This window comes from Miscanthus floridulus, chromosome 4 (assembly GCF_019320115.1).
Source record: "Miscanthus floridulus cultivar M001 chromosome 4, ASM1932011v1, whole genome shotgun sequence".
Lineage (NCBI taxonomy): Eukaryota > Viridiplantae > Streptophyta > Magnoliopsida > Poales > Poaceae > Miscanthus > Miscanthus floridulus.
The window spans coordinates 12,008,834-12,080,922 of NC_089583.1; the positions used below are offsets into that span (position 1 = coordinate 12,008,834).

The 72,089-nt window shown below is 44.8% G+C and overlaps 1 protein-coding gene, 2 long non-coding RNA genes, 2 other non-coding genes and 2 pseudogenes across 5 annotated transcripts; 6 read left to right on the top strand and 1 right to left on the bottom strand.

Annotated features, from left to right (window-relative positions):
• The first annotated feature begins 10,620 nt into the window (after positions 1-10,620).
• On the top strand, positions 10,621-13,175 carry LOC136549430 (uncharacterized). Its single transcript, XR_010781898.1, has 3 exons — positions 10,621-10,745; positions 11,994-12,027; positions 12,293-13,175. It is a non-coding gene; the product is annotated as an uncharacterized lncRNA (long non-coding RNA).
• A 904-nt stretch (positions 13,176-14,079) lies between these two features.
• On the top strand, positions 14,080-15,363 carry LOC136549431 (uncharacterized). Its single transcript, XR_010781899.1, has 2 exons — positions 14,080-14,140; positions 14,777-15,363. It is a non-coding gene; the product is annotated as an uncharacterized lncRNA (long non-coding RNA).
• Positions 15,364-17,588: 2,225 nt separating this feature from the next.
• LOC136549429 (glucan endo-1,3-beta-glucosidase 8-like) lies at positions 17,589-22,706 on the top strand. The gene is made up of 2 exons (XM_066540709.1): positions 17,589-18,401; positions 21,396-22,706. The coding sequence occupies exons 1-2, from the start codon at positions 18,058-18,060 to the stop codon at positions 22,525-22,527; spliced, it is 1,476 nt and encodes a 491-aa protein (XP_066396806.1). The 5' UTR covers positions 17,589-18,057; the 3' UTR covers positions 22,528-22,706.
• Positions 22,707-37,129: 14,423 nt separating this feature from the next.
• On the top strand, positions 37,130-37,211 carry LOC136553085 (small nucleolar RNA R12). Its single transcript, XR_010782991.1, has one exon. It is a non-coding gene; the product is annotated as a small nucleolar RNA R12 (small nucleolar RNA).
• Positions 37,212-37,281: 70 nt separating this feature from the next.
• Positions 37,282-37,364, top strand: LOC136553084 (small nucleolar RNA R12). The gene has a single exon (XR_010782990.1). It is a non-coding gene; the product is annotated as a small nucleolar RNA R12 (small nucleolar RNA).
• Positions 37,365-37,460: 96 nt separating this feature from the next.
• Positions 37,461-37,547, top strand: LOC136553064 (small nucleolar RNA SNORD24; annotated as a pseudogene).
• A 16,431-nt stretch (positions 37,548-53,978) lies between these two features.
• Positions 53,979-55,249, bottom strand: LOC136550940 (zinc finger A20 and AN1 domain-containing stress-associated protein 9-like; annotated as a pseudogene).
• Between the last annotated feature and the right edge of the window lie 16,840 nt (positions 55,250-72,089).

Sequence of the window (72,089 nt, forward strand, 5' to 3'; positions counted from 1 at the left end):
GAGTATGTTTGCCACATATTTTTTTTACCTATATATAAGCTGCCTATTCGGCTAGGCTTATACGAGCGTGAATTATAAGTTGGAAGAGTATTTTTCTTTCACACTAAACCAATCAACAGTAAATAATCCACGATCGTTTACGACGAAACGAATAGGCTAAAGGCTACCAGGTTTCGTTTTGCCACATTTTTGTGATATAAGAAGATCCACTATTTAACGCTAGGCAAACTTAGGGACAAAAGTTGAATCTATGGCAGGTGGGACAAGTGGCTAAGAAGTTAATTAGACCGACTAAGTTCTGATAGTAACCGAACACTGTCAAAGAAAACCATGGTTGTCTAGAGTTTAGTTGTACGGCCTTAGACCTTCCACAGTGTGTTAAGGGCAGTCCCAATGGTGCATTGATGATGGTTTTTATCCTCATTAAATGACTTGCTACGTAGGCAAAACGCTGACATGGCAACGTAATTAATGAAGAAAGAGCAAAAATCATAGAAATGGTTTCTTCATGAAGAAATCAGGTCTACTCTTGACCCAATGCACCAAGAAACCATGAAATCGCCATTGGGGAGAAACCACCAGTTTCTAGGGAGCTCGTGTCGCACTTCTATTGGAGAAAGAAGATAGAGTTGGAAGAGAGAAAGAGAAAATAATTATTACTCATAGAAACCATGGGTTGAAAAGCAGTACTTTTTTTTGGTGCGGTATCCTATGTTATAGAAACTATTAGTTTCTTTCATTGGGACTGCCCTAAGGTGCCAGAAATAAATACTCATCCATTACAGAAAATGGTGTCACTCTCCTGGGATGCAGTGGTTGACGTCACCTACTGGGTCCCACGATACAAGTGAAACAAATAAACAACTAAAGAATTGATGGCTTAAGAAATGGTAGGAGACCAAGAACGTTCATGTTTTTTTTTGATTGATTTGTTTAGAAAGTGGGCATAGGCCCTTGTACGTTCATCGCTCTTAGTTTTTCTGCATGGCGTATCCATAGTTATAGTGTGCAAAATACTCTCGGTCTATTTATAGCACCACTTCAAGCTAACACTATAGAAGGCCTTAAGTTGCAATCTAAATATGTCCATATAAACTGCAGCACTCTCTCCCTCTTAAGGGGGCAAACCCCTTTTCGTCCATAAAATCAATCTCATGGTTCTCATCTCATCTTCTTTGATTTTTTCCACCAATTCATTGTAAAAAGCACATAAGCAATACAAGTGCCAACTTTTCGGGTGGCACCATTGGTGTTGTCTCGGTTGGCATTGTAATGTAATTTGTAGCATCTGGTTTTAAGAAAAAAATCAGATACATACCATATATGAGTCCAGGAAATCAAATCTCACATATAGCTACAAATAAGAGTAATATCAATAAATAATGCTCAATATATAATGTACTCAGTATACAGAATATAACCTTAGATATCAAACAAGACAACTCCGATCTTCAGGCGAAGACTCCAAATCCACAGGCACAACTGACTGGGTTGATCACAAGCCTAATTCTTCCAAACTCTAGCAATCTGGTACTCATTCGGAATTTTTATCCAAATAATTGAAAAGTAAAGCAAGCGTAAGTACATGTCGTACTCAACAAATATAGCATGTGGTTTATGAGGCTCAAAAGGCTGACACGGGTTTAACTGCGATTAGCTTTTAATGGTCTCAATTTTAGCATAGGAGTAGCAACAAATTTATCTCAAACCCATATAAACACATGATCAGGTAAATATGAATAATGAATAGCATAAACAATTAATCATTATGGAGCATCTTTATCATCAGTGTTCATCATCATTAACCATTAATGATCATCTATTCCATAAGGGTTCTAAGGCCGCTCGTGACCGTGAGTATGGCTGATATACCAGTTTTACACTCTGCAGAGATTGTACACTTTCACTGTGAGTCGTGATTTACCCTTTCGCCCGAGACGGTCAACCTCTTGACCCACTAATAAGGAAGGTCGGCAGTGTTCACTATGAAGCCTTTCAAAGGTTTGTCTAACAAGTTAGGCCATTAGATTCACTTGGCAAACAGATATAGAGCCCCCTTCCCGATGGCACAATGACGTGCAGCATATACTCAAGGGGACAGAGGCCCCACTATACCTGATTCATCAAGTCATTCTTACGCCAATAAAGGTAACCACTAACAAGCTAGAAAAAGTTCTCATACTGAGCTAAAGCCAGAGCCAAGTAGCCCTCACAGCTATACTGTAAGTCCCGGATGACTTACAGATAAATCCTTAGGGAGAGGAATCTAGAGTACTATAAAACAGCCCAATGCTCTAGCCCCCTTGTTCCATGTTGCTAAAAAGCATCTTTTAATGTTTATTGCATATTCTATTAGTCAAGTTACATGATCATGGTTGTAGTTGAATACTAGCATCAAACTACCCAATGCAATAACCCAAAGGTATCAAGGCACAAGGTAACAAAGCACTAGAAAATCCTTAGTGTTAGTCAAGGTGGACACATGCAGTATGAATTAAATGATTAAAGGTGAATAGGTAACAAGGAAGATCCCATGCTATACTTGCCTTAAAATACTGATCCTTCGATAAGCTTTAATCTTCAACGTTCTTCTTCTTCTTCTTCTTCTTGATCACCACATATATCTTACCGACTGGACGTAATCATAAAGCACCACACAAACATCCGTACAATCATACACAAAGCAAACAATAGATCTAAATTAGAACAGTATACCAATCATAGAAAAATAAGTAAAGGAGTTTGAAACACGATTCTACGCATCGCTACGAACACACAGACGCGAGGCACGCTAATCGGAGCTACGGTTGAAAAGATACAACCACCGAAAAACCTAGTTATAAATAAAAATATAAAACTATTAACTTCATGTGTTTTAATTATATAAAAACATATATAATATATTTTATAGATAATATAAATTAAGTTAAGTTTAAGTTTGAATTGTAATACTAAAGTAAAACAAATCATATTTTATTTATAAAATCTAGTTGCATAATCATTAATCAAGATATGATTTAAACCATGAAATTTTAGATATAGTAATATGATAAACATTGTTACTAATGCGTAGATCTCGTCGCTACGAATCTAACGCAACTTGAATCGGTCAAAACGGATCTAAAACACAGAAGATATGATTTAAACAAGATTTCCTTTATTAAGATAATAGATTAAATCTAACCTTAAATTTTAAAAGTTGAAACATATCTAACAGTAGTATGAATATGTAGATTATAAAATTACGAACCTAACGCAAGTTGAACGGATCAAGTCGGAGTTAAAACAGAGAAGTTATGGCTAAAACAAAATCAGTGGCAAATCTGTAAATAACTGAAAACATATTTTAGACTTAACCGAAACAAAATACGCTTTCAAAAGAAGAAAACGGAATCGAGAAAAATATTTTGGACTGCGGGTTCTATTATTGAAAAAACACAGGGACTCTTTAGCAAGATGGCCACGCGAAGGGGTACGTTCTAATCTGGACTCTTGATTTCAAATCGGACGGTCGAGAGCGAAGAGAGGGGGATGGAGGTCGCCGGCGTGCTGCTCCAGGCGGTGGCGCCATTGCCGGCGTTGAGGAACTCGGCGGCGAGCAGGGGAAAACGCCTACGGGCAACGAGAGAACCAACTGGGAGCACGGGAAGAAGGAAAAGGAGATGGCGAACGCACCTAGAGGGTTCTCGACGGCGGAGGAGGCACTGAGACTGCACGTGGCTTGGCGGGGCGACGGCAGACGACGACGCTAGATGGCGGCGCGGCTGCGGTTGCTCGGCTGCAGCGTCGGTGCGGAATAGGGAGGCGACGGGTACGGGCTCGCTATTTATAGCGCTGGCGCGGCTTGGGAAGCACGCAACCAAGCGAGGCGGGGCGAGCACGGACTCCCGGGCGATGGCGAGTTCGGCTCGACGACGGCACGGGGAAGAAGGAGCGTCTGACATGGGGGCTAGGCATGGCAACGGGATGGAGGCAAGACGCGCGGGCGCGGCGCGGCGCAGACCTGGGCCGGCGTGAGCGGACACGGACACACAGCGCGGTGCTTCGGGCTAGGCTGCACGCTAGCGTGGGCCGAAGCCAAGGCGGGGAAAGGAGGGGTGGGCCGCGCGATGGAGAAAGTGGGAGAGGAGAACAGGCCGGCGGGAAAAAAATAAACTGGGCCAACAGGCCAAAAGGGAGAGAGAAGAGGAGAGGGGGGTTTTCTCTTTTTTCCAAATCTTTTTCTAATTTCTTTTAAAAAAGACCAAATTCAAATGTAAACCAAATCCGATTTGAGTAGGATTTCAAATACCCTTTTCAATTCAAACATAGATGAGAAATTTTGATAAGTTTTCAAAAATAAATTTTACAACTTTTTAAATTCTTTTATTTTCTAATTCTATTTTCTTTTACTTCGAAGCAATTTTTAATTTCTTTCCAAACGCAATTCAAATCATTTTAAATTTTCAACCACTCAACCAAATAAACCAAATGCAAGGGCATGTATGCTCAAACATGTTGCTAAACCTTATGATGAATTTTAATTTAATGAAAAATTTTGTTTTCCTATATTTTCATGAGCACAAAATTCCAAATTAAATCATTTTAGCTCTATTTCCAAAAAATCAAAATTTAGGGTGTTACATAATTGCAAGATGAATATCTCGGTTTGAAACATTTTTAAGTTGAGTTGTCTGGCTTTTTGTTACCGCAATACAATACTACTATGGAAGTTAAATTTGCTCTTGAAGGCACAATGGAACAAAGATAGGATTCCCAATTGCCATAGCACTTCATGCATGTGAGCATGTCCGGGCACCTATATATTGAGTTGGAAAAAAATTGCAGTACCACCCTATGTCCTAAATTATAGGGTGTTTTAGTTTTTTTTTTTGTATATAGCTTTTACTATGCACTTAAATATATAATATGTCTAGATACATGATAAAAAGTAGAGTATCTAGAAAAGTCAAAACGGCTTATAAATTGGAACGGAGGAAGTAGCTAGTAAGATCATCCATGATAAGTTTGTTTATGTCGGCTTGCACTGGTTCAAACGTAGGAGATTGGACTATAGAAAGGGATAAGACAACATCTATTCTTAAGCATGGATGGAGGTACTTGGTGACTGTACGAATGTCGATGGCCGAGACACTACCTTACACCACTTAAACACCTAAAGGAATACATACACAGAAGTAACACATGGGTGATGATCGATGGTTAGTGCTATTGTCAAAACATAAAGGCATTTGTGAGTTGTGACCAGGAATAAACACAAAAATGGATCCTATCAGGAAGGAGGAGCTCGTCTCCCTTCTTCCTCTAGCGCCCCCCCCCCCCCCCCCCCCCCCCCCCCCCCCTCATTTTCGTACCTTTCTTTTTCTTCCCTCTTTTTCTCTCTCCTCCCTCTATGTTTTTTATAAGAAGCGTGGTATATTAACAATTGAGGGAGAAAGGCTCCCAACAAGACAAAGCAATAGATCGATCTAAAGGGGCATCTAAGTACATGTTCGGAATTAGAACAAGAAAAACTCGAAGAACAGCTGGGGTGGTCTTGCTCTAGAGGCAAGATTGTGTATGGAGCTCTAGCGTGTAGGGGGCTTGAGCCCCCATATAGCATCACGCTGGATCTGCCCATATTGATGACTTCATTCGCGCACACACACATATATATCATTTCTATGTATTTGTTCCTTGTCACACATGCCAAGTGTTCGCCTAAATGGCTAAACAGAGTTTCAAACGTAAACAAAGGAGGGCAATATGCCCTAAACGGTGAATTAAACTAACCGTTTAAACCCATTTAAACTATTAAAAACTGTCTAAACGGTCTAGACATACTCGAGTTAAACATGATTAAATGAGTTGAATGGCCATTTAACCAACCATTTAGTCAATAAGAGAATTATAACTACCACGTTTGGCACCCAACTAATTGACATCATAAGTATATGAGATGGAGTAGAATTTAATTTTCTTCCAAAAAAATATTTTGGCAGAGTACTTATTTTTTACATGCATAAATATGTACACTTTCTGGCATATTTGACTTTTACACAGTGTTATTCTAAACGCTAAATAGTCAATCACCTGTCGTTTAGTCCATTATTCGAGCAAAGTGACTTTTTACCGTTTAGCATTTAGGATAACACTAATGCCTTTAATTTTCTTTCCAAGCTCTGTATCATCTCATCTCTATGTATATGTTTCCATTTAGCCACACAATTGTGTCGTAGGGAGATGTGTGTGCTGGTGGGGTAAGAGGCAATCATACCCATTATGAATTGGATTTATAAGTGGGATAAAACATGATAATTGTCTATTAGTAACTAATGGGATTTTGATAAGGGGAAAATTTTAATGTTTAATGTCTATGAGTGGAGGTGGAACCTGCAAGATCTCAATTAGTACACCACACTGCTAGTTGGTGTAGAGATAAACGGCATGTTCGCTGTTTGGTTTTTAGGCTGATAAGCCCAGCTAGTGTAGGTTTATTATGAGGAAAAAATACTGTTAACTGACTGATAAGCCTTGACTGAAACCAACGAGCGAAGAGACTGAAAGAGTTCTCCTCGCTATATAAATATATATCAACACCTCATGAGTTGGTCCTTCCAAGGCTAAGCCTGAGCCCCTCTCTATATAGGACATGCGCCAGGTGCTAGCATGCCGGCACCCCACGGTCTATCTCCGCACGCGTGGATAGGCTGCTTCTGTTGCTGCGGTGTTGATCAGCGATGAACGTGAGGCGAATGGACAAGACGGGCGAACGTGTTGCTATTGCTGGTGCATGAGGAAGTACACCTACTTCGACTATATCGACGCACACGACGTCGGATCAGACTTCTCGAACTATTCTCCCGTTGCGTCGTCAAGTGTTAATGATCCATGCCCCCCAGCCCTTGCTCCAATTATTCCTGGATGAACGCAGTAGAAATAAATTGTTATAGCTATCGCAGCCTACCCGTTCCTCTACACGAAGGAGGGCAATATGCCTTCCAATATATTTCACCCATCCAAAGATTGATGTGTTTTAGTGTCATTCAAAGCCAAACGGTTCTATATTCTAGAAATTCGTAAGTTAAACATCTAAGCATTATGTTCTCAGATTTACCACGAGATTATTTTTTCATAATATAAGTCACTTGTTGTTAGAATATATATATGAATCAATACAAACTGATGGTTAATAAAGATATATACAAATATTTGGCTTTAGCATAAAACTAGAACTACAAACTTAGTGGAACAAATGGAAGTACTTGTCTATGGTTATGAAAATGCTTGGTCATGGTCACACCTTTACTTTTCACTAGCCTATCCCACTGCCGGTTCAAAGTTCAAACGTAGAAAAATCAAAATGATAAATTAACGTGACTTTCAAACGTTGAATAATGATGATAATAATAATAATAGTAGTGGTAGTGGTGCTAGTGGTGGTAGTGGTAGTAGTGGTAGTAGTAGTGGTGGTAGTCGTGGTAGTCGTGGTAGTCGTGGTCGTGGTGGTGGTCGTGGTGGTAGTCGTGGTAGTAGTGGTAGTGGTAGTGGTGGTGGTGGTGGTGGTGGTGGTGGTAGTAGTAGTGGTGGTAGTGGTAGTAGTGGTGGTGAGTGGTGGTGGTGGTGGTGGTGGTAGTAGTGGTGGTGGTGGTGGTGGTAGCAGTAGTGGTAGTCGTGGTAGTAGCAGTAGTGGTAGTCGTGGTAGTCGTGGTAGTAGTGGTGGTGGTGGTGGTGGTAGTAGTGGTGGTAGTGGTAGTAGTAGTAGTGGTGGTAGTAGTAGTGGTAGTAGTAGTAGTGGTGGTAGTAGTAGTGGTGGCGGTGGCGGCGGCGGCGGCGGGAGAAGGAGGAGGAGGAGGAGGAGGAGGAGCAGTAGTGTCGGTGTTTTGGTCCGGCGGATCCTCAACCGACTAGTGAAAGTGTACTGCGTGCCCCTAATTCTGAATGGTGATGCAAAGAGACACAAGGTTTATACTGGTTCAGGCAATAGGTGCCCTACGTCCAGTCTGAGAGAATGATATTGTATTCCTTGCACCGAGGTGCTTGTAGTACGGGCTTACAAGCTGAGCGAGAGAGGGAGCTAGTCCTAGGTCTCTGCGTAGAGTGACGTGGGTTGCTTGAGATGTTGATCTCTTGCAGTGAGGGTGCGTGTGTGTTACAGAGCGTTGTGCATTGCTTGCCCATGTGTGTCCCTTTTTTAGAAGCGGCCCTGGTCACTCCCTTTTATAATTGAAGGGAGGCACAGGGGCGGTACATGTATTTGCTACGTGGCATTTTGTGAGCAGAGGTGGTATGTCCGAGCCCTGTAGCTCGTCACTGTGGCGGCATGGTCGGTGGAGCGGCCTTGTCCTCGATGCACTGGAGCGACGCGCCAGTCACGCCTGATCCTGTGCGACGTGGGAGCTCCTGTAGTGGCATGCGCGCCTTCTTTTGTTGGAGGCGTGCCGGTCACTGTATGTTTGACCGGTGAGGAGAGCCGAGGCTAGGTAGATGCGATGGCGCGGGTGTGCTGACTCCGAGGATATAGGAGCTTGGCCCTATGCACGACGTGGGAGCTCCTGTGGCTTGACGCAGGACATGGCGCGTACTGCGGACGACGTGCTAGTCCCAGGGTGCTGACAACATGGAGAGCCGAGGCCCAGTCGATGTAGAGGTTGAACCATTGTGGGGGGGCTTGGCGGGCGCGAGTCCCGAGGCTACAGGAGCCCAGAAGCGGATAGGCGAGGCTCGGTGGGAGCAGTTGGTCTTGTACGCTGATTCCGAGGCTACAGAGACCCGGACTTGACTTTCCACGCCACGCTATCCTTGCAGCAGGGGTTAGGCAGCACAGTGCAGCACGGGGTGTCAGCCGTGGGCATAGTTCCGAGCACAGCGGTCGGTAACCCCCGCCCCGTCCTGTCCTGGATGGCATGGCATCGATGTGACTCTCGTCTCGTCGGCCACTTCGTTGTATCGTGCCGCCGTTCGGCTGACGTCACGGGAGTGGTTGGACGCGTTGGTTGGACGTGATGTCCTGTCAGAGAAGTCGATCAAGGCGGCGGTGATGGGGTTGATGCCGAGCCAGCCTCGAGCAAGTCAGTAACTGAGCGCTCATCCGAGGCCTCGTGACGTGGGGCCTCGGGAGAATCGGAGAATCGGTACCTCGTCCGAGGCCTTGTGGCGCGGGGCCTCGGGCGAGGCGGAGAACCGGTACCTCGTCCGAGGCCTTGTGGCGTGGTGCCTCGGGCGAGGCGGAGAACCGGTACCTCATCCGAGGCCGTGTGGCGCGGGGCCTTGGGCGAGGCGGAGAACCGGTGCCTCGTCCGAGGCCTCGTGGTTTCATTCTGGGCCGAGCTCGCTTTGGGTGAGTCCGAATATTGTTCAAGGTGGATCGGGTGGTCCAGCCGGGCCTCGGATAAGGTGGGGGTTCGCCGGTGGTTGTCTCTTGGCTTCGATATTTACAAGGTCTAAGCGATTTTTCCGGTTCTTGCTTAGGGGACCCCTTTTTATGGTACCCGACAAGTAGCAGTAGCAGTAGCGGTAGTCGTAGTAGTATTAGTAGCAGCAGTAGGAGTAGCAGTAGTAGGAGTAGTCATAGCAGTAGCAGCAGCAGCAGTAGTTCGTGTGACTTTATCGCCACTCTTGTAGAACATGTCCTCTCAGTCTAGCTCGCTTGACTGTCAAGCGCCCGTCGCATGGACATAGTCGTTTTCTCCCTCCACTGATTGAGCTCCATGCATGTAATCAATTTCCACGGTCTATTGTATTGTCATCATCGATCTTAAGAGCATCTGTAGCGGCGACTTGGTGCATACTACATATGAAACTCCATAAAGTTCCTAGAATCCGCACACTGAGAGCGCTCGGGTTACTGTTTACCAATCGTATACAGCCACGTTGCTCGTGCGTGTCCATCCATCGCTTTGGCCTCTCCCCATTAGAGCAAGTATAATAGCAGGCTGTAAGCCGACTAAATGCTGAGGTGGAGGAGAGAGAGGAGGAGAGAGAGGAGAAGCGGGTTATAAGCTTACAGCCGGCTTGGACACCAGAACCAAGAAAGTCTATGAGAGAGATAAGTGGGCCATGTATTAACTGTAAAGAGCCAACCACTATATGAGTGGGCTGAGAGAAGGCTGTAAAGAACCTTACAGCCAGCAAGCCGGCTGTATTATTAGCCTTGCTCTTAAGCGGCCTAAAAAAACAAAAAACGAAAACCGTCCAGCGACGCACCTCGCCTTCTCCGCCTCGCTTCCTCGCCCCTTTCGCCCTCCTCTCCCTCGACCGCGGCGCGCGCAGATGTGGCGCCCGGCCTTGCCGCCGGCTACGCGCGGGGATTCTTTACCTCTTCCTCTCCTCCAGCTGCGCCGCACACGGATACCGCGAACATCCCCGGCGGCGGCTGCGCCAGCCGATCTACGACGGAGAGCCAGCGATAACGACGACGCTTGGGGCGCGGGAAGACCCGGGGCAGAGGCGCCATCTACCGTCCGCCCATATCTTCATCTCCACCGCTATCAGGTTCCAACTGTGGACGACGCCCAGGTGCCACGAGGGGAGCAAGAATGGCGGACAACGGTCTCGCCCAGGTGCTCCAGTTTCCTCTGTTTATTTTCTAATTTTGCTCTGCCTCTTTGATTCCCTCAAATTGACTTGGTTTCCTATCGTAGGGTTTGGACTTTGATGGCTGATATTCAGTTGTTCGTCTACTCAGTATACATCCCCACGCCAATTGGCGATTTCTTCCTCACAGATAGGATGCGCTCATCTCAGGCCCCCAACACCCGTGCTTGGTTTGTTATCCTACTCTTGCTTTTTTCCTATTATATGCTTCAATTTACGGTTGTTCTGGCCTGCCATGATGCAAATAGGAGTGTGCTTCTTTTTATGTGTAGTCTCCATGTTTTGTTTTTCTAAAATGAAAAGATCATGGATTACTCAGATGGTAATATGTACTTCTGTTGTAGAATTGCTTGCTTATGTTTACTATAAGATGAGGTCACAAAAGCCAAAAAAAAAGGTGTTGCTCCCTAAGGGCAAAATTAGCTCACACTTGCTTCCAAGTTCCAGTTTCCTCATGAAACATAGATTGCTACGACGCCCAGGTGCCACGAGGGGAGCAAGAATGGCGGACAGCGGTCTCGCCCAGGTGCTCCAGTTTCCTCTGTTTATTTTCTAATTTTGCTCTGCCTCTTTGATTCCCTCAAATTGACTTGGTTTCCTATCGTAGGGTTTGGACTTTGATGGCTGATATTCAGCTGTTCATCTACTCAGTATACATCCCCACGCCAATTGGCGATTCCTTTCTCACAGATAGGATGCGCTCATCTCAGGCCCCCAACATCCGTGTTTGGTTTGCTATCCTACTCTTGCTTTTTTCCCATTATATGCTTCAATTTACAGTTGTTCACTGCAACTGGCCTGCCATGATGGGAATAGGAGTGTGCTTCTTTTTATGTGTAGTCTCCATGTTTTGTTTTTCTAAAATGAAAAGATCATGGATTACTCATATGGTAATATGTACTTCTATTGTAGAATTGCTTGCTTATGTTTACTATAAGATGAGGTCACAAAAGCCAAAAAAAAAGGTGTTGCTCCCTAAGGGCAAAATTAGCTCACACTTGCTTCCAAGTTCCAGTTTCCTCATGAAACATAGATTGCTACAGTGTTTGCGTTTGATTGTGTATACTGTAGGCTTAAAAATTCCCTCTACGCCCCATTCCATATTTTTTTAGGTTCAGGTCAAAACGTTTGATACAATAAGGCCATTAAAACATGGACATAGATATTTAGTTTCTCATTGAGCTAGATCTTAGAGAAGCTAATGTTAACAAGTGCCTACAAAGTTACCTCTTGAGTCCGATCAATTGCAATTTATGATCGTTAATCTGCATAGGCGTATTGGCAATGTCAAAGTTAAGGTTCAGTTGTACCTGCACAAAATATAGCTCTGCTAAATTTCTTTGTTCTCCCTCTTTCATAAAATTTCAGAGCTTAGTATTTTTTATTGGCTAACAAACATGACCTTTGTGAATTTCCAGGTACAGCTTCACTTCCTCATTTGGTTTTTAAAGGGTAAATTTAGTTTGCCGTGGTTATTTTCCTATTGCCTGAACTGTTCATGTCTGGTGTGTGCTGATCTTTGTTATATGCACTGCCTCTATTTTTAGATTTTTAACGTTATTTAGTTCAGTGTTGGGCTATCCAATGTGAAATATTAAAGGGTACGTACTACACCTAATATTCTTGATGATCAATTGTTCAAAATGCAGTCCACATTATTTTCATATAAGTCACATGTGTTCCCAGATCTTAGAGTCTCTGATCGTGATGTGTGCAGGTCATACGCAATGTGCCATATCACTGGTGCAGGGACCTTTCTTGCTCAGATGAATTTACTGGCTGATGATCTGATGCTTCGAAGGCATTATTTCTGATACACATGAGGGGTATGCAGTATGCACTATCACCGCCTTTCCTTCTAATGGCACACAAAGTTCAATTGTTTCGCTCCATGTGAATTTAGGAAAAGGCAATGCATATGTCATTTAGGAAAAGGCAATTACAAGGTTTGATGGTTCCCTCATAGGTAAGTGCTACGCTTTATTTTGTTCTATTAGTTCAGTTTATGGTGGTTTACTAAAATTGGGGTTACATGATTCGAATTCAAGTTTCAAACAGCTTCATTCATGTGTACGTATTTTGTAGACAGACTATCATCGATGTATGTTTATCGCACTGCCATTCAATTAATTTTTCTCTTGCCCTAAATAGGTTAGTGCTAATACAAATTTGTCACTGCTCATGTAAGTATGTTCTCTTCGATGTCTCGCTGTTGATACCAATACGTACCCATGATTTGTATTGCTTGGTGATGATGGCATAATAAAATTTTATCTCTGTAGAGGAAAACCCACTTAAATATGTTCTTATCTGTCAAGTGCATCCTGCTCTTCCCTGATTCATGTACGTTGACAGTTATAGGAATTCAAGTAGTAAAGGGGAAGACTCCCGCATGTGTATTCTGCTCACTCCATTCTTCTATTCTTTACCTATTCAGCTTCGTATCCAATTTAGTTGTTGGCTTCAGTGAAATTAGTATTCTTGACCCTAGAAAGATCAACTGATTAATATCATAAACTATAATTTGGAGAAGTCTGACCACTTTGTATTACCATAGGGATAGTGGTTTCTAATCAGATGCGATTCATATATGCAAATAATTGTCTGAAACATTTGTAATTGTAGGACTTCGAATATATATTCTGCCCACAAATTGTGTGTCTTCTATATTAATCGCAGCTATTATTGTCCCTTTTTGTAAAATTAGTCCCCTTACATTTTCCTCGCTGTTTCCTTATTACTTTGTTCGGTACATCTTTGATTTTTCAGGCTATCACATTAGTTTGGGAGCTGCTGCTGCTGCTAATTTATTCTTTAATATATAGATGAAAAATATGTTCTGCTGTATCAATACAGAAGCCTAATAAGGCATTATGGAATGTTAAGGATTGTTGATGTTCTAATGAATGTAGTATTGCTTATTTGCACCTGCTTTCGGCTTGAGCTGTTCTATTTACTTATCACGCTACAATGCTACATAATGTTCATGCCTCCTTTTTTGTCCGTACAATTTGAAGCTACAAGCTGTTAATTTTGCCTTCATTCGCTTAATAGATTCCATGTTAATGTTTACAAGGAAACTTTGTTCAAGAAAATCTTAAAAGAAAACGATGCAGCCTTACTGAAAATTTCCTGCAGCAAAATTCTGTAGTTAATTTATTTAGCCTCTAGCGATATTATATTACTTAGACCTTAATTGCTTTTGTTGCGAATGATCCTTTTTTATTATAGAATGTTCTGGGTCAGCTTATCTGCATACATGCACAGTTGCTTACAAAATACTGAAAACAGAATTAACATGATCCATGCACCTTTATAGGTCCAAATGCCAAAGTATATATGCCAAGGCATGCATACAGTGTGTTAAAAAGTTTTTTTTACTTTTGCAATATATGGTACTAAATGATAACCCGGTCTGAATTTTTTTTTTGTACTCTGTACAGCCCAAATCTTTGAGAACAGCTTTAAATATGAACACAATGTCAGATTCCTGAATGTTGCCCGAGTCAAGCTTCAGTTTCTTTTCAATGCAATGATCACCAGCTCAGGGCTACCTAAGCCTCTGGTATGCCACTGAACCCATGCCCCCTGTTGCTACCGTGTTATTCCCAAATTTGTCATCTGTAGAGCTAACATAACAGGCATACACTAAGCATATTGCACAACGAAGAAGATGATTATACTTTACTATATATGTCTCATTTCCACCGGACTGTTCAAGTAGCTATAAAGAGAATTGCCCTCCACTATCACCTTCTACTTTGCATGACAACTTTACATTTGAAACTTAAAAAAAGTTGTGCTATAATTACCCACTTTGCTTTATACTCAGACATTGTCATCTGTTTTTATTTTTTGTGACTTTACGTACGTGTTCTTCATGCAACCTATCTCTAAACAAACCAGACCATCCTACTTTCCAATATATTGATTCTCACTTTTCTTGCTATAATTGTTTCTTTGGGGATCCATACTGATCACTACTACTTGCACCGTATGTGCTCATTTTATAGCCTCTATCGTCTCTCATAGCTTTCTATAGGCATTACATACTCTTGAATTAAACTGATTGTGGCTATCAAATATTCTCATAGCCCCCTTCTATTGGCATTACATATTCTTGAATTAAACTGATAGTGGCTACATTCAAAATGTCATCCTTTTTAATCACGGATTCACATTTGCATGCCAATCCTTGCAGGGATTACATGGCCATGGTGAATCTCACCTGGAAAAAGCCCATTTATACAGTTTCTCCCAAACATAACTAGGCATGACAAAACTCTACTTAATTTTTTTCTTGAATATTTCTGCTCATTTGCCATCAAACAAATTACCATGGCCACTCCTGATCAGCTTTAGCTAGGTCGGCTTTAATGATGCTACTGTCCACTCCTGATCAGCTTTACCATTGACTTGGACCACCCGTTTCTCGCATCCAGCTGATGCAGAACACTTACTGTATATGTACATTAATGGAGTATTCATACAGATATAACATGCAGATAGCACCTAGCGATTCTATGGAGTATTCAGAACACTTACTGTATATGTACATTAATGGAGTATTCATAAAGATATAGCTTTCAGGAGTCCTATCAAGGCCAATGATGCTGACGTCCACTTCCAATCAGCTTTACCAAAGACTTAGACCATCTGCTTCTTACCATCCAGTTGGTTTAGACTACTTACTGTATATTCATTGATGGAGCATTCTGTCCCTCAGTGTGCTACCTGGCTAAACTTGCCACTAATTGTATATGTTATGTCATGCATCCGAATTTCTCAGTTAGTATGCCTGCTGCTCCTTATACGCGAAATGGATTAACATAACTATGTTTTGTTCCTTGCACCATGTGCCTGGCAATTTCTGTTTGTTAGGAGTACCTCCATCTTAATGTTTTAGAAGACAATAAAAAAACTACGGCATGCCCACACGTCAATGTAGCCCTACACAAGATGCTCAAGCAAATAGAAGCATACAGGCGCAGCGAAGCGCGCCTACCTACCTAGTAGGATACAAAAGGGACATACTTGGGTGCCAGCCTTCATTTACCGCAACATAGGTGCGACGGACATAAATTGTGATGCCGAAATTCAAGCGGGAGACAAATTTGTTGTGGCGATCATACATGTGGAGGCGAGGAACACAGCAGCATGTTCGCTTATTGGTTTCAGTCAGGGCTTATCAGTCAGCCAACAGTGTTTTCGTCTCACAATAAACCAGTACTAGTCGAGCTTATCAGCCTAGAAACCAACCAGCGAACATGCTCAATAGCCTCAAAATCACCCATCAAATTCTAGAACTAATTCATCTTTCTCCAGAGGTGTAAGACACACAATCGTACCATGCTCTTCACTTTCTTCTCTGTGGCTCCCACCTCACCAACGTGGCTAACACCAGCTCTCAAGAGGTGGAGGCCAGTGGCGAATCTAGGATTTTAGCTTAGGGTATACCGTTCAAAAAATTTCATATACAATTCGCTAAATCCATTTTACCAATTTGGTAATAATTATAAAGTTGACAACGTAATTCGGTATATATGCATTAAGTAACACAATAAGGCTTAAATTCATGGATTAAGTTCAAACCATCAACTAAATATAGTATAAATAGTTCAAAAGTCATACCGATAATTGAAATATAGGCATAAAAGAGAACCGGGGACTTACAATGCTACTTTTCTGACTATTTTATTCGACGCTTTCGAAGGGACATAAATATCCTGATTATATCATCTTCATCAACTTGAAAAATATCTAAGTTGTAGCAGTGGCGGAGGCGGTGGCATAGGATTTGCAATTTCCTCAATTCTCTCATGAGTTTGCTCTTCCACCACACGTTTTACCGGATCGGGGGAATGATTAGAAGCAGAAGCGGCTGCCGCTGCCTTTTTTGCTTGATGCTTCGAAAAAAGTTATGCAATATCCGAGTTTTTCTTCATAACTATATAAACATTAAACAATTTGTTATATTGTGATGTTAACAAATAGTTATAAAATTAGACAATAATTTTCTAAAAAGACGAAGAGCAGAAGATTAAGGCCCCGTTCGGATGATATGGTTCTGGAGGAATTTGGATGGTTTGGAGGAATTCTGGAGGAATTTGTGAGAGGAAAACACTATTCTGAATGAAAAAAAGAAATGAATCAAGCCGGGTTTAAGGGCACGCGAACGGAGTGTAAATTTTATATACCTAACACAAATAGCGAATCGGCGAGCCTCCATAACTGCGCAACCGTGCAAACTACAAACTGTAGATGCGTGATCGGAGAACGGAAGGCGTCAAGGCAGAGGCCCGAGGGCACCGGCCACCAGGACCAGAAGGGTGTCGCCGTCCGTCACGCCTCACCGCAGCGGCATCGGCGTCAATCGTCAGGGCGGTGGCGTCGTGAGTTCGTGAATCAGCCTCGATGAACGAATCCAGATTATATAATACCAAAAGCCAAAAATAAACTATCGTGTAGACGTGTACGTACTTGCTGCGTGGGCCGCTTTCTGGGCCGTCTAACTTGCTGATCCATGATGACGTGACCAGGTGAGTATTTTTTCTTTATATATATATATATATAAATACATATATATAATACTTATATTATACTGTACACCTACCGGTAACACAGGGTATGTCGTCGCGTTGGTGGAGTCTGACTCTGTTTATCTGAACTATTTTAACCGTACTTTTCGATGAATAAATAATAGTTTTTCCCAGTTTCGGTGAAACGAGCGAATGTCCGTAGACAGGAGAATAAAGAAACCCCGAAACATCGAATCAAATTCAAGGTGCTTTAGGAAACCTACTGTGCCATTGCTACGGTTGCTGAAAATTCCTCAAAAAAAAAAAGGCACCCGAAAATTCAACTTTATCCGGAACAAAAAAAAGACACCGCGTCAGCAGCACGAGTGGCACGTCATCTTTCCCCCACCAAAAAGAAAAATTCACGCGCACGCTCCACACAAATGACCGGAACGCCCTTCCTTCCTTCCCAGCCTTCCTCCGCTCCAACGCCACGCCCCAGTCGGCCACTCCCGTGCCTCTGCTCGATAAAGCTTGCCAGAGTGCAGAGGGAGAGAGAGACGAAGAGCTCTGACCGCCAGTTCGTGTCTCGCTGCCTGCCGGTCTGCCTCTCCGTCCTTCCTCCCTCCTCGATTCTCGTGCACCGGCGTTCCCTGCTCGCTGTCGCTGGATTCAAAAGTTTGAACCTTTTCTTCGCGCTCTATCGATCCCAACTCCATCGCCGTCGTCTCTGCTGCTCTTGGCCGCCACCGACCGCCACGCCTGTGGCCAGCCCGATCCGCGGCGTCTCACCGGCCCGATTCCAACAGCTTCCCTTCCTCCCCCCTACTTCTTCTAGGAGCCGTTGGAGCTCCGAGCCTCCGACCCAAAATTCCACTAGCGTTCTCTCTTGCCAAGTTTACTACTGTGCGCTTTGGCTCTTCACCACCTCGAAGGGCGGCAGCGCCTCTCGCATTGCGGTCCGATGGCGGCGAGGCTCATCGCCGCGGCGGCGCTGGCGGTGCTCGCGGTGCTGTGCTGCGCGGCGGGGCCTGCAACAGCGCTGGGGATGAACTGGGGCACGCAGGCGACGCACCCGCTGCCGCCCAAGGCCGTGGTGCAGGTGCTGCAGGACAACGGCATCAAGAAGGTGAAGCTCTTCGACACCGACCCGGCCGCCATGAGCGCGCTCGCCGGCACCGGCATCGAGGTCATGGTCGCCATCCCCAACAACATGCTGGCCGGCCTCGCCGACGACGCGGGAAAGGCCAAGGACTGGGTCAAGCGCAACGTCAGGCGCTACGACTTCGACGGCGGCGTCACCATCAAGTCAGTCTCAACTCTCTTCTCCCTCCCTACCTCACCCGCCGCCGCCGCCACACGCCATGGCTATCGTTCTTTATCCTCCGCATTGTTCTAGCAAACCGCAAGCACGGTCAGCTTGGCATCAGCATCACGGTGACCTCTTCCAACAGTGACTTATTCCGACTCGTGGGCGCAAAATTATGATATATCCCCTCCCGCCAAATCATCTGCGACAGAAAGTCGGATAGCGATATGCTTCGAAATTCATGTGTCTTTTTGGCATCAAGCTATCGTCTTGCAAATGAGCAAATCTGAAGAACATCGCCCAACCATCAAGGATGATTTTTTGGATGGGGTTGGTCGGATGGTGGGGACTGGGGACAGCGGTCAGTGGAGGAGGGTTGTTGGCAAATCTAGGGGCCACACAGAATTTTCAGTAAATGTCCTGTTCACTTTCTTATAATCCATACTATTCGACTTATTTTTTCAGCAACAACTTTTTTTTTTTGAGATTTGGGGCATGTTTAGTTCTTTCTCAAAACGCCAAATTTTTCAAGATTCCTCGTCACATCAAATCTTTGACGTATGCATGAAGCATTAAATATAAATAAAAAATAAAACTAATTATACAGTATAGACGAAATTCACGAGACGAATCTTTTAAGTCTAATTAGACTATAATTGAACACTAATTGTCAAATAACAACGAAAATGCTACAGTGTCGTTTTGCCAAAATTTTCAGCAACTAAACCGGGCCTTGAATGGGCCAATGAGTATGAATTTTATATGAATTACTAGTTTATTTTACATGAAAAATGCATGATATAGATTTTTTTCCCCACATTTCAAAAATGGCCTCGGTTGGCCGTGCAAGGCATGACATTTCTCTCCATGGGTCGTTTCCGGACATGATAATGCTATAGGAGTACATGCTTGTTATTATTCTTTGAATATCAGTTGATTCACATTATTATATTGAATAAAATAATCCGGTGACTCACTGACGGCCCCGTTTAGTTTTTAAAAATTTTCACCTAAAGTGTCACATCGAATCTTGCGGTACATGCAGTACTAAATGTAGACGAAAAAAAACTAATTGCATAGTTCTCGGCAAAATCACGAGACGAATCTTTTAAGCCTAATTAGTCCATGTAAAGCCTTAAGTACTACAGTAACCCACATGTGCTAATGACCGATTGATTAGTATCATTAGATTCGTCTCGCAGTTTTCTAATGGGTTCTGTAATTTGTTTTTTTATTAGTATCAAAAATCTCTTCTGACATTCTTTCGACATATTGATGTGACACCCAAAAATTTTTATTTTGGGAACTAAACACACCCCAAAGTTTACCTCTTATCTCTTCTTTTGATCGACTCGTCGTCTAGGATACGCATTTGGAACGTGGGAAATTGCTTGTTTTCTGTGGGCCGTTTTTGATCAAGCATTGGATAATGTCAGAGGATGGTTTGCTTCAATAACAGTTTATCGGTACGGTAGGTGGTGGGGCAATTGTGCAAAGCATGGTCAATCATGACTCAATCAATTTGTTTATGGCATTTGTTGTGTGGGAACATGGGCAATGCCAAGGATGATTGTCACTCTAATTTGTTTGAATATTTGTGGGGAGGTTATTGAATCCATTCGACTGTTCGAACAGGGTCCAGATGAGTGCTACTGGCACCTAGCAGTAAGGCCCCGTTTAGATCAAAAAATTTTGGATTTTGGCTCACTGTAGCATTTCGTTTGTATTTAATAATTAGTGTCTAATTATGGACTAATTAGGTTTAAAAGTTTCGTCTCGCGATTTCTCGACCAACTGTGTAATTAATTTTTTTTCGTCTACATTTAGTACTCCATGTATGTGTCGCAAGATTCGATGTGACAGGTACTGCGCAAATTTTTTTTGGAATCTAAACAGGCCCTAAGTACCAACTACCAAGCATGGTCAAACTTGGTTTGGTGGTTCCATTGGTTTTTAGGATATTGCTTAGAAACAGTGCAACAAAATCATAAGCTGCCAGCCCTCAGCAGGAACCCCAAATTGCTGTGTACTGATCGAACTTTAATCCTCCACAATCCAACCGGTCGCCCTTTACACCCTGCAACTCGTTGTCCAGTCTTCCATCAGGCAGGCGCACCAACTACCTAACCTGATCACTCAACCAGTGGCAATGCCAGTGAGGCCTTGATTAGTCTCAAAAAATTTTTCCAAAAAATGCTACAGTAGTCATCACATCAAATTTTGCGATACGTGCATGGAGCATTAAATATAGACGAAAAAAAACTAATTGCACAGTTTGATTGGAAATCGCGAGACGAACGTTTTGAGCATAATTAGTCCATGATTAAATACTAATTGTTAAATAAAAACGAAAGTGATACCGTGGTCAAATTTTCAAATTTCACCCCACTAAACACGGCGTGAGTGCTGCCTGCTGATCCGGAGAAGCCATTCATGTGTCATGTCCCAAATGTCCACTTCTCATTTCCTCTGTAAATTTTTCTTGTGATGATAGAACTATTTTTTTTTTGGTCAAGGTAGTAAGGTGAAATTTACTGTTTCCCCAGCTGCCAAACGAAATTTACCAAAATTGTCCTCACGAAGGCTGCTGGAATCTCAAGTTCTGAACTAATGCTGGTAGTGTTTGGAACCAAGAATTAAGCGCAGTTTGGCATTTTTTAGTCCTTTATTATTAGGAACTTGCTATATTTTAAGTGCCTAAAATATAGAGCTTGATGGAGGACAAATCAAGGCAGGAGTGGATACGCCTGAAGAGAAGCTAGAGACTCAGGCATCTGACCATTAGGAAAAGTGTTATTATTATTGCAAATCACGAAAGATGTCTTTTTAAGCTGCGCATTTTCGACAAATTAAAACCAGAGAGCACATTTCTTCCTTCACGCTACAAGCTTTGGCAATTGCCATGGGCGCCCAGAGATGAGAGATGTCAGAGCTAACTAAGAAGCTTGTTAACTACTAAGAAGCTTGTTGTGATTCATCCACTGATGTTGCAGGTACGTGGCCGTCGGCAACGAGCCGTTCCTGGAGTCGTACAACGGCTCCTTCATCAACGTCACATTCCCCGCGCTAGAGAACATCCAGAACGCTCTCAACAACGCCGGCATCGGCGACCGGATCAAAGCCACCGTCCCGCTGAACGCCGACGTGTACAACTCCCCGAAGAACAACCAGGTGCCGTCGGCGGGGCGGTTCCGGTCCGACATCTCGGGCCTGATGACGGACATCGTCAGGTTCCTTGCCAAGAACAACGCGCCCTTCACCGTGAACATCTACCCGTTCCTGAGCCTGTACCTGAACGACAACTTCCCGTTGGACTACGCCTTCTTCGACGGCACGGCGACGCCGGTGAACGACAACGGCGTGCTCTACACCAACGTGTTCGACGCCAACTTCGACACGCTGGTGGCGGCGCTCGCGGCCGTGGGCCACGGGGACCTGCCCATCGTCGTGGGTGAGGTCGGGTGGCCCACGGACGGCGACAAGCACGCCAAGGCCTCGTACGCGCAGCGGTTCTACGCGGGGCTTCTGAAGCGGCTGGCGGCGAACACCGGCACGCCGGCGCGGCCGAACCAGTACACGGAGGTGTACCTGTTCGGGCTCGTCGACGAGGACGCCAAGAGCGTGGCGCCGGGCAACTTCGAGCGCCACTGGGGCGTGCTCCGGTACGACGGGCAGCCCAAGTTCGCCATGGACCTGACGGGCCAGGGCCGGAACACGATGCTGGTGCCGGCGAGGGGGGTGAGGTACCTCCCCAGGACGTGGTGCGCGCTGAACCCCAACGCGAAAGACCACGGCAAGCTCGGTGCTAACATCGACTACGCCTGCACGTTCGCCGACTGCACGCCGCTGGGGTTCGGGTCCACGTGCAACGGCATGGACGTCGCCGGCAACGCGTCGTACGCGTTCAACGCCTACTACCAGGTGCAGAACCAGAAGGACGAGGCCTGCGACTTCCAGGGCCTCGCGTTGCCCACGGAGACCGACCCGTCTACGGCGACATGCAACTTCACCATACAGATCCAGACCGGGGCGGCGGCGCCGGCGGCGGTCATGGCGTCGCTCGGCCGGAGCGCTGGCGCGGCCGCGCTGGTGCTGGCGTTGTTGCAGCTCTTGCTGCTGTGGTAGCAGTGGTTGTGTGCGCTTGCTTGCCGGGAAGAAGATCAGCGGTATACGGTTGATTTGATTCTGTGCATTTTTTTTTACGATTCAAAACATGTTTTTGTTTGGACCGGAGTAGACGCTTGTTTACTTCCTAGGGTTAACATGTGAATAATTTAACTCATCTGTTCAGAATTGGATTTTCCCCTTTGTCCCTCTTCTTTGCGCAAAAGGATTACGGCGCTGCTAGCGTCCGCATTTTTTTTTGTCCCTGGCTGCGTCCGGAGTCCGGACGCACTTTCCAGATGTCCGATTGGAAGAGCTAAACCTTCGGCGCGTCTTCCTCCGCGCACGTTTTAGTCCGCTTCGCTGAACAGCCAGTTTGGAAAGTATCTGATTCGTTGCAAAAGAAAAATACTATATCATAACTGATAAGTTAAAATGAACTGGGTCGGCGCAGCGCGACGCCATGCCCCATCCCCCGCAATGCCCCTCATCCCTTGATGTGCTCCTGTCCTCCGTTGCACCACCATCACCATCCTCAAGTTCAATCTCCTCTGCAAACATTGAGTTTCCCTACGACGTCATCAAAGATGATCTTGTGCAACATAATAATATCATGTACTGCAACATCACAAACTCTGTCGGGGCATTCTCCACCGTGCCCAGCTGACCGCCTATCGTCATCCTCCCTCTCCACTACACTCGAACGCCGCTTTCTGCCTATCGCAGTTCCCCACCAGGTAAGCCGTGCCCACCGGTGATGTCGTGTTTTAAGTGTTTCAGATATATGTTTTCAAGTGTTCCATTTGAATGTTGTATATGTTGCAATGGCTATATACGCATGCCGCGAGTGTATATATGTTTCATGTTGCTTAATATGTTTCGAGTGTTTTAAACGTATGTTTCAAGTGTTTCATCTGAATGTCACAGAAGTAGAGCTAGATGTTGCATAAAATGCATGTTGCAAGCGTACGTTTTCAAGTGTTCAAGTGTTTCATACGTATGTTGTTAGTGTTTCATCCGGTTGCTGCAAAAATAGATGTGTATGTTGCATATGTTTGTAATGGCTTTTCAAGTATTATTCAGGTGTCTTGCAAGTGTTTCATATGTTTGTTTTGAGTGTTTCGGACATATGTTGCAAGCGTTTTATCTGGATGTTATAAAAGTAGATCTGATGTTGCACATGTTGCAAATGGGACCCACCTGCCGTAGGTGCCCTGCTGCAAACTGCTGGAGCGGCGATGTGTGTCACCGTGATGCATTTGTGGCGCCCATCCACAGGCAGGCACATGGACTCCCGCACATGAAACGGAGCACACGTGGGCGGGCCCGTTTGTGCGCAGGAAGCGAAGCGGGCGAGGCTCGAGAAAGGAGTGCATAGGGAACGGAGCGACATTAGCGGTGCGGGCAATGGAGAGGCATAGGGCGGTCCCGCATGTGCGAGTGAATCTTGCGTACGTGCAAGCTAGGACTGAGAGCTACGTCCGGACGTGTCTTGCAACCGGACATGCCCGGAAGGATTAATCTATTCAAAAGTTACCTATGGAGCAATCAACACCATATATATTATGCAGATGAAAACTAATTTTCTTGTTTCCATATATATCACACTTAGACGATCTCCAATAACCTATGCATAAGGCCACACAAACCCAAAATGCATGGTGCACAGTAAAAAAACCCTCCAACAGAGTAGGCAATCAGAGTACCCATTTTGCGTGGGAGGAGAGAGGGAAGGCAAATAAGCATCCTCTCGACGCACGACCCAAATCTCTAGCGTGGAGGGCACGGCTGCGGGGCGCAGCGGCGAGGAGAAGACGGGCGAGCCGGGTGGCATGCTGAGGTGCGCCGGCGCGTGGCCGGACCCCGAGCCAGGGCTAGGCGTGCCCCACACAGCAGCGAGACCGGGCGATAAGATGCGCGGCGGTGGAGTGAACCAGAGCTCTCCCTGAAAGTGCATCTAGCCCTTTAGTGGGTTTTGGTTGATTGAATGACAACATGATTAAAGGTCTAACCCATTTGCTAAGTGTGGACAGATAATAGGTTATCTCTCAGGTACTTAATGAAAGCCATAATGATGTGTTGCTGTATAAACAATCTAGTTCAAGCACAACACAACAATGCAAATGAAATTCATGCAAAGGCTTATTTATTGTGGGGTTTCCATGTACTGTGTGAAAGCAAGCTCGTAAAAATTAATTAATGAGACATGAGGGATTGCATATGGAATGGTCTCATATTTGAAGTTTGCTAAATTGAAATAAAAAAGATAACAATACAAATGAATGGATGATTCAACAAAAGATGTGACTTGATGGCTTGAGATGGTGAAGATAGCAAGGAAAGGTTTCGAGGTACTAAGCAAGGGTGAAGGGCAAGCGACGGCTTAGCTAGGGTGAAGAAGGAAGTACTTGCATTTAGTTGAGGTACAAATCAAGCTTTGATGGTCATGTTAATGTGAAGGATCAAATCACTATTGGAGTGTTTGATGGAAGTGACTTGATATATTTGGGATTATTCAAATTTGATTAATGGAATCAAGTCACATGCTCAAGATGACTATGCTCAAGTGAAAAGATCAATATCAACATGTTAGCACCCTCACTTGATGAAGAGTGGAATACACGGCTTCGGTTGAAAGAGATCAACTCAAAAGGTTTAAATTCGTTATACTTTTAAATTTGAGTTAATAGGAATGTCGTACTATTAAGAGGGATGCATCATGTTGATAGATAATGTTTCATAAGTGCTCAAGCCAACCCATGTTAGTTTTTAAAGTGTTTGTGAGACAAAAGAGCTAACTAATTTTTGCTGGTCAGGCAATACCGGATGTATCCGGTATTGATATCGGATGTGTCCGGTATTTGCCCAGCAATGATAATATTGTTGATCTCGGGTTGGTTCATCGGGAGTTCTGACATGAGTCGGACGTTTCAACGGTCGAGACTTCCGACGTCTCGTGCTTAACTAACTTAGGAGAGTTCACTATGGTAGTCATACCGGACGTGTCCGATATGGACGGCCAAAAGCCAACGGATAGTTTTTAAATGCCTTGAGGGTCGGGAGTTCCGACGTGAGTCGGGAGTTCCAACGGTCGGAAGTTCCAGCATGAGTCGGGAGTTCTGACACCTCACATACTTTAACTCAGTTACCTTAGTTTTCAAATGTGTTGAGGGTCAGGAGTTCCGACATAAGTCGGGAGTTCCAACGGTCAGAAGTTCCAGTATTCATCGGGAGTTCCGACGATGGCTATAAAATGGCTACTTTTTCCATGGAGGCTATAAATACCCCCAAGCCTCCACCTTTGGAGGCTGCTGATTCTGCTAATACACATATACATTTTTTAGCCTTGCCAACTCTCTAAAACCCTCTCTTAGTGAGTGTGTGATCCAAATTGCCAAATCACTTAGTGGGTTGAGAGAAATTCAAAAATAGAACCATCCAACCACTTGAGCACTTGTGCATATTGTCAATCTCGTGATTCGCATTTGTTACTCTTGGACTCTTCGGTCCTAGATGGCTAGGCGTCACTGGAGAGCACCCGAGAGATTATGGTGTGCTTCGAAAAGTTTGTAACGGTTGATTCTGCCACCTCGAAATCAACTAGTGAAAGGAGGAAAAGGAGTTGAAAAAGACTCCGGCTAGAGTGACCTTCGTGGTACCCTCTAGGGTTGACCTTCGCTGGGTCGCCCGCAACCTCCTCAATAGAGAGTAGAACTCGAACGAGTCCAAACTTCGGTAAAACAAATATCATGTCTTAATTCGCATTTCATTTGATATTTGTGTTGCTTTTGCTCTTGTGCAGGTTATCTGTGTATATTGTCATATCTAGTAGGTACCTGCAATTTGATTTGAAGTTAGAAATCGAAAGGAGCAAGTTTAGAGCTGTTCCACTGAAACCGTATATACTAGACACGTTCGGTATAGCTACCGGACACGTCCGGTATTGATCACTGTGCTAGTTGTTCTGCAGAACACGTACCTATCGGACATGTCCGGTATACCTACCGGACACGTTCGGTATTTCCTATCTATGCTGAATATATTCATTCTCTGTTCTAACTTTGTATTGCAGGGTTGTAACTTCTATATATATTATCTCTACCTTGTTTACTCTGTGGCTAACTTGTGAGGGGTGGTACTACACTTAATTTGGAGTTTCCATTTTAGAAACTCTCTTTACTAATCGTTTCTGCATTTAAAGGTGTTAATTTTTAGAAACGCCTATTCACCCCCTCTAGGTGGCATCCTAGGTCCTTTCAATTGGTATCAGAGAAAGGTTCTCACCTAAAGCTTCACCGTCGTGAGAAAAGGATATCGACGCCTATCGAGTTGGAGCTGGTGCTTCTCCAAAATGATGGTTCAAACTTTCTACCTTGGTCAATTCATGTACTTAAAGCTTTTAGGGATATTAGTCCTCTTGTTGAGCATATTATGGATGCAAGCATACCTCTTCCTATAGTTGATTGGAGCAACTACAAAAATTTATCAAAAGAGGAAGAGATATGTGTGCAACTCAATGCTCAAGCTATTAATGTCATTTTGAGTACATTAAGTGTAGAGGTTCAAGATGAGGCAATCTTCAATGGACAACCACCTCCGGAGAGTGCTCATCTCATTTGGACTAGACTTTTTGATTTATATGGAAAATCCAAATGTGATGATGCACTTGAGATCAAATCAATGGAAAGTATGTCTATTATGTCTTCATGCAGTGAAGAAGCCTCACAACACCTCAAGAGCACTGAGCCGGAGCAAGAAGTGCAAGCAGCGCATGACCTGCTGTCTGCCTGCAAATACCGAACGTGTCCGGTATGGCCGAGGTAGCAGAGCAACAAGCCGCTGTTTGCAACGATGCTCAAGCTCGATGGTGGCCAAGCGATGAGTCAACCTCAGTATCTCATGATACTCATCACTTGTGTCTCATGGCCAAGAAAAGCAAGAAGAAGAGTAACAAGAAAGATCAAGAAAAGGAGAAAGCACAAGTAGATGATCAAGATGAGAGTGGTGTTGAAGTTGAAGACAACTACAGCCTTGATCATCTCAACCGCAAAGACAAGTTCATCATCATGATGATAGTTGAAAAGAATGATGAGTTTGAAGAAGAGATTGAGAAGCAAGAGTAATCACTTCAAAAGCAAGAATTGTTTCTCATCTCTAAGATAGAAGAACTAAAGGCTCTAAGTGAAAGGTATGAAAAATTATCAATTGAGCATGCTTTAGTTACTAACTCCTCTTCTAGTGTTTCACAACTAGAGAAGGAAAACTTTGAGGCTAGATGAACTATCAAGCAAGTATAATGTGCTACAAGCAAACTATGTTCATCTAAAGTGCTCTCATGATGAAGTAGTAGAATCAAGCTTCATGCTTGAGATAGCTCATGAGGTTGTGATCACATCAGTAAAATTTTCTCAACCTCTTACACATTCACTCACTAGTACACCATCTCAATTAAATATTTCTTGTATTAATGAGTGTGCTCCTTAAGCAAGCCAATCTTCGATTGAGCTAAATCTTGTAGAAAACATAAAGCTCAAAGAAGAAGTGAAAAGTTTAATGAAAGATGTGATTCGGTTAAGGGTAAGGAGAAAGCACAACCTTCTCAAGATAACCATGATAACATGGTGAAGAAGCTTGAGAAGGGTTCAAATCTTGCTTCCTTCATAGCCCAATAAAAGAATCACATTTCAAGTAAGGCCAACACAACTAAGAGCAAGAAACATGGAAAAATATTATGCTATGGTTGTGGATTATATGGACATGAGTGGGCTATGTGTCCACACAAGAGTTGGGCCAACAAAGTGTGAGGTGGCCAAGCAAAAGGCCTCAAACAAGTTGGCCAACCAAAAGAAAAGTGATGGACAAAGCACTTGTCTCATGAGCAAGAAATTGGGGCATCCTACCAAGAAATGCCCAATGTACAAAGAGGCAAGAAAGGAAGCCTAAGGTGCAACAAGAAGATGCTATGGATGCAATGAGACGGGCCGCAAGGTTGATAGATGTCCATATAAGCAAAACAAGCATAGAGCAAACAAAGGCCACATATGCTATGCTTGTAAGAGAAAGGGTCATTTAAGCTATGAATGACCAAATGGTAACGCTCCTAAGCCGAACACATTTGTTTATAATGATATGCTTAGGAAGACCACAAATGGAGTTAGCACTAGCAAGGTGATGTGTTCACCACAAACTAGTGCTAAAGCTATTTGAGTGCCTAAGCACTTGTTAACTAACCCAAAAGGACCCAACAAGAGTTGGGTACCAAAGTGTGCTTAAGTTAATGATGTAGGTACTTGGTGATGAGATGAAGGCTTCGGGGTGGTTGAGCAAGTAAATTGAAAATATTCACTCAATCTATCAATCAATTCTCATAATAATCTCTTATATGGTTGACCCAAAGATAATTCAATGAATATATCATATATTTCATCCTCACCATTGGTAACAAGTACCTAAACCTTATAGGATAGTCACTTTATTTGTTTTGTGCTCAATGACTCACAAATAGGCATATTTGTGGAAAATTGAAAGTGGCTAATTAGTTTTACTAGATAATTATCATGTTTGCCATATGATGCTTTTAAAAGCTCTCTAGTAGAGCAATTCATTTGTTGAGATGCAGGGCATAAAATAAATACTATAGCTAAAACGTAGAATCACAAGCAGCGGGTTATGTGTTTTTGTCCTGCACCAATCGGACATGTCCGGTATTAATATCGGACGTGTCTGGTATGGCCAAGGACAGAAAGATAGTGTTTCTATTCTGTATATTCCGAACGTGTACGGTATACCTACCGGACATATCCGGTATTGCAGGAACCAGAACACTAAAAGAATTACAACTGAGTCTTTGATCCATATATTTTCATATATCCTCAAGTTGCTCAGAAGCTTGTGGTTTACCAAATCTAAGTGGATTGTGAGCATCTCTTGAACTCAAATTTAAACATGGCAAATTATTTGGTTGTGGTTCAAAATAGAAAATTGACTCCCAAATTCTTAATAGAATAAAGTGCTAGTTGAAAGTCATTCAAATTACTTAAAGTACTTATTTAGGGGGAGCTCAGTTTCTATTTTGCACCTTGTAGACTAACAAATTTATCTAGCATTCTTTGTAGTCCTTTGGATGAAAAATTGATTTCGTATCTAGCATGATTATTTGGCAATTAAGGTCAACAAAAAGATTATCATGCTATGTATCTTCTTAGTGGTATTCTTGTGGGCTCAAGGCAAATGTATGTTTTTACATACATGCATTGTAAGTGCATCTAAGGCCATTTATATGTTAGAATGTGTATTTGTGTGACATAGGTTAGAAGTTTTTCAAAAAAAATCCCTAACTAGCATGCATAGGAAGTGTGATTTTGGAAAATCTATTTGGATCTTGGTCTTTGTGACCTAGCCTTGTCATGTGATAATTATAGCTCTCCTTGATTGTTTGATTGGCTAATTACATATGACATGGCTTTCTTAAGTCCACATTCTACTATGTCTCACTATATCTCTCTCAAGTAAGCAAAATCATGTTTATGCCAAATATTTGGAAAAGAGAAAATCAATTCATGGCATTGGATAAGAAAAGTGATGATACTCAGTTTGGATCAAGATTACATACCTTTTTGGACTCAGAAATAACATAGAAGGGGATTGGAAGAGAGAAAACACCTTTTGGAACAACTTGGGCCAGCCCGCGTATATCGGACGTGTCCGATATGAGTGGGGCTAAAAGACAGAGCGTACCCCTTCGGCCAATTCAGTTTTATCTCTTTCCAACCAACCCAGCCGACGCCCTTCTTCTCACCTAGGGCGACCGAGGCTTTCACCAAGAAAAGGGAGAGAGGGAGATTGCATTGGAGAAGGCTTGCATCAAGGTTGAAGGCCCGGTGATTTGGATTTCACATCGTTTTCTCATCTCTTCTCTCAAGGTACCCTAATCCCAGACCTCGTCTGATCTATGTGGTTAAAGCATGGTTTTGAAATTCCTTCGGTTAATATGCTGCATTGGTGATATAGAAGCAATGCCCAAAGTTTGGAATTGATCCATGATGGGTTGAATTCAGGGACCCTGGTTAGGGTTGCTGAGCGCGCATACCAGACGTGTCCGGTAGACGTGTCCGATATACCTACCAGACGTGTTCGATATGAGCCAGCAGAGTAGACCACTACTTCCCTTTGATTGAATCCAATTCAATAGTTGTATATTAGGCTTAGTTTCTTTTGTATCTACGTTTTGCAAACCTAGTGACAATGGTATGTCGAGGTGATTGTAAAACCATGGATAAAAGAATCTATATCTAATTGCAATTCGAGATTAAGCTGTGGGCATGTATCTAAAATTCCTTGTAAATCTTTGGATACAGGACAACAACTATGAGCAAAAGACATTAGCCTAGGTCCAAGCATAGGCATGATCTAGCTTTGGAGAAACACAAGAAGGCAAGATAGGAAATGCATCCCAGATTTAGCTAGTAGGAGCAGGGGACTCTCTAGGGCTACTAGGGGTGCTCCACAGTACAAAGAGGGAGACAACAGTTCTTCCTCTAACACAGATACTGATGAGTTCAGAGTGGAGCCTAGAGAAGATAGAAAGAGGAAGAGCACTGATAGAGGATCAGATGGCGACCTCTCAGATGAGGAGTAGGAGATTGAGGAGGAGGAGCCAGTACCTCCATTTCAGCACCAACCTAGTCAGGGTATGCATTATGGTTGGTCTTCTTAAGACACGTCTGCCTGATGTGCCCTCTTATGTTTCCAGAATTGACTATAGGGGAAAGGGCATGACCAGGAAAGCCAGAGATGAGAGAAGAGTAGATCCGAGAGGCTTACCTAAGGTTCAGTATGATCATCGCTTCCAGACAGCCTTTCACATGGACTTCTACTCTAGTGTGATTCTCACCAGGAACCCTATGGTAGCCAAATCTCAGTGGATAGACTAGTAGTACGTTAGAGAGTTGTAGAAGGCCTTAGTTGATCATGCTATTGCCATTTGCCAGCGCACAGGAGTTTATGAGATCATGGAGTTTCAGCGTGACTGGAACACAGAGGTGGTAACTCAGTTTTATGCTACTCTATTCGTTGAGGAGGATGAGAGGCAGATGTACTGGATGCTTGAGGGCCATTGGTATAGTGTTGATTATGATGTATTCGCCATCCAGCTTAGCTTCTCAGAGGATGATCTCTAGAGGGATAAGATTCACATAGAACAGGTACTTCCTCCAGAGCAGTTGGCCTACATGTACCCACCAGGAGGAGAGAGATGAGCAGTGGGCCAGGTTCTAGGTCTTCACCCTACTTATAGATACCTAGACAGGATGTTCAGGAAGACCATTGATTGCAAGGGTGGAGATAAGGGAAACATCGCATATTACTCTAGGAACCTGCTCCACAGGATGGCACCAGATGCTCAGCCCTTCAGCGTTTTTGACTTTATCTGGTGTGAGATCTAGAGTGTAGGTGAGAGGCCCCTCAAGGGCTGTGGATTTGCTCCTTATATCATGTATATAATTGAGCAGGTCACAGGGCACACGTTCGAGTATGACAAGATTCACAAGGCCCTGAAGATTATTGCAGACTTGCCTAAGATAGGGATACCTCCAACAGGTCCAGGGGAAGCAGCAACTGTAGCTATGGCAGATGCACCTACCGGTGGTGCACCAGCAGGAGGAGCTTCCCTTCCGCCACATGGTTCTCACTCATGTTCTTCCTCAGGCCGTGGCAGTCCTCCCTCGCATATCCGTAAGTTTTTTAGTTCCATCTTTGGGATGTGCCGGGACATTTAGGTTAGGCAGTGGGGCATTGAGTATGGACAGAGGAAGGAGAGGGAGGCTAGAAGGAATGACACCAGGACTCTAAAGTAGTTAGCTACCAGACTTGAGCTTGATCCTCTTAGGTCTCCTCTATCAGATGGACCAGTCTTAGCAGCTAGTGAGCTAGAGACTGAGGAGCAGCAGTAGGCTAGATATGACAGACAGTTTGCTGAGTTCTTTTAGTGATAGCAGCCTATGCAGGAGCAGCCTTAGGAGTAGGCACAGCAGCAGCCACACCCTAGTGCGGGAGAGGAGATGGGTTCTGCTTTCTGGCAGGACATCTTCAGCAGTGACCCCAGGTACTCTACTAGTGACTATGGCTTTGGTGGCCAGGATCTCTGCAGGGGTATTGGTGCTCTAGGATAGAGTTCTTCTCGCCCACCCGGTGTTTCACACTCAGACGATGAGGGCAATGGTGATGGCGATGAGTGATGTCAGAGATTAGATATAGCTTACAAGCCCTTTGTCCTTATTATGTCATTGTTGGACCTTTGTGGTGATAGATGACAAAGGGAAGAGAGACTGATTAAAGCTTTAGGATAGTTTCATTTGCTTATCTTTGTACCTGAAGATATGTATTGCAGGTTGTAGTTTCTTGAGCTTCTTTTTAATTTCTAAGCTTCATTGATGTATCTTGAGTTTGAGATGAGACTACTTATGCTTTTATCTATGTATCTCTTGATACATGATCTTTATTTATATTATATTAGTGGCTTGTGGACTTGAGAAAATGTGTAATGAGTGCTATGTGTGAAATACATGTGTTATATTTATTTTCATAAGAACTATGCATGCTAGAATGAAAATATTTGATGTGATGCCTTTATATTTATTCTTGTGTGATATATCTTGTCATATGCATCACGGTTTTACTTGTCACACACACATGCACCCCATGGATGCAATGATTTAGGGGGAGTCTCCTATATGTTTTGGTATGTGCAATTGACATTTGAGATCATTTTGTGGATTCTAATCACAAGCACATATTAAGGGGGAGCCTCTCATAAATCATTGAACCCAAAAGTTTAAATGTTTATATTCTTTTGTAAGATTTAATCAAGTTATCATCAATCACCAAAAAGGGAGAGATTGAAAGTGCATCTAGCCCTTTAGTGGGTTTTGGTTGATTGAATGATAATGTGATTAAAGGTCTAACCCATTTGCTAAGTGTGGACAAATAATAGGTTATTTCACAGGTACTTAATGAAAGCAAAAATAATGTATTGTTGTATAAACAATCTAGTACAAGCACAAGACAACAATGTAAATGCTTATTTATTGTGGGGTTTCCATGTACTGTGTGAAAGCAAGCTCGTAAGAATTAATTAACGAGACATGAGGGATTGCATATGGAATGGTCTCATATTTGAACTTTGCTAAATTAAAATAAAAAGATAACAATACAAATGAATGGATGATTGAACACAAGATGTGACTTGATGGCTTGAGATGGTGAAAATAGAAAGGAAAGGCTTTGAGGTACTAAGCAAGGGTGAAGAGCAAGCGACGGCTTGGCGGCTGAAGAACCTAGCTAGGGTGAAGAAGGAAGTACTTGCATTTAGTTGAGGTACTAATCAAGCTTTGATGGTCATGTTAATGTGAAGGATTAAATCACTATTGGAGTGTTTGATGGAAGTGACTTGATACATTTGGGATTATTCAAATTTGATGAATGGAATCAAGTCTCATGCTCAAGATGGCTATGCTCAAGTGAAAAGATCAATATCAACATGTTGGCACCCTCACTTGATGAAGAGTGGAATACACGGCTTCGATTGAAAGAGATCAACTCAAAAGATTTAAATTCGTTATACTTTTAAATTTGAGTTAATAGGAATATCGTACTATTAAGAGAGATGCATCATGTTGATAGATAATGTTTTATAAGTGCTCAAGCCAACCCATATGAGTTTGTAGAGTGTTTGTGAGACAAAAAAGCTAACTAATTTTTGCTGGTCTAGCAATACTGGACGTGTCCAGTATTTGCCCAGCAATGATAATATTGTTGATCTCAGGTTGGTTCGTCGGGAGTTCCGACAATGGTCGGGAGTTCCGACGTCTCGTGCTTAACTGACTTAGGAGAGTTCACTGTGGTGGTCATACCGGACGTGTGGATGGCTAGAAGCCAACGGGTAGTTTTCAAATGCCTTGAGGGTCGGGAGTTTCGACGTGAGTCAGGAGTTCCGACGGTCGGAAGTTTCGGCATGAGTCGGGAGTTCCGACACCTCACATACTTTAACTCAGTTACCTTAGTTTTCAAATGTGTTGAGGGTTGGGAGTTCCGACGTAAGTCAGGAGTTCCAACGGTCAGAAGTTCCGGCATTCATCGGGAGTTCCGACGCCTCATAACGTTACTGTAACTCAGTTACCGTTGGCGCAATGTAAGTCATACCGGACGTGTCCGTGTCCGATATGGCAACAACTATAAAATGGCTAGTTTTCCATGGGGGCTATAAATACCCCCAAGCCTCCATCTTTGGAGGCTACTGATTCTGCTGATACACATACACGTTTTTGAGCCTTGCCAACTCTCCAAAACCCTCTCTTAATGAGTGTGTGATCCAAATTACCAAATCAATTAGTGGGTTGAGAGAAATTCAAAAAGTGAGCCATCCAACCACTTGAGCACTTGTGAATATTGTCAATCTCGTGATTCACATTTGTTACTCTTGGACTCTTCGGTCCTAGACGGCTAGACGTCGCCGGAGAGCACCCGAGAGATTGTGGTGTGCCTCGGAAAGTTTGTAACGGTCGATTCCACCTTGGAATCAACTAGTGGAAGGAGGAAAAGGAGTTGGAAAAGACTCCGGCTAGAGTGACCTTCGTGGTACCCTCTAGGGCTGACCTTTACTAGGTCATCCGCAGCCTCCTCAACGGAGAGTAGGACTCGAACGAGTCCGAACTTCGGTAAAACAAATATCATGTCTCAATTTGCATTTCATTTGATATTTGTGTTACTCTTGCTCTTGTGCAGATTATCTGTGTATATTGTCATATCTAGTAGGTACCTGCAATTTGATTTGAAGTTAGAAATCGAAAGGAGCAAGTTTAGAGTTGTTCCACTGAAACCGTATATAAGCTACCGGACACGTCCGATATTGATCACTGTGCCAGGCTGTTCTGCAGAACACGTGCATACCAGACACGTCTGGTATATTTACCGGACACGTCCGGTATTTCCTGCCTGTGCTGAATATATTCATTCTCTGTTCTAACTTTGTATTGCAGGGTTGTGACTTCTATATATATTATTTATATCTTGTTTACTCTATGACTAACTTGTGAGGGGTGGTACTACACTTAATTTAGAGTTTCCATTTTGGAAACTCTCTTTACTAATCGTTTCCACATTTAAAGGTGTTAATTTTCAGAAACGCCTATTCACCCCCCTCTAGGCGGCATCCTAGGTCCTTTCACTCCCAAGCAGTGCAAATCCTCGAAGGCAACGCTAGGAGCGGTGCCTCCTCCCTCACCGACTGTCGCTTCTGCTTCTTCCCCACGGTGGCGGCGACTCCTCCTTCGATCCGGCGGGAACTCCTTGTCGCCGTCCTCTGGCGGCATGAGTGCTGACTACCTCTACGCCGTCGACGACGCCATCACGACATCCGGTCGCTCCACCCGCGCCGCCGCCGCCATGCACGCCGCACGTGAATTCTTCACCGTGTGCCACACCATTGTGGAGTTCAGCCACGCCATCCATGGCGAGGCGTCGCGGAAGCCCGTCCACGGTGGGGAGATCCACCCCATGACCCGCTACGTCCTCAACTACTGTGACCTCCTCGCCGACTGCCGCGGCACCCTGGACACGGTCCTCGGCGACGCTAGCCTCGACCCGCGGATGCGGTCTGGCGTCGGCGCAGCTTGACCCGTGCGCCTCGCTCGGATGGCGGCGCCGACGGAGGAACGACGGCCTCGCGTGGATCCGTCGGTAGGAGGTGGCGAGTTTTGGGTTGGCTGTTGGAGAAGATAAGATTTGGGCGCGTGATCTTTTTGCCGTACGTGATCCAAACTATGGAATGAGTCTTGTGTTTGGGTATGTACTCTTGGATAGTCTTATAACATCGAACGTGAACTAGAACCTGAAAGGGGGTAAACTGGCCATCTTTCCATCACAGTAACACTCAATCTTTGCTTTGACCATTCAGCAGGAGGATTCGAATTCTGCGATTTTTAAGACATGATTATGATTCTGAATTTGCACTCTCTTATAACGAAATCTGAAATTTTACCTTTTTTTTAGGGGAATCTGAATTTTTACCTGGAAACCAAAGATGGCCGGCTCATCTCCAAACAGACAAACACTCCAACTTGTGCATAGGCCGCACAGCATTTGCCCCATGGGCCATGGGCCGTCGGCCCGTTGTAAGCGAGCCGAGACCTAAACCCTACACGACGGCTGCGGCGCCTGCCTACAAATACACGAGGCTGGGAGACGCCTTCATTCAATCACTCCGCCGCCGCCGTCGCCGCCGTCTCACCTCGCTGCCCCCATACCCGAATCGCTAGCTCTCGATACGCGCTGTTTTCCCTGGCTTGCTTCGTTTGCGTCGTGGCTTGTTTCGTTTGATTTTGGTTTGGTTTTGGTTTGCCTAACATTGCAATTGTCCGGCGCTGCATCCGGTGCGGCGGGCAATCTATCCTTAGGCGAGAATGAACCCAAGGGGAGGGCGCTTTCCTAGCTCTTCCGCCTGCTTTTTAAGCTCCGGCCGTCCTGCCTTCTCCCAGGGCTCGCCGGTGACAAAGCAGGCAAATTTCTTCTCTTTTCCTATTTTTTTCCCTTTGGTGCTTCCGATATGTGGTGGCTACCGATGGCAATGGAGAGGATGACGAAGAAAATCAATCGGATTCCCATTGATTTCTACGGAAAGATGAGATCTTAACCAGCTACTTCTGACTCGCGATGCCGCTGCCATTGGTTTTTTTTCTTGGAAGCGATTCTTTTTTTTTTCCTTTTGTTGTTCTGTTGATGGCGAGGATGACGAAGAAAATCAATCGGATTCCCATTGATTTCTACGCGAAAGATGAGATCTTGACCAGCTACTTCTGACCCGCGATGCCTCTGCCATTGACTTCTCAGATGACACTTTGTTTTTTCTTCTCTTCCTCCCCCCCTGTGGAGATGGATACCTGTAGGTGATAAATCGTGGGGGCCGGTGATGTGATCAAAATATTTGCTACTCTTGATGGGGCAAGAGTCCCGCCTGATGATCGCGAACCACCAAGATCTCTGAGGCCCTCTGTTACTTAGCAGCCTGCCCTTGCCCGTGCCCGTGACAGGTGAAGAAGTCGCTCCTGGAGCTGAAGAGGAGTCTGGTCTGGCTGTCCGGCCCAAGAGACTGCGTCGGCCCAGTACAAGAATCGTTGGCTCGATGTGGCAAGTGTATTAAGTAGGAGCAAGGAGAGAGGAGACGGTATGGATGATAGAGAGAAAACTAAACTCTGATTCTGAGAAATCCGGTCATTGCGTCGTTCGCTACTTTGTTCTTTCTGTTCTTCCTTTTCCAGTAATTTCTTCTACAATTGGTATCATATTTCTGTTCGAGTCCTGGCCTCCGATCCCCCTCATACCTACTTTATCCGTCTCCAACGCTCTCTGGGAGCCATAGAACCGAATCTCAAGTTGGTACAGGAGGAGATCTAGAAGTCGAAGGAGGAGTTCGGGCGTCGTTTCAACGAGCACAATGAGCAGTGGGAGCGGTGATTTGCTGATCTCGAGCTTAGCCGCGCCGCCCGCGACGCCGCCGTCGACAAACGCCTCGACTCCATCGAGCTTGCTGGCGCTGAGACGGCGTACACCATCGGCCGACGCATTGTCGATTTGGAGGCCGTCCGCATTGACCCACTCCAAGACGAGCGCGACGATCGTGTCACCGCCCGCGAGGTGGCCACCACGAACCTTGGTACTTGGCGCCCAGAGATGGAGGCGCTCATCGATGACCTGCGAATCGAGATGTAGAAGCTATCCTAAGGCCGCGACTCGACATTTTCCCTCAATGGCCTATCGTCGTCGCCTCTTCTTCATCTGCGCCCAGTGGGCACGGCGATGCATCGTCTCATCGGGATGGTGGGTTCGGGACTGGGATGGCCTGGACTCATGTCCCGGTCATGGGTACGCCATCCGACCTGCCTCCCCCTCCTCCTCCTTGCCTTCATCCGCGCTCGACACCATAGCTTCCGCACCGACCACCTGCTCCACCGTACCCTTCTCCACACCTGCCTCTGCATCCATCGCGCCCCCCTCTGCTCTACATACCTCCTCGTCCACCACTTTCGACTCCTCGCCACCCAACTCCTCACGACACCCATGACCTCCAACATCCAAGGACGTCTTGCTGAGGACATGACTTTCATACATATGACCATGCTTGGAGAACCATATGGAGACTAAGGAGATCAGCGAGGGTGTCCTAACCGAGGAGGCCCGAAGCTCATCCGGTTCGAGTCTCCAAGATGGAGACCCAAATCAAGTTCGATTCTGGCTCGGGCTCTAGGACTAGTCTGCCTTAAACTGGTCACCCAGGACGTATCCGGACTCTGTTTTCGATGATCCACATATGGATGGAAAGCTAATTTGATAAGGAAGCCAATATAAGTGGTCTCACGTCAAAATCTCTTTGAAATCAACGGGATCGTTGAAATAAGTCTGCGTCCAGAATCTGCCAGGGTGCTACGATACCGTATTTTGGTCCGTTGGACCGTGTATCGTGTTTGGGTCCATTAGAGGGCACGTCTAGGGGGGTGACGCCCAAGACTATAAATAGCAGTCGTCGCGCTCCTTAGGGTTTGGGTTTTGTTTAGTTCTTGATTTTCTCGTGAAACAGACATCGTTTTGCTGCAACTGTGCTGCCAAGGCTGCTTGCTATGAACTAGGGTCCCAGTTCTTGATCTTGTTCGCCTGTGGCGATTAGTCCTTTCGAATAAAGACTTGAACTCTTTCTTATTATCATAAGCCTCATATTTATTTGCAATTTTATATTGTTTTTATCTCGTTGTTGCTTGTGTTCTCGATTCGCTTGCAGGAAAGCCTTCTCGGCGAGGTTAATCACGTTCACGTGGTTGATAACCAATGGAGCAGTGGTGTAACGGTTACGGGGGTCTGAATCAGTCTTGGTTCGAAGCCTAGATCGTGAATGTCGAGTCTCCACCAATCGACGCTATCATACCTTTTGGAAGATCGGGCCTAGTCAACATCACGCCTCCCTAAACTTTCATTCTCTAAAGTCGATGGCGAAAACCCACACCTCTGGCGTTCTCGCTGCGAGCGCTACTTCACCATGTACGCCATAGATCCCTTATTTTGGGTTAGCGTCGCAACCATGTATTTGGAAGGCGCTGTTGCTAGCTGGTATGAATCCATCGAAAACACCCCAGCCACTGCAAATTGGATAGCCTTCTATCAAGCCTTGCACGATCGGTTTGATCGCTATTAGAAGGAAGCATTAATTCATCAATTATTCCACATCAAACAAACTTCTACAATGTCGGAATATGTCGAGCGTTTCTCAGTTTTAATTGATCGCCTCAAATCTTATTCTGCTTCTACTGATCCCCTATTTTATACAATGCGCTTTATCGATGGCCTTCGTCCCGACCTCAAAGCTATGATACTGGTTTCTAGACCACAAACACTCGATGCTACTATCTGCATGGCTCTTGTGCAGGAGGAGGTGGCTGGCCAATCGGGCGCCCAGTCTTCGTTCCGTTCGTCGGCACCCATTGAGTGGTCTTCTAAGCCCACACCACAGACCGTGCTGCCGCTACCACCACCTTCGCCTCATGTCGAGAAGCCCATGGTGAAGCCTACAGTCGCCGAGCCCGCGACAACATTTTCAGCAACTGGTGCTTTGGCTGCTGTCAAAGCGTACCGTCGAGCATTGGGGTTATGCTACAAGTGCAACGCCAAGTGGAGTAAGGATCACCGGTGCGCACTGGAAGTCCTGCATGCGGTCGAAGCTCTTTGGGAATCGTTGGACCCTGATGTTGTGCCTGCTGCAGAACACTCTGATGATCACCCAACTGAACAAGTGTTTTTGGCCATCTCAAAGTCCGCCGTGTCTGGGCTACCTACTGCTCGTACTATTCGGTTGTTGGGATCGATGTCAGGTATTCCAGTGCATATTTTGGTGGATTCAGGGAGTTCTTCATTTATTAGTAACACTATGGCTGCTAAGTTACACACCTAGATTCAATTTCTATGTCTAGCTGTGTGCAAGTTGCTGGTGGTGGTGTGTTGCAGAGCTCCTTGCTGCTTCGCCAAGTTTAGTGGACAGTTGGCTCGTGTTCCTTTCGCACTGATTTTCGCGTGTTGCCTTTGGGTAACTTCGATGCCATTTTGGGCATGGATTGGTTAGAGGCCTATAGTCCTATGCAAGTTCATTAGGCCTTGAAGTGGTTGGCAATTCCATATGCTGGCAAGACTCAGGTGTTGCAAGGGTTACTGCCTGATGAACCAGAACAGTTGCTGTTGTAAATTGAAAATACAGTGCCCACTCCTTCTTTAGATCAGGATGCCGTCAGTGTTCCAGCTCCAATCAGTCAGCTAATTGAGGAGTATTCTGACTTGTTCCAGCCACCAACATCTCTTCCACCTTCTCGCGCTTGTAACCATGAGATTCCTCTGTTGCCAGGTGCTCAACCTGTCTTCATTCGGCCCTATAGATACCCACCCAAACTGAAAGATGAAATTGAAGCCCAGGTTCAGGAGATGTTGTCACAAGGACTCATCTAGCCGAGCTCTAGCTCTTTCTCATCGCCGGTACTGCTTGTCAAAAAGAAAGATGGCTCCTACCGGTTCTGTGTTGACTTCAGGCACCTCAATGCTATGACAAGGAAGTCTAAGTTTCCTGTGCCGGTGTTTGACCAGTTGATGGATGAGCAAGCAAACGCTAAGTGGTTCTCAACATTGGATCTTCGAGTGGGTTTTCACCAAATACTGTTGCAGCAAGGTGAAGAATTCAAGACCTCTTTCTAGACTCACCTGGGTCAGTACGAGTTCAGAGTGATGGCGTTCGGCCTTACTGGCTCACCCGGCACATTTCAGGGTGCAATGAATGGTACTTTGGCTCCAGGTTTACGTCGCTTTGTGTTGGTTTTCTTCGATGATATTCTCGTTTACAGCCCCACCTTTGAAGCCCATGTCGACCATCTACGGCAAGTTTTTCAATGGTTACGCGCTGATCAGTGGAAGCTCGAGCTCTCGAAATGTACCTTCGCTAGGGAGTCCATCTCCTACTTGGGTCATATCATCAGCAGCCAAGGCCTTTCCATGGACCTAGCCAAGGTGCAAGCAGTGCTCGAATGGCCCATTCCATCTTCAGTATGGGAGCTCCGAGGTTTCCTGGGCCTTGCCGGCTATTACAGGAAATTTGTGCGTCATTTTAGCATCATTGCCAAGCCTCTAACAGATCTCCTGAAGAAAGACCAGTTGTTCATATGGACCTCAAACCATGAGTCTGCCTTCTCTGTGCTGAAACAAGCTCTCTGTACTGCCCCTGTCTTGGCATTGCCGGATTTCAGCTTGCCCTTACACATTGAAACTGATGCTTCTAGGTCAGGAATTGGAGCAGTTTTAGAGCAGAATGGGCACCCCATAGCATTCATTAGCAAAGCTTTAAGTCCTAGGAATCAAGGGTTGTCAGTCTACGAGAAGGAATATCTCGCTATATTGATGGCTGTCGAACAGTGGCGTCACTACTTGCTTCAAGGCGAGTTCTTTATTCACACTGATCATCGCAGTTTAGTCCATCTAAATGAACAATGGCTACATACTGCATGGCAACAGAAAGTATTCTCCAAATTGCTTGGGTTACTGTATAAGATTCTCTACAAGAAAGGCTCTGAAAATGGCGCTGCAGATGCGCTGTCTCGCCGAGTGCACCCAACCATGAGCTATGCTATATCTTCAGTCTCCCACAATTGGCTCGATGAAGTTGTCTAAGGATACTATTCTGACCAAGCTACTATGGATCTGTTGTCTCAGCTGGCTGCCAGCCCCGATAGCCGCCCTCCATTTTCTTTAATCCAAGGAGTCATCAGATACAAGAACCACATGTGGCTGGGTTCTAATAAGTTCATGCAGCTTAAAATTATGACAACACTACATAGCAGTCCATTGGGTGGCCACTCAGGAGCACCAGCGACATACAGTAATATTAAAGCCTTGTTCTTCTGGCCTGGTATGAAATCTGACATTTGGGCTTATGTTCAGTCATGTGCTGTGTGTTTGTAAGCCAAGCCTGACCGATCCCGTTATCCAGGCCTCTTGCAGCCACTTCTAGTACCATCTGCTTCTTGGGAAGTTGTCTCGATGGATTTCATCGAAGGGTTGCCACAGTCTGGCTCGTTCAATACAATCTTAGTAGTGATGGATAAGTTCTCTAAGTTTTCACACTTCATTCCACTGCGCCATCCTTTTACAGCAGCCTCTGTTGCCAAGATTTTTATGGACCAAGTGTATCACCTTCACGGTCTTCCTCGAGCTATTGTCTTCGACCACGACCGCATATTTACCAGTAACTTTTGGAAATCTCTATTCAAGGCAGTAGGCTCCGAGCTTCAGTTCAACTCCGCCTACCATCCTTAGACGGACGGTCAGACAGAGCGTGTCAACCAGTGCGTCGAGACATTTCTTCGCTGCTTTGTGCACACTTGCCCAGCTCAGTGGAGTCGTTGGTTGCCACTCGCTGAATTCTGGTATAATACATCTACACATTCAGCGCTGGGATGTTCCCTCTTTGAGGTCTTATTTGGTTTTCCTCCACTCCTATTGTCGGTGAACTTGGATGAGGTGGCTCCAGTGCCTAAACTTCACAAATGGATGGCTGATCGAGAGCTCATGCATACTGTTGTCAAGCAGCACTTGCTCCATGCCCAGGCTCGCATGAAACTCCAAGCTGATAAAGGTCATTCTGAGCGTCAATTCTCTGTGGGCGACATGGTGTTCTTGAAGCTCCAACCCTATGTTGAGTCATCACTGTTCCACCGCTCCAACAACAAATTATCTTTCAAGTTCTTTGGGCCATTTCAAGTCATTCAAAAGGTTGGTCCAGCTGCATACAAGCTGCCACTTCCACCAAGCGCTGCTGTCCATCCGGTCTTCCACATCTCGCAGCTACGTTCTTCTCCAGGCAATCAGCAGGTATCACCATCACTACCTTCTGACTTGCAGCAGTTTCAGTTTCGACTTCGGGTGCTGCAACGCCGCTGGACATCCGAGGCTCGGCCTGTGGCGCAAGGCCTTATCCAGTGGTCTCATTCACCTTCGGAGCTGTCTACTTGGGAGCCGCTCGAGCAACTTCGCTAATAGTTCCCACGAGCACCAGCATGGGGACATGCTGGTTCTGAAGATGGGGGGAATGTTAGCAGCCTGCCCCTGCCTATGCCCGTGACAGGTGAAGAAGTCATGCCTAGAGCTGAAGAGGAGGCTACTCTGGCTGTCCGGCCCAAGAGACTGCGTCGGCCTAGTACAAGAATCATTGGCCCGATGTGGCAAGTCTAGTCCATGTATTAAGTAGACGCAAGGAGAGAGGAGAGGGTATGGATGATAGAGAGAAAACTAAACTCTGCTTCTGAGAAATCCGACCATCGCGCCGTTCGCTACTTTGTTCTTCCTTTTCCAGTAATTTCTCCTTACACCCTCTGTAATCAGTCTTACTCATCTGATTAACATTGTGGACGCCAATAACTCTACGAAATCCATCCAGAAGAGAAACAGAGTCAATTTCCAAAATTAAAAAAAAACTGCAAATTGGTAAAGTTGTTTATATATAAAGGTAAAGGAGAGCCAGGATGAAGAAAACCAATCTGTTTTCCCTTAGATTTGCACTTGCAGCCTACGAAAGAATTGAAATTACCAGGTCAAACCATCATGAAAATGTTTCAAAGTTTATGATGTATACATGTGTTATTGAATGGCTAAAATATATTTGCTACTCTTGAGTCTTGATGGGCAAGAGCTCCATGATCCTGATGATCACCAACCGACATGATGTACTGCCGTACTGGACTTGTTATAGCCAGTTTAGCCACAATATCAGGAGACAATGCTTGTAGGATTCTAAGATTCCACATAACCAACATACTCTGTTCGCTTCGCAAAAAAGTCAGACTAAAAAAGTATAGTTGGCTAATTTGTTGTGAGAAAAAAAAATATTGTACCATGGTTGATAAGCCAGACTAATTTGTTGTGCAACTTAATTTGATTTTCTGAACATTCAAGCAAACATGGCCTTCCCAATTATGGAATAAACTGAGACGAATGCTTTGAAATTGAAGTTGAGTTTCTGAACATTCAAGCGAGCAAGGCCTTCTAATCTATGGAATAAAGATGAGTGAATGCCTTGAAATTTAAGTTGAATTTCCAAACACGACGATGAGTGCACGTATCATATGTTGCCTCTGCTATGTTGCCTCTCACAGTCCCTTCATTCAGGACAAGAACCTCGCTACTGAATTTCATTGACTCGCTTAATAATCCTCTACAACTACAAGTCACGATGGTGTCACCATCATTTGCCTCGCTCTCGAGATTTCCCTTTCTAGTATCTACTCTACCGTGATAGAGACCCAGCACAAATCGAAGCAAACAAGCGGCTGACACCATGAAAAGGCGAACAGCACAAATATAGAATGCCATGAAACTTAAACGAAACAATCACTCTCAATACATAGTTTCATTCTATAGTTTTATTGACATTTAATTCCATGACTCATAGCGAGTTAGTAACTGTGCCCAGAGAGTTTCATCCCCATAAAATTTATTTCTTCTCTCCCCTCATAAATAAGGTGCCACATCATAAAAAATGCCTACATGACAGCTCATTAAATACGGATAAAACTTGGATGAAATTGCCACCGAGACTGGTCTTATAGGGGAGGCGAGAGTCTTCACTCGTTTGATGATTGACCAGAAGTGTTCCCAAGTAAAGAGAGTGCAATCAAGTAGCAAATGCTTTAGCTTCTTTAGCTAGACGTTGTAAACATTCTGCGGCCTGGCTTGGACAAGTGCCTGCGTGTGCTCTGTCCTTCCATCATGCCGATTGTAAGTTGCCGATGCCTTCTCTCTTTGCTCTGAAAAAAGGCGAACAGCAGGGACCATTGCCAGTCAACCCCTCCTTCCATTCCGGCAGTGTTTACCTCTCAAAGCAACTATACCCCATGGTCTGATTCTGATCTGATGAATCCCATGTACTCAATCCAACTCTCAACAAGCGTTGCTTTCCAACGGACGCACTGATCATGAGTACAGCAAAGAATGGCGAAAGAAATTGCATGTGGACATCCATGATTCACAAACCTTACAAGGAACGACACAAGAAACGGAATTGGCATCTATCTATAGGCTTATCTTTCAGTACTACCTTTATCTCATCACATAGACTAGTACTACTTGGTAGGAGGATCAGATAAGCTTCAGCCTTCAGGGCTTGCTGTGACTCTTCGTGGGAGCGAATTTCAGGCTGAGGTTAAAAAAATCGTCTCGCCTGTCCCACACCAAAGCACAGGTCTAAGGACTGGCCCGTTCTCATAAGGCGACGGTGTCACTGTGTAAGAATGAGGTAGGGTTCAGAGATTTTCTAAACCTAGGTGAGAAAGTCTTCTTAATACAATGTCTGGGTGCTGACAACAAAAAATGTTCATTTTGTGAAGTTGTCAAAATGTGAAATAGACTTCACCATTGCGTTCCTCTCGTCGAGACGGTCAAGAAACATATATGGAATGTCTAATTCGGAGTCCGGATGAAAAAGTTATGCCCTCGGAAAGATGCCTCGGTGTCGGGAGTTCCGACCCAAGTCGGGACTTTCGACTGTCAGAAGTTTCAACATGTGTCGGGACTTCCAGGAAGCCTAAAGAAATTTGCTCGGGTGTCTGTGGTTATCCCTACGTCGGGAGTTTCGACAAAAGTCAGAAGTCCCGACTGTCGGGAGTTCTGACCCAAGTTGGGACTTCCGACCCAAGTCGGGACTTCCGACTGGACTTCCGACATACCCGACAGAAAATCCTGTTCGGATCTGGCATTTTGGATTCCGATCCGAACTGTTCCAAACTCATGGGAAACTTAAAAATAAGGCTTGGAGATGTTTCCTACTGGGATAAGACTACCCCTCTATATATATGAGAGGATCATGGCCGATTGAGTTACCATCTATCCAATCGTCAAACAAATCAATCTACTACCTCTACTCCAACCCTTTTTACCCTCTTCTCCAACCCCCATGCTGTTCATCCCTTGATCCGACGACCAAGGATGGCGCCCTAGGCTTGCCGACCGACCTAGGGTAACTCGACGACGTCCTTGCCCTGACAGGGTCCCTCCCGGGCGAGAGCTTCGACGGTTTCTTTGCTAGTTTGCCTAAAAACTAGCCGGTTCTTCATCACGTAAGCACGTTGGTTATTCTTTGGTGGTTTGCTTGTAAACCTCTCTGTTCTTCACCACGAAAGAGTGATATCCTCGCTGCGTTCTTCGGTCCATAGCGGCCCGGGCGTCCAAGGCCCTATTGGTGTTTGATTCAGATCACTTTCGATGTCAACACACTTTTTGGCGACTCCACTGGGGACGATTGGTTCGGCTATCGCTTATAGCTGATCTCTCTGACCTAGCCTTACTCCTTGTTGATATATCTTCTTGAGCTCGCCGTTATCGTTGCATCTGGCCCAAAAGGCCAATCGCATCTGGTTTTGACCTCTTGTGATCTTGTTTGCGATTTTGCAACAAGTTGCGCTGCTTATCAAAAAATTCAGCAAGGCGGTCAAGTTATAAATCATGAAGTACCAAGGTTATGCATCATATTATTACTAGAATCACCCTGAGGTACAACATGCAAATGCATCTTATGATCCTAATAGTTATTTTGCAAGTTCTATGAGCTCTCCTGTTGGTGTTGCTAGCTGTAATGATACTAGATATGTTACATCGGCTAATACTTTTGTTAATGCTCCTCATCATACATATCATAATTATGAATATTATGGTCAAGAGCCAATGCATGTTGTAAATTCTTCGAGTTTTGATGCTACTAGCAACATACAATACGTAAATTGTTATTCATCGGCTATAAGTTCACAATATGTGGTTCCACCACAAGACATGCCGATGAATGAGAGAATTGGCTATAACAATGCTAATTATTTAGCCAATTGCTCTGAAAATTCAGCACCATATGTCAATGCTCATATTCATAATTCGGCTTCATATGTTACTCCCAACTCGAGCTGAATTAATGAAAATTCAGCAAGGTGTTTAAGTGCTAATACTTATGATTCGGCTTCACGTGTTACTAGTAACCATAGCCGAATCAACGAAAATTTAGCACCTTATGCAAAGATCAATGCTCACAATTCGACTTTGTATTTCACTCATGACCATAGCCGAATTAGTGAAATTTCAGCAAGGCATTCAAGTGCTAAAACTCGTGATTCGGCTCCACATATTGCTTATAATTGTAGCCGAATCAATGAAAATTCAGCAATGTGTGCACTTGCAAACAATCATGATTCGACTTTATTTGTTGCTCTCAAATCAAGCCGAATCGATAAAGATTTAGCCCATTCTAGGAATCCATATAGTTCCTCTAAATGGAAGGTGCCCACTTATCATAGACCGTACCCCATTATGCTATGATTACTTGAAAGCTCCTAATGGTTGGTGGGTACCTGATTTTTATGAATTTAGTGGTGAAGATGATAAAACCACTATGGAACATATTAGTATATATCTCTCATAGCTGGGTTTTGCCGGTAAAGAAGACTATATAAGAGTTTGAAATTTTTCTTTATCTCTCACCGGTATTGCCTTTGCATGGTTTACATCTTTGACACGATGTACTATTGGTTCGTGGTCTCAATTAGAGGAGCAATTCTATGAATATTTTGGAAAGACTAATGAGAAAAGGTCAATCACAGTTGAGTCATTGGCTAAAAGAGGATTGCTAGTGGGCATGAAAGAAATAATTGATTTGGATGTAAGCAAAGGTTCGGCTACAAAAGCCGAACAATACAATATCCTTTCCAAATCAATCACATCCCCCAAAACAAGTCTTGCTATAGAAAAGCATGGAAAACGCCAGAAACCAGCTAGACTTGATTTTTCAGGAGTTAAAGGGGTTGTACACTTATCTAGTGATTACCGCATCAGTGATGGAGATGAAGCCCCTACAAGCAACAAAGGAGGGCTGCCTGCCTACTCAGAATTGGCTGAGCCGACTTCAAAGTCAGCTGAGTCGATTGTTGCCTGCCCTGAGTCAGCTAAGCCGACTGTCCCTGCTAGTGCCCAAGTCGGCCTAACCGACTTCCAGTCGGCTAAACCGACTTTCTCAGTCTCGACAGTTGCCGATGTATCTTCAGATGATTTGGCACCTATTGTTGATCATTCTCTGGAGATGAAGAGCAACATCATGCAAATCAAGGACATGCACATTTCCAACATGATCAACAAGGTAGAGAACACAAATATTTTGCTCAAATTCCAATCTGATCATACTATTTCAATTTCTGCATCTATTAGAGATATCCTTGCTAATTATTGTAATAGACCGATTGAGAATAGCAATTTATTTGTTGATAATAAAATAAATTCAGATTCTATCGGCCAAGACATTGTTCCATATGGCAATGCCGATAGTGGTAGTTTGTCAAAGCTAAAGCTTCCTATAAGCAATTGCAAAGGTGTGGCTGAATGGATTGATAATAAATCCGATCCATTCGTTTGCCTAGCTTTAAAGCCGACTCCACAAAAGAATTGTCTCAAGAAATCAAAGTACACCTTTGACTTTACTTTTTGTGATCATATCTTTGATATCCTACTTATGAATAATTTTATTAGAATTATTGATCACAATGCTTTGCCATCTATTCAAAACTTAGAAGAGCTTGCATATTGCAAATGGCATAATTCATCTGATCATAATACTTCTGATTGCAATGTGTTTCGTCGAGTCCTCCAATCAGCCATTGATAAAGGACGATTGAGATTTTCTGAAGCTCAACACATAGACCAATTGGATTCAATTAGTCTTGATGGCAAACAGGTTTTGAATCGGCTTTTATTAGCCGATTCACTCAAAGCTCAAAACTTGAACGCCCAAGAGAGAGATGTGGAGCCCTCAAGTGAAGGCAAGGTTGTTGTTGATGAATTGCGAATAGAAGATATTCCAGAGGACAACAAAGTTATCATAGTTCTAGAAAGACACTGGGGGGCAGCTGAAATCTCTCCAACCAAAGCAAAAGCCGATTGATCTCGTTGAGCAAGGGGAATCGGCTAAGAATCCTCCTTTGGAGCATGCCTGTCAAGATGGGGAGAAGGAGGATGCTCGTAAAGCTAATGGAGGTAAAGGTCATGACAAACAAAGAAGTAGAAGGCCGAAGCTTAGCTTCAAGAAACTTCTAGCTAAATATGAGAAGATAGCAAAAACAAATGTCACCAATCGGCCAAAGAAACCCCAATTATCAAAATTGCCTCCAAAGCACAAGTCTCAAGAGTGGAATTGGCAAGGAGATAGATCTCATGCAGCAACAACATATTCTCCTTTTGAGCAGCCAATTACCATGTCATATGGACCACAACCCGTATATTTTCATCCTTATTCATCTTGGGGCTGGTTTGATCAAGAGGCACATGTTTCACCATATTTTAGGCCACAATATATAGAGTATGCAGCTCCTAGACATTCAGAGAGATCATCATCTTGTAAAGACCAGTTTGATCAAAACCGGTCTGGAGCTCAACCAAAGAAGAAAGTGGTAAAGCAAGTTTACCGCGTGAAGTATGATGGCCGAAAGAAGAAAAGTTCAGATCTGAATTTAACAATCGAAAAGCCAATTACAATGCTGAAAAATCTAGCTATTGATGGCAAAGAAGTGAGGAAGTCATCTATTAATATTCTAGGTGCCACATCTGAACAAAAGAAGGTGGGAGTGCCCAAAATCAAGAAAGATTTAGCGCTGTCCAAAACAGACATAAAACTGATATACTCAATCTGTTTACCAAAGTGGCAAGAAAACAAGCTACAAAAGCTTAGTACAGAGAAGCTAAAAGAAAAAGGCTTGGCATGGGTTTCCAAAGCAAGTATTCAAGCTCAGAAGGATGATGTTCAAGCAAGTGGTGCAACAAAAGCAAAGGAGAGAAGGAGATTCAAGAAACAATTGCCAAGTTGGAGGTTTGCACCAAATCATCAAAATTATTGGTCATGGCATCATCCATATTCTTTGCCTATGCCTATGTGGAATTCATTCCCCGGTTTGCATGGTTATCCTTTAGCTTCTTATTTTGATCCTTGGTGTGGATCTTTATGTTATGGAGGGTTGCCAAATTATTTTACTTATCGATGATCAGGAGCCGAAATATTTATTTCGGTTATGCATGCTCTTGTGGATGAATTCATATGGCTGATATTTTGATATCGCCCTTAGTGTAAAAATATAGCCGATGAATGCTTGCGACCATCGTGCTATTAGAAAGCCCCCATGGATTTTACTTTGATGGCCTTAAGGGCCGGGGGGCATGATATATGCATTTTGATTTACTTCATGGATGTGACAATATGATTAGTCGGCTTGCAAATAAGTCCAAGGTGTTGGCATAATCATTATTTCTCACAATGGTGCTATTGGAGACATCAAGCCGATTAAAATTATATCTGCACCAACATTTGAGCCGAATGTGAAGTTTTCTTATTCGGCTTGGCTATATTGCAATCCATGGGGTATAACATGTTGAAGCCTATGGTGATTCCTTGCTGGTGGTACAATAAGTTGCTAGTGAATTTCAATGTTTAGAAGGATCACTAAGAGCTTGTCTTGATGCTTGCCTTGATGTTATTGATTATTTTGCCGAATTTCAAATTCGGCATATTCTGAGGCATGAAAATCAAAAGGCCAACATGTTAACTCAGCAAGCATCTGGCTATGATGTCAGCGGACATAATTTCCATATTCAAAAATAGCCGATGCATGAAGATTTCAATTTTTCCTGTGTCGGTACAGACCAGTCGGCTAAGCCGACTGACCAAGTTGGCTCAGCCGACTACTCTCCTGCTGTGGCCAAGTCGGCTAAACCGACTACCCTAGTTGGCCAAGTCGACACCTCTAAATCGGCTAAGCCTACCGGCCCAGTTGGTTCAGCCGACTCTCCTGTGACCAGCCCGATGAATTCGCCTGAGAAGCTATCAAATCGACCCGATATAACTTCCAGTGATGTTGGGGCCAATTTAGAAGATTAGAGGACTCCCTTGTTGAGATATCTACGTGATTCAAGTGCCAAAATTGATAAAAGTGTTTGGCGGAGTGCTTTTAAATATGTATTGCATAATGATGAGCTCTATCGAAGAACCACCGAAGATTTGTTGCTTAAGTGCTTGGGATCAGATCAGGCAAGAGTGGCTATGGGAGAAGTCCATGAAGGCATCTGTGGTATGCATCAATCGGCCCGAAGATGAAGTGGTTATTGCGTAGAGTCGGTTTCTATTGGCCTACTATGATGGCCGATTGTTTTCGCTACTATAAAGGTTGCGAAGAGTGCCAGAAGTTTGGAAATATTCAGCTTGTGCCTGCTGCTGTGCTTCATCCTATCATCAAACCATGGCCTTTTCGTGGTTGGGGGTTAGACTTCATTGGCCAAATATATCCCCCATCTTCGAAGGGACACCGATTTGTGTTAGTTGCTACAGATTACTTTACTAAGTGGACTGAGGGAGTTCCTTTGAAGAATATGACACACAAGGAAGTAATTGAGTTCATTACTGAGCATATTATTCATAGATTCGGCATCCCTCAAACATTAACTACAGATCAAGGGACATCGTTTGTGTCTAAAGAGGTGAGGGAATTTGCCGAATTATATAAGATCAAGTTGCTCAATTCATCTCCATACTATGCTCAAGCCAATGGCTAAGCTGAGTCTAGTAATAAGACTTTGATCAAGCTCATCAAAAAGAAAATTGAGGAGAATCCAAGGAGATGGCATAAAGTTTTGTCTGAGGCTCTATGGGCACATCGCATTTCAAGGCATGGTGCTACAAAGGTTACTCCTTTTGAGTTAGTATATGGCCAAGAGGTCGTGTTGCCCGTCGAAGTGAATTTGGATGCATACAGGCTTGCTAAACAAAATGATTTATCAGCTATTGTGTATCATGATTTGATGATGGATAATATCGATGAGGTGACTGATATGAGATTAAAAGCTCTCAAGGAAATAGAGAAAGATAAAGCTCGAATTGCCAAAGCATACAACAAGAAAGTCAGAAGCAAATCCTTCCAAGTGGGAGAATTGGTGTGGAAAACTATACTACCAATTGGATCGAAGAGCAATCAGTTTGGCAAGTGGTCACCGAATTGGGAAAGTCCTTACAAAGTGGTCAAAGTTATATTCAGAAATTCATATATGCTAGAGACATTGCAAGGAGAACGTCTCACGAGAGCAATCAACGGGAGGTACTTGAAAGGGTACTTTCCAAGTGTTTGGCAAGAAGCCTAAGTGCTCACCAAACAATGGCCGATACATGTATCGCCCTTAGAAAAATGGCCGATGTATACATCGCTCTTAGCCGCTGAGCAGCTGATGAGATGGGAATCACCGTTGTTTGGTTTTAATTTATTTGATTAAGTGTTTTCAGGTTTATGCATCATTCACCTGAAAACAGGGGGCATATGTTGACAACAAAAAATGTTTATTTTGTGAAGTTGTCAAAATGTGAAACGGACTTCACCATTGTGTTCCTCTCGTCGAGACGGCCAAGAAACATATATGGAATGTCTAATTTGGAGTCCGGATGAAGAAGTTATACCCTCGGAAAGATGCCTCGGTGTCGGGAGTTCCGACCCAAGTCGGGACTTCCGACTGTCAGAAGTTCCGACGTGTGTCGGGACTTCCGGGAAGCCTAAAGAAATATGCTCGGGTGTCTGGCGTTATCCCTACGTTGGGAGTTCCGACAAAAGTCGAAAGTTTCGACTGTCGGGAGTTCTGACCCAAGTTGGGACTTTCGACCCAAGTCGGGACTTCCGACTGGACTTCCGACATACCTGACAGAAAATCCTGTTCGGATCTGGCCTTTTGGATTCCGATCCGAACTATTCCAAACTCGTGGGAAACTTAGAAAATAAGGCTTGGAGATGTTTCCTACTGGGATAAGACCACCCCATCTATATATATGAGAGGATCATGGCCGATTGAGTTACCATCTATCCAATCGTCAAACAAATCAATCTACTACCTCTACTCCAACCCTTTTTACCCTCTTCTCCAACCCCCATGCTGTTCATCCCTTGATCCGACGACCAAGGATGGCGCCCTAGGCTTGCCGGCCGACCTAGGGTAACCCGACGACGTCCTTGCCCTGACGGGGTCCCTCCCGGGCGAGAGCTTCGACGGTTTCTTTGCTAGTTTGCCTGAAAACTAGCCGATTCTTCGTCACGTAAGCACGTTGGTTATTCTTTGGTGGTTTGCTTGTAAACCTCTCTGTTCTTCACCACGAAAGAGTGATATCCTCGCTGCGTTCTTCGATCCATAGCGGCCCGGGCGTCAAGGCCCTATTGATGTTTGATTCGGATCACTTTCGATGTCAACACTGGGCTTGGTCATACCCAAGCAGCAGGTCCAGTCATTACAGCACTCGCGAGCCTTCAGGTCAGCAGAATGCGCGTCTCAAAAAAACCTTCCAGCTGAAGCGACGACGACGCAAAACCAAGGCATCCTTTCAGCACAAACTATACGGCTAATAAAGCGAAAGCACAAGCTGCCATCCTTTCAGCTTGAAGATCCAATCACCCAACGACGATGACCGCCCAACATCAGATCTTGTTGATCTTCTCGGCCATCACGACGGGGTTCTGCTTGGCGATCTGCTCCCTGGCCGCCGTCTTGTAGTCGAAGGTGCACTGGTGGGAGTCCGTGTAGCGGTGCATGGAGCAGAAGGTCCCGCCGCAGCGGCACTGGAAGCCAGTCAGCCCGATCAACTTCTTCTCCACCGCAGGGTTTTCCATCAATTTGATGAAGTCCCTATAGCACTTCGAGCACATATTGTTTGTCATGCTGCTGCCGAAGAAGGCACAATTGTTTATGCACAGAATTGGGGCCTCTCCAGTCTCCTCAGACTCTTGTTTCCAGCTCTCGTGTGCCATTGCTACCAACAGGCTGCAGGGACAAAAGTTCACAGTTCATTAGCAAGAAATGGGTATGCAGAAATAAGAAGGCAAATAAGTAATAGCAGAAAGCAAAGAGTGACAGGAAGACAGAAATACATGATTCAGGTTCAGAAAAAAATACAACCCAATGTCGGTTGGAACTATAAATGTTGTGTAGACAGAAACTAAGAGGAAATTACCAGCGCTGGATTGAATTCATATAAAGGATTGCAGCAAATTACAATCATTGTTTCCTTTAAAGAATGCAACTGTTTCACACCATCAGCTAAAAAAAACCAAATCTGAATTGCAAAGGGGCACATATGAATAATCCCAGGCTAACGATGTTTATGTCAATTTTTATCCCAACGTGTCATTCTCCAAGGTCTTTCAAATTGTTATCTGATAAACACACAGCCCAGAGTATTCAGATAAGCAGCAGCTGCAGGCAAAGGGCATGTTAGCAATCAGCAACTAGCATCAAAAGTCAATTCAAACATCAAAAGTCAGTGTCCATGATTCTATCCTCAGTCCAATGTAAGTTGACTGATTGAAACATCAAAAGTTGCTACCATGATTCTTTATTCCTGACAAGACTAATTAGCACATACCACCAGGTTGCAGATTAAGCTGCAATACTGAAAACAGTAAGAAACACTATCTTATCTGTCAGCTTATATCAAGCAGAACAAAGTAAAGACAAGCACATCGAACCTGCAGAGCAGCAACGGTATTGTTAGCCAGCAACACACACCCCAGGTCTTCCGTGTCAGGCCTCACCCCAGGTGGCCTCGGCCCAGCCGAAGGGAGCTCGCGGCGGCCATGGAGCTGTGCCGGCGGGGTGCTGCTGCAGTGGCCGGCCTAGTGAGCGGGATGCGGAGGCGGCCCGTGCGCGCGTATATGGAGGATCCGGCGGCGAGGTCAGTGCAGCAGGGAGCGGCTGTGGTGGTGCTTCGGTCGCCGGCAATGGCGTCCGCGCCTGTACGCGCCGAGCGGGAGGAAGAAAGAGCGAGTGCAACTGTGCGAGAGGGGGAGAGCAGAGAGGGGCGCCGAGAGAAAGGAGAGAGTTGGGCTCCGTTTTTTCCTGTTCGTGGAGGCGAGGTGGCGGGCATGCGAGCAAGCACGAGGGTCGAGGGCCACGCGGCGCGCGGCTTCTGCTCCCGGTCGGTCACGCGTGGTCAGCCGATTCAAACGGCCGGCGATCGACTGAAACTCGCATTTTCTCTCCTCTCTGGCACCCGACCCGAGCGACGAAAGCTCAAAGAAAAAGGGTCAAGGATCCAGAACTACGCGACATCTCCAAGTTTTCTTACAGGAATCATGGCTCGTTCAGCCGGGTTTGCGATATCCAGGGCGCCAACGAAGAGGAGTTCAGTCAAGCCAGATTTTTAAGGGGTACAAGCAGTGCTGGGTGGATTCTGGTGGCCTTGTTTAGCTATTTTAGAAGTCGATTTAGGCCTTGGTAAAAAAAAAAGTTTGAAGCACACAAACAAAACTATAACTTTCATTAAAGGTCAAACTTCGTAACTGTAGCAGAAACTAATGTTCTATGTTGATAAAAGCAGGAACATGAAAAAGGTGCTAATTATTTATCCAACCTTTAGAAGCAATTTTAGGGAAGTTTATCAACATGAACCCTACTTTCATTTCTGATCCTAAGTTGTTCTAGGTTGTTTAGGTGATCAAGCAACACTGGGTTACATACCAAGCATCACCACAAAAGGTTGCATACAAATCAAAGCATCACATGGTCAAACAAATGCATCAAACTTAAGGCTATGCTTATGCTTATGTGATGCACAAGAAAGAGGCATGATTAACATTACTCACCCATATTATTGAAAAGATCAACATTAAGCACGAGAGTTTTGCTTTTGTTCTTAAAGCTTAAGTTGGGTCCTATTTTGAAAGATTTGAACTCAACACCTTTATCACCACTTGCAAGTTTTTTTTTTAACTGGAGCACAGGATCACCACTTGACATATCTTTAAGTCCAAACTCACTGCTTAGCTTGTGACTCACATGGTCGCGTCGTGCTGCTAGTGTTGAGCCTCCTTCTCCATCCTTCAATGAGCGCCATGGCCCCGGAAATAAGGTCAAATTCATCTTGTACCATCTTTTTGGTGCCTGCTACTCTAGTGCCAAGCATGAACAGAAGATTCTAGAGTGAATGTACAAGATAGAGTAGAAGTTGGGCATTGAGGACGATCCGCCTCTTCTTTGGAAGAGCTTCGCGACCCTTTTGAGCTTTATGATGAAGCTATGGTTACTATGCGGGCTGCTGAGGCTGGACCATCTTCGGATCCTCATGGCAAGAGGAAAGCTCCCTGTGCTCAAGCTGCTGCAGTCACCAATCACTACCGGAAACACCTAAGTTGCCGAGTGTCCCCACCTTTGCCGTGGGCAAGATTTCGGGCACTCGGCAAACATGGTGTTTACCGAGTGTCCCAAGGACGACACTCGGCAAAAACAAAACTCACGGCATAACAATTTACGCCGAGTGCTGCCACTCGGCAAACAACAGACACACGGCAACTTCATGTCCGGGGTAACACCGTCGACCTCCGTTATCATTTTGCCGAATGCCACCCGTTAACACACGGCAAACCAACTTATATGCCGAGTGTCAAAATACAACACTCGGCAAATCCTACTATATGCCGAGTGTCAGCATATGACACTCGGCAAACATTTTTTTTTTTTTTGATTTTGCCTCCCAAACTTTTTGTACTATTGTCTTACAATACCTGTTGCTCTGTGTTGAAGTTTTGTACATTTCTGAGTTATTTTACTAAATTTCGTCAATTTATTTTAGTCAAATGAATTTTCGATAATTTTTTTTATTTGAACTGCAAGTGCTTCGAATATCTGAAAAAGTGAATAAAAAATGATATTCTTGTCACTGAGTCTGTTTTGAGACCTTATCCAGGGCCAGACCAGAAATTTCGAACATTGTGTTCGCGAAACATGAGCAGAAACGCGTGGCGGAAAAGTCTGAAAATTCTATAAAAAGCAAACGAAGTCTGAAAATCACGAAATTCGTCGAGTTGTCATGATATCATACGTGGAGGCTATGGTAAAAAATTGAGAGTGTTTCGGCAAAGTTGACACGTACGCTGTGCTTACAAATCAGATCATCTCTGGAGAAGTTTCTGAGATTTGAGAAAGATCCAATAAGATGAGGAGACAATTTGAATGTCGATTTAGAGTTTCACTTCAAAATTTTTTGTATATACAATAGAGAACAAATATCTCTTCTTGTGAATTTTTGGCAATTTTTCGGAGCCATTTCGTAATTTTAATTCTTTCGTCGCAATTATTGAATTTTAGATGCGTGATATACAAACACATGAAATAATAGTCCAATTTTTGTACAAGCTTGAAATATACATTTGTGAGTGCACCTAACAAAGTGTAATGCAAGTTCATTTCATGAAATTAGTGAAACATGAAATAGAGGAAAGTAATTAAGTAGAGGAAAGGAAAGAGCAGCATGAAATATAGAAATAAGTTTGCCGAGTGCTGCATAGGTGGCACTCGGCAAAAATGTAATAAACTTTTTTTAAAATTTCTTGTTAAGGGAGAACAGGGATTTTTTAAAATAGGGAAAATAGGAGGGCACTTTTTTAAAAAAAATGTTTGCCGAGTGTCCAATCGTCATGGCACTCGGCAACTAGGCGTTTAGGGTTTTTTAAGTAGTTTACCGAGTGCGCCATCGGCCGACACTCGGCAAACTGATGGGATTTTTTTTAAAAAACGTTGCCGAGTGTCGTATCGGGCCGACACTCGGCAAACAGGCCGCAAAATATCTAGGCCGCTGGCCGGCTCTGGCCATTTCTCCATTCTATCCCCTCGCGCCGCCGTCGTCGACCTCCCTCCCCTCGCGCCGCCGTCGAGCTCCCCCCCCCCACGCACCCTCCTCCCTGCCCACTCCATCGTGCTCCCCACGCTCGCCGCCATCGAGCTCCCTCCCCACGCGCCGCCGACCGCAACCCCTCCGCCGCCCCCTCCCTCCCCACCCCACCCGCCTCCGCCGTCGACCTCCACCCCGCCCGGCCGGTCTGCCACAGCCACCGGCTGGCCCACGCCCCTGTCCCCGCCGCGAAACTGAGCGCGAGCACGACCCCGCCCGCCTGCCCCAGCGAGTCCCTGCGCCACCTCGGTGCCCACCCGCAGGGAGCCCCTTGCTCGACGCCACTCCGACGACCTCCTGGGCGGCTTCTACAGCGCGGCCGCCTCTCCGACGACCCAGGTAACTCAAAGTCGCCCTGCTCGGTTGCTTCCGATTTGGGACTCGTTTCAGTTTTGATTTCGGTTTCAGAAGTGGCTTCCATGTCTTGATAAGCATGACAGTCTTGTGAAGTACCAGCATAGTCCATAGGAGACGCCATAATTTTGTTGTTGATTTGAAGAACACATTGTTCCTAGTCTTAAAATGTTTATGTGCTGGAGTATTTGGATGCCAAATTCATTTTCCAACAAATCCCACAAAGTAGCTGCAAAGGAAAATTACTGTCGTTGGGTGGAGCATTAGTCCAGATTAGTTCAGCCTTATTTAGCCTACCCATGTTCATGATTTCTTTCTTTGACATCCCAAGAGGTGTTCTAATATAAAGAAAATAGAGTATTTTAGATTTTGATTTTATTGGTACTATGATCAACTGAAAAAATATACTTGCTAAGTGGTCTGTTATCTGCCAACCAATGGAACATGGAGGTTTGAGTATACAGAACCTGAACTTATAGAATAAATGCTTGTTAATTTGGTCAAAACCAGTTGGCTACTACAAAATGCCGGAGTGACCACCGGCGTTTTGGAAGGTGGACGCCAGGGCCGGAGTGGCCACCGGCGGGACTAGCGGGGGGAGCGGATGGCTTCTTAGGAGAATTTCCTCTTCACCTGACTATATATGTTTTGCTGACTTGCCCTGCCTTGTTGGTGCATTTTGCTATAATGGATGCTACATGTAACGGCCGGGCACTTCACTCAAATGTACGAAATTCACCAAAACTCGAAACTATCTACCATGTTAGTTGATTGATGGTAACTCTTTCTGCAAACTGAGTAATCACCAAAGGTCGGCTGGTTTTGCTTGCTTTGAAGACTTTTGGTTTTCTTTGTCTTTGATGACTCGAATGTGATCATGTCTTTGATACTGGTGCATGTATATGTATATCTCAGCAGTCAGTCAGATTCCCGTGAGGTGCGACGAGCTTCCAGCTGATTTATGTGCTTGATCTGTTACTTAACTGGAATTAGTGATGTGGCATGATTTAACTTTTGAAATAGTATATTAAGTGTATATAATCCAAGAAGCGGACAGCTTAGGCGACAACCAGGGCCAGGAATAGGCCTAGCTAGCCCCACCAATGTAACGAAGCATTCTTGACAGAAAAATAGAGCATTCTCACAAACAGAGGTATAAAGTTTTACTGGAAGCACAGTATACTTGTTTCAACTAGCTAATAATTATTACAAGAAATAAAATGAGCTGGCAGATGCATGCATGGTTCCAACTCAACAATCCCACGCCACACCTCAGGTGATGCTGCAGGTACGTTAAGAACCAACAGCATGCGTCTACAGGATTATGAAGTCTGAAAAATAAATAAATAAATTTAACAAAGTGTCAACGAATTCAGGGGTGGGGTTGCTCCATTGTCGTACAGTTGATTATTGATCAAACATGACTTAAATAACCTTTTGAAGTTGCATTAACTCATATGTACAGAAGATATCATTTCATGTAGTTGATCTGTACTTATGACATCGGTAGGGTACACGTTTAGTTTCTTCTTTATTACTACAATATTTGTCAGTCGCCACCTTTTGTTTCTAGTTACTGTTGGTGTCCTCATTTTTAGACCAAAGTCCAGACTGGGTACCTTATACTTAACTCCACTTGCATTAACCCTCAAAATCTCTATGCTGTTAATTAAGCTGAGTGGATTGTTTAGTGGGAGGTCCATCTATGTTGATATAGATCTCCAAGTGGGGCATGGAGCATTCTATAACTGAGTTTTGTTTTCTAGATAGTTTCAGGAAGTAGTTTGGTATGAATGAGTTCAGATTTCGTTTTATGCATCTTTTTTCCGAAAGATAATTTCCTGCTAACTATAAAAGGCCTAGCCAGCAGTATTCTCTGCATTTGCTTGCCAACCCTTGTTCTAAATTGCATGGTGATTACTATGCAATATATAGATACTCTGCCATCTGGACTGGATGTGGTAGCAAATAAGAACTGGTTTTAGTTTTTTTTTGTATGATTTACACACCAACTGACTACGTGTAGCCCTGATTCTGTTCCCCTGGTTGCAATCTCGTGAGAATGAACAAATGAAATTAAGACATGAGACCGATTCAGTTTGCTTGCTTCCGGTAGCAGATTATTTTCTGAAAAGTCCAGATCTTGTTTTTTTTACTTTGTTTTTGGGAACCTAGCTAGCTAGCTTCTATTCGATGAAAAGTCTAGATCTTGTTTCTTTTTACTTTGTTTATGGTGATATAAAGGTAATTACTTACTCGTGTGAAATGACTTATTCTTTTAGGGAGGACTGAGGCTTCTGACTGTTTGTTGGTGTTCCGTGGACCTTGTAGCGGTTGAGGCTTCTCCTGTTTGCGGGACGTGAGGTGAGGCATAAAACACCCCTCTTTTCCGTATCATGCATGTTTGTAGAGCACGTAACCCGGTTAGGCGTCTCCCGTTCGAAAGAGATACGGTTGGAAATATGCAGCTCTTTGCATATCGATAACCATATCTGTTTCGAATTGTCCACGTTTTTTGGACAGCCCTAGGATGCGTAGATGGGGTTAGTCTCCGTGGTCTACTCCGTTCCGAGGTAGAGTTTCGATAGCATCTCCCTGTTGTTCTCCGGATACACAATCTTCCTACCCAGACGTGTATTTGGAGAACAGCGGGGAGGTGCTACCAAAATTCTGTCTCGGATCGGAGTAGACCATAGAGACTAACCCCAGCTACGCATCCTTGGGTGGGATTAGGACCTATCCTGACCTATTAGATGGTAGGAACATCATGTACATGCAATTGATTGTTAATGTCTCGCTGGTATGTGTATATATATATATGTCAGAGGATGGATGACCGTGAGTGGATGTACACGGGCCGCCTAAGTAAGCGTGCTTTGACTGATGAATGGATTGAGAAGACGGAGGCTTTCATAGATAGAGCATTTGCCCTAGTTCCAGGAGCGTCAGCCATTTGGTGTCCGTGCAGTAGATGTGCAAACAGGCGTCGGCAACCAAAGGATGTCATGTCTACTCATCTTTGCAAGAATGGATTCACGGCAGATTATACTCGGTGGATCTACCACGGTGAAGCCGATCGGATGAGAGAGGAGGTCGTGAGAGCACGCGTCGAAGATTTTGATGCTGATGCCAGGGTAGATGACTGGCTAAATGACTTTCACGAAGCACACGTAGGTGAAGAAGGTGGGGAGGAGGAGCCAGAGGCAACCGCAAAGGCGTATTATGACATGTTGTCTTCGGCACAGAAACCCCTTCACGGCCACACAGAGGTTTCTCAATTGGATGCCATTGGACGGATAATGGCCTTAAAGGCTCAGTTTAGCATGAGCCGAGATTGTTACGATGCTACGTTGGCAGTTATTGGCAGCTTGCTTCCAGAAGCTCACATTATGCCAAAGAGTATGTACGAGTCATAGAAACTCCTTCGTGCACTCAAGATGCCATATGAGCAGATACATGCTTGTCCGAAGGGGTGCGTCCTATTTAGGAAAGAACACGAGAAAGCAAAGTACTGTCCAAAGTGTCAATCCTCTTGGTACCTGGAGGTAGAGTCTGGTGATGGTCAGAAGAGGCAGCTTGAGATCCCCGTGAAGATCCTACGGTACCTTCCATTCTTACCGAGGATCCAACGGCTATACATGACCGAGGAAACCACGAAACAGATGACGTGGCACAAAAATGGCACTCGATACAGTCCTGAGAAGATGGTACATCCATCTGATGGTGAAGCATGGACCCACTTTGATGGGATTCATCGTGAGAAAGCTCTTGAGGCTCGTAATGTACGTGTTGCGCTGGCAACAGATGGGTTCAATCCTTATGGACTGATGGCTGCCCCATACACTTGTTGGCCAATCTTCGTTACCCCCCTTAATCTCCCCCCCCCCCAGTGTCGTGTTTCGACGACAAAATATATTCTTGTCATTGATAATTCCTGGACACCCGGGGAGTAAGATGGGTGTGTTCATGGAGCCTCTGATTGATGAGCTGGTCCGTGCTTGGGAGGAAGGGGTGTTGACATATGACCGAGCTACGAAGAGGAACTTCAGAATGCATGTCTGGTACCACTACTCCCTGCACGACTTCTTAGCGTATGGGATATTCTGCGCCTGGTGTGTTCACGGGAGGTTCCCATGCCCATTATGCAAGACAGCTGTGGAGTTCATTTGGTTAAAGAAGGGTGGCAAGTATTCTTTGTTCGACAAGCATTGACAGTTCCTCCCTATTGAGCATGCATTCAGACGAGACATCAAGAACTTTATGAAAGGTGTGGTAGTGACAGACCCCGCACCGCAGATCATGACTGGTGCCGAGGTTCGTGCTCAGATAGATGCTCTCGTCGTCAACCCACAAGGCGATGGTTTTGTGGGATATGGTTGTCAACATATGTGGACTCATAAGTCGGGCTTGGAGAGGCTCCCCTATTATGATGACCTCCTTCTTCCACATAACATTGATGTGATGCACACTGAAAAGAATATAGCTAAGGCACTTTGGGGAACACTCATGGACACTGAAAAGTCAAAGGACAACGTTAAGGCTAGAGTGGACCTAGCAACGTTATGCGATAGACCAAAGCAAGAAATGAAGCCTCCTAGAGGCGGCAAGACATGGAGCAAGCCTAAGGCTGATTTCATCTTGACCAGGCCCCAAAGAAGGCAAGTACTTGAATGGATGCAAACATTGATGTTCCCTGATGGGTATGCAGCGAATCTGAGGAGGGGAGTGAACTTATCTACTCTGCGAGTCAAAAGGATGAAGAGCCATGACTTCCACATATGGATTGAGCGGCTTCTTCCAGTGATGGTTCGTGGCTATGTCCCTGAGCATGTCTGGCTAGTGTTGGCAGAGTTGAGCTATTTCTTCCGTTAGCTTTGTGCCAAGGAGTTGTCTCAAAAAGTAGTTGAGGACTTGGAAAGAATGGCGCCGGTGCTTCTCTGTAAGTTGGAGAAGATATTTCCACCCGGCTTCTTTGTTCCGATGCAGCATTTGATCTTGCACCTCCCGTATGAGGCACGAATGGGGGGGGGGGCGTGCAGGGCCGTTGGTGCTATCCAATCGAGAGATGTCTAAAGGTTGTTCGAAGTAAATATAAGAATAAAGGCAAAATTGAGGCTTCCGTTGCAGAGGCATACATTCTGGAGGAGGTGTCAAACTTCACAACAAGTTACTATAGTGACAACCTTCGCAGCGTGCATAATCCACCCCCTCGCTACAATGCTGGCGAAAATGAATCGAACCTCAGCCTTTTCCAAGGGCAGCTCGGAAGTGCAAGTGATTGGAAACCCAAGACATTGAGACATGAAGAGTGGCGCACTATCATGCACTATGTGTTGACCAACCTTTCCAAAGTGGAGCCGTACATGCAGTAAGTTCACAACGAACTTGTTAAATATGTTGTCACTATTCGGTATCCAACTCTCTTGTTTCTCATTGTTATAGGGAATTTCTTGATCACTACTAGCATCTATCAAGGGAACCTACCCCGTAGGAATGTGATACCCTTCTTAAACAGGGTGCGGGAAATGGAATGCTCGATTTCATTTCTTGGTTCGCACAGAAGGTATTGTCCAACTTTGCTCGTACTTAGTTTGACATTATAAGTTGCTCGTACTTAGTTTAACGATATATCCTGCTTGAGCTTGCAGGGCCAAACCGATGAGTCTATGGATCCCGAGTTAGCACAGGTGTCTAGTGGCTTTCTGTATAGGGTTAGGTCATTTGCCGCTTATGACGTGAATGGATATCGCTTTCACACGACAGCACATGAGGAAAGTCGGCCCAATCAAAGAACCACAAATACTGGAGTTCTTACGCCCGGCACTGATGGGGCCGATTATTATGGGAGAATCGAAGAAATCTACGAAGTCAAATTTCATGGTTCCAAACCCCTTAAGCCTGTCATATTCAAATGTCATTGGTTTGATCCTGCAGTAACGAGACGGACCCCTAATCTTGGGCTGGTCGAAATTCGTCAGGATTCCGTCTATCCAGGGGAAGATGTCTATGTTGTTGGTCAACAGGCGACGCAAGTTTATTATCTGCCATACGCGTGCCCAAACGATGATCGTCTTAAGGGTTGGTATATTGTGCAGAAGACATCGCCACATGGTAGACTACCTCTCTCAAATGATCAAGATTACAACTTAGACCCAAACACATATGACGGGGAGTTCTATCAAGAGGAGGGGCTAGAAGGGAGTTTTGAGATAGACTTAACCGGTGCGATCGAAATGGAAGTAGATAATGAAAGGGTTGATGAAGAGGACGATGGAGATGAGGTGGAAAATGTGCAAGACTTAGAATTACTTGAGCGAGTGTGTATAGGCAATGCCGACGATGACAACATTGGTCCTTTGGATAGTGTTGATTATTTCGACATGTGTGATAGTGATGATGAGAGTTATGATCCGGCTGATCCCGATCATGATGCCTATTTCTAATACAAGTAATACTATCATTTTCTAATTATGTTTCATTTAATTTGCATTTCTTTTTCAGGTTGTCCTGTTTATATGTGCTTATTGGTTTACTCTTTTTAATTGCAGGTGATTCACAAAAGATGGTGGGCGGTATGAGGTCCGTCGGGTCGTTTTACCGGAGCTCGGCATCCGCTCCAGCTGAGGAGGCTCCTGCAGCTGAGGTTTAGGAGCCGCCGCGGAGGCGCAGGGGTCAGCCGAGAGGCTAGGGTTGGCAGGCGCGTGCAGCGACTCGGCCTCCGTCGCCTGTACCTCCCTCGCCTCAGGAGTAGGCGGAGGAGGAGCAGCACGAGCATGAGGAGCACGAGGAGCAGGCCGAGCAGGAGGAGGGCGAGCACGAGGAGGGGGAGGTCGAGCACGAGGTAGAGGAGGAGCCCTCGGCGGGGGGTGCCTCTTCCTCTGCTTCAAAGATCTGGTTGCGAGGCCCTTCACGCCTCCCGGAACAGCCTATACCTTTCACGAAATAGCCGGTGATTCGCCCCAATGGGCCAAGGTAAGTATCTTAAGATGTTATCGCTACTTCTTTTGATATGTTTAACATGGCAAAATACAAACTAATATTTTTTCGTTAATCACTTGGACAGGGGATGGAAGGTTGTGGCTGCAGGTGATCACAAACGCCTTCCCGGTGGAATACTGGGTCTTTTGTGTAGGGAACACTTCCCCGGCCTGGTGGACTGGGCAGGAGGGGTGGAGCCGGCCTACACGTTCGAGCACTATGCGTCTGCCCCCGATGCACGAGATCGGGAAGGCAGGAAATTCGACAACAAGGCGCAGCGGGTTGTGAAAGAGCTGTGGGTAAGCCTTCCCCGCACTATCTTGCCCAATACATCGCATTCCTATCACATCCTTGAAATAATGACTACATACATAATGTTTATATGCAGGATTTCTACAGATGTGACAAGGGATATGAGGAGAGGGCCGAGAGGCACGCTCACAAAGCCTGCTACAAGCTCATGAAGGACATGCACTACAAGGCGCGTATCCTGGCTGTACAGCAATACAATGCTGTCTTCGAGGAAGTGAAGATCGACAAAGACCTCGCAAGAACCTTAACGCTGACTAAAGAGCAATACATGTTGGTAAATACTGTTTCTTCCTGAGATTAAGTACACTTACTGTGTTCTTATATGACAAATGCTTGTTGACGTGTAGGTGCCTCCAAATTGGGTGGCCGGTAAAGGCGAGTGCTGGAGGAGGATGGTGGACAAGTGATGCTCCCCGGAGTGGTCGGAGATACACGCCGCTTGCCGGGAGCGGCGTTTGATGATGACAGGTGCACCACACCATCAGGGGAACCTTACGCTTGCCAAGTACGCGGAGAGATGGGTACATGACTTCATTTATGTATTCCAACGCTTGCTTCTGCATAGTTTCTATTGATCTTACTATTTGTTTCACAGTCGGCGTCACATGGTGGCGCACCTTGCTCCCAGGTGAAGGCATGGGCTATGGCCCACAAGGGCAAGGCGACGTCCGCCGTCGACTTCAACCCGGAGGACCCCCCCTCGGCGTACAGCAATCCCTCCATCCACAGCCGTCTCGCCGAGTACACAACGGCGGCCAAGGCGGTCCATGGGCCGGAGTACGATCCGAGCACCCAGGATTTCGAAGGAGACCTTGTCATGAGGGTGGAGGAGGCAAGAAGCATGGCAGGTACTGGCTTGGCGACAGCGTCGTCGGCACGGCCACTACTCCCACTCTCTCCCAGATCCGAGCAAGCGACACGGGCCAGACGCCGCCCATACGCCCACGGCCGACCAGTACACAGCACGCCATGCAGACTTTGCAGGTTATTACTCTTTTATTCGTCGTTCATTGTTTCTTACATACCTTTGATTTCCATTGTAACATTGGGGTGAAATTTTGTAGGCCGAGCTAGAAGAAGAGAGGAGGCAGAGAATAGCGTTGGAGGCGAAGATTGACGCTGATCGGCAGAGGCAGGAGCAGATGTTTCAGTGGATGCAAAATCTCGGCGCGAAGATGGGTGAACCTCTGCCGCAAGCACTATTCCTTCCTCCTCGTCCTCCTGAAGATACTCCTGTGAGTACATCTATCCCCATGTCCACTCACTCACACACACACCAGCACACACACACTCACACACACACCAGCACACACACTCACTCACACACACACATGTGCGGGCTGTGCGACGTGAGAGAGCAAGCATGCGCACGGGCTGTCCAACCAATCACCTTCTCCCCGTGTGCATATGGCAGCCAATTGGACTCCTGTGGATGCACAAATCCGGATCAGCAAAGGCCTGGTGCCCCTTGTGCAAACCAAGCTAGGCTGGGCAAGGAACCAATTTGAGTGCATGCATGTTTCGCATGGTATCAGGTGGGACCATGCAGTGACGAAGCCAGGAAAAAATTTAGGAAGGGCTGAACAAAAGAATAGAGGTTTTTTTTATCTTCTCTTAACCTTAGCCCCTCCTACCTAATACATGTATGCATAAAATTTTAAGAGATGGCTTAGAGAAACTCCACGTGCTTAGGATGGGTAGGGGGGGCTGAAGCCCCCCTAGCCCCACCGCTGGATCCGTCCATGGGACCATGGATGTTCTTATATTATCTCACAAAAGCCGACAGCACTGGTACAAAACCGTGGGCTCTTTGAGGGTTTATATGCTTACTCAATTAACTTGGCTAATTTGAAGCTTAAGATTGATCAAATGGGCCTGTATCCTGATTGAGCCCCAGATTGAGCCACATGAGTATGAGCCTCAAAGAATGCACTCAATAAAAATGGCTAGAACAGAAAGACAACAAACAAATGCACTAATGGAAGCAGGGAATGACCCCCTAAACTGCATCAACACTTAAAATAAATGATAATAAGATCAGAGGTATTAAAACAAATCTGTACATGAATATATCAATGATCTCACCTCAGGCATCAGTGCATTGAAATCTGCAAATACATATCGATAGCAATGCACTCATGAGATAAAGAAAACTGCAGGACTTTTATTCCTCCTCCAGTTGGGCCACACTGGTCCTAGGACACACCCTCCTCTCACCACTACTTCCTACGACCTATGCCTTCCTAAGTTCCTATACTCGTACATAACAGTTATTGATTCAAATGCAAGACTTTTATACATCTTTCCTGCATCTTGAAACACAAGAATTATCTAAAAGAACATCCCATGACAGTCCTAGCTCATAAACCACAAAATTGTACTGGAAATAAATGTCCAAGAATAGTGAAAAGTTGCACTGGATGAAATTATAACATGTATGGCTGCCTGCTATAGGACCGTATAGGACCTGGCTGCCTGATATAAGCAATCTAATTTAGTCATCATTACAAAAGAAAAATGTGCTATAACTAAATTGGAATGTGATATAACTAAAATGTGATATAAGGGAGACGACTTTCGTGGATGCTGCTCTACCCGGCCGCGTAGTCCAGATGATTGGTTGTACGTGCAATTGGAATGTGGGAAGAAATTCAAAGCAATGGAAGCACAGACAGGAGTATACCACTACGGCTACGCCAATGGCCCTGCAGACGCACTAGCCCTTTGCGGCTTGTTGCACCAACAAATAAGCCAGCAGCTGCGTGGCCTGCTGTGATTCAAGTTCAAGGACAGACAGAGGTACGGCGTCGAATTGGTGGGTCGCACTCAAAGCCAGCGGACACGCCGGGCCGGACATTGCTGAATCCTGAAGCCAGGAAATGTAGACCGGACCGGACGGGTGCTAATCTTGTCCCCGGGGGAAACGAGACCGTGCTCGGTGGCGGTGCTCACCAGTCACCAGCAAAAACAGAGCGGACGGTGGCCAGTTTTTTCTGATCCGGCCCTTGCGTCCGCCGCGATACCACGGGTGGCTCCAGCGATGCTACTAGCTATATACTCACACACTCACACACACAGTTGTATTTGTTGTATTGCCTTTTGAATTGCAATGCTACTAGCTATATATGTCTCAACAATTCCTTTTGCAGCTATCAAGTAATCTTATCTATTCTTTGTGCAGGGTCAATCGGCGGCATCAAACGATGTACCTCATGACCCACCGCGGCAGTCGCCGTGGTCTAATTGGTGATTTGCTTCTTTTCATGTGTTGAACTTATTCCTTGTGTTGCACTTATGCTTGTAATGCACTTGTGGTGGATACTTTAAACTTGAACCTTATGTTGGAATTGTGGTATGACATTTGTGTACCATTGTGGATTATTGTGATGTATGTGATATGTGGTGTGTGGAGATGATATATATATGTGATATATGTGCTGTGTAATATATCTGTGCTGTGAAACATATCTGTGCTGTGATATATATATGTGCTGTGAAATGTAATGCAAAAACAAAAAAAATCAAATTTCTGAGGCTTTGCCGAGTGTTATGACCAAGACACTCGGCAAATCAAACACAATTTGCCGAGTGTTATCACCAAGACACTCGGCGAAAAGATATTTTTTTTAAAAACCAAATACTGTTTGAAAAATGTTTGCCGAGTGTCTGACAGTTCAACACTCGGCATATGTTTATCATTTGCCGAGTGCAGCACTCGGCGACAAGGAATTCTAAAAACCAAAAATATTTAAAAAAAAATAGTTGCCGAGTGCCTTGTCGTTTGACACTCGGCGAAGTCACTGTTAACGGCGGGTCTGGCGTTATGACCGTTTCTTTTTGCCGAGAGCCAAACTGCACACGGCAAAATGTTTGCCGAGTGCCCGATAAATGGCACTCGGCAAAGTTGGCTTTGCCGGAACTGTTTATAGCGAGTGCTATTCGCCGAGTGTTACACTCGGCGAACAATTTGCCGAGTGTTTTATGTATTTTGCCGAGTGTTTCGAACACTCGGCAAACTAAAGGAGTCCGGTAGTGAATGAGGATGATGACTCTAGTGACAGTGATGACGGCGATGAGGACTACGATATGCAAATGATTTAGGGGGAGCTTCTTTTATCTAGTATATGCAAATGATGATTAAAGGTCATGTTTGAAATTTAAATCCATTACATATATTAAAGGGGAGCTCCTTGTAATTTTTAGGGCTCAAAAGCTTTAAATTCTTTCAAATATATGCAAACCTAAATTGGTTGTCATCAACAAAAAGAGAGAGTTTGTAAGTGCATTTGCCCCCCTGTTGTGGGTTTTGGTATATTAATGACATCCAAATTATGGACTAAAGAAATTGTCTAAGTGATATTACAACTTTTAGTCCCTTGAAAGAATTAAAGGATGACTTAAAATGAAATGGCACCCCTCAATTTCTGAGGCGTGAAAGGTGACCAAACTCAAGCAGTTTAAAATCAGTATTACTTTTGAATTTGAGTTTAGGTCGTGTCGTACTATAAAGAGGATGCAATTCTAAGTGGTATGAAGAAGATAGAGTGCTCAAATACCTAACTAAAATCTACTGAGAGACACTCTTTCACTGCATTGACACTTAGGGGCTAGTTCGTGAGTGTTTGTCGTGAAAGTCCCCGCTAGGCTTTGAAACTCTCACCTTATCCTTAGCTGCCTGTCCTTTAGCTATTAGAAGCTGTACGAAGTTGTTTCTCAACTTCTGACTGTCGGAAGTTCTAACGAACTCGTGTGCAGTACAGCTTGCAAGGCTGTCGGCAGTTGGTTTTAAACTTCCGACCGTCGGAAGTTCCGACAAATCTTGTGCGCGCAACCTTGTTGACCTGTCCATACCGTTACCTATACAAAATCCCTAGCTGTCGAAAGTTCCCACTCAGATCACCGGAAGTTCCGACAGACCTCAAAACGGTCATTTTTTAGCTACGCCTATATATAATTCTTCCCTTCTCTTTCGACCGTTATGCACTTATTACACTCGACCAACGCCTTCAGCCAGAAGAGCCTCCTAGGAAACGTGTATGTGAAAACCCCACGATGCATCCCAGGCACGACAAGATCAGAGAAAGCATCAGCTCGATCGGTTTCATATATTCCACGGGTGACACGACGGAGGCATGGGCATGTTCTTGTGCCAGGATATGATTTGATCAGACCGTCTAGTATCTGGAGCGGCAGAGACGACCGATGCCACCAGAGGCAGTGCGTACCTGTTGCGGCTAGCTGAGCCGACAGGCAGACATCCACGTCGGGGTCGTCTTCAGGGCACCCGAGGGAGGTCTGTTCGCTTCAACTTATTAGTCGGCTTATCAGCTAAAATCTACAGTATTTTTTTTTCTCATAACAAAACAGTTTCAGCCGGCTTATCATCCGACTTTAATACCAGCCGAACAGTAGTTCGATGTTGACTCGGAGTATTAACGGCCAGTTTTGAAACTTACTGGGCCGATCGACGATATATCGAGCTACACAGCCTACAGCGTAGCATGCCTACACGGACTTGGACACTGCATGCAGCTTCAGCCGGGTGGCCGATTGAAATTGTACGTGCAGCATATATATCTGATGGACGTAAGTGTCAGTTTCATTTGCCGTTTTAGCTGTGCTACTTGGACCCCTGACGCTGACACAACAACAACCAACAGATCGATGTGCAACAGCCACTTTTTTTTTTTTTTTTGAAAGATGCGGCTTAATCAGAAGCCGTATTTGAAGATATATATTTGTAGAGGCGGCATTTGACTGAGCTGCCTCAACAAGAACGCATCTTTAGAGGTGGCTGTTATTACAGCTGCCTATAAAAATATAACAATCTTCAGAGGCGGCTAGTAATAACAACCGCCTCAAATATTCCAGTGAATAAGTAGCATATTCTTTCTTCCTCATTGGGATTTCTACGGTAACCCAAGGAGGAAGGAAGAGGGGCCTTGGGCTATCTTTTAAAATTGCTAATCTAGGGGGGTTTGATTTTGAATCCTTTGGCAGAGGAGACTTTAAAAGGTAAGTACATGCTAACCCAAGTCCTTTTCTTGAAGTTTTAGTTGTAGCTTAGTGCGTAATTAGTGTTCTCATTTTCCCTCGCTTCCATGGT

Excerpts from the sequence above, each read along its gene's own strand:
- LOC136549429 (XM_066540709.1), top strand. The coding sequence starts at position 18,058 with ATGGCGGCGAGGCTCATCGCCGCGGCGGCGCTGGCGGTGCTCGCGGTG. Across the intron at positions 18,402-21,395 it reads GACGGCGGCGTCACCATCAA|GTACGTGGCCGTCGGCAACG; the intron begins GTCAGTCTCAAC and ends CTGATGTTGCAG.